The sequence below is a fragment of the Sturnira hondurensis genome, unplaced genomic scaffold, assembly GCF_014824575.4.
Source record: "Sturnira hondurensis isolate 20B ecotype Veracruz unplaced genomic scaffold, ASM1482457v3 Scaffold0015596, whole genome shotgun sequence".
In the NCBI taxonomy this organism is placed as follows: Eukaryota; Metazoa; Chordata; class Mammalia; order Chiroptera; family Phyllostomidae; genus Sturnira; species Sturnira hondurensis.
The window spans coordinates 10,625,616-10,697,704 of NW_028088227.1; the positions used below are offsets into that span (position 1 = coordinate 10,625,616).

Sequence of the window (72,089 nt, forward strand, 5' to 3'; positions counted from 1 at the left end):
GAATGACAAATGTCAGAGGAGAGGGGTAGAGGATTGGATAACAGAAGGTGAAAGGACTAGCTAAAGAACATATATGCACAGCCCATGGACAGAGACAAGTGTGGTGAAGGACAGGAGAAGGGGAGGCAGGGGTTGGGCAGAGGTGAGCAAAAGGGCAAGAGTCTGTTTAAAGGACCCACAGAGTACTAAAACATATACAAACCCACCCACTCTGGGAATCAGCACCAGGGCAGCAGCTACAAGGGTGCCAGTCGCACACAGGAAGTAGGGGAAGTTACTAGAAATGAGGCGAGAGCCAATAAAGCAGCATTGTTCCCTCTCTGAGCCCTTCGCTACATAAAGCGCAACAAAGCAGGGAAGTCGGTTGTCCTACCCTAGAGAATACCTAAGGCTCTGCCCCTTACAGCATACCAGATGTGCCAAGACAAGGAGTCAAAGCAGCTCTACCTAATATACAGAAACAAACACGGGGAGGCTGCCAAATTGAGAAGACAAAGAAATATGGCCCAAATGAAAGAATAGGTCAAAACTCCAGAAAAAGAACGAAGTGAAAATGAAGGTAGCCAACCTATTAAATCCAGAGTTCAAAACACGGGTAGTAAAGATGCTCAGAGAACTCACTGAGTATAGCGAATGAATAAGGGAAGAAATGAAGGCTGTACTACGTGAAATAAAGAAATCCACAGGGAACCAAGAGTGAAGGAAGTGAAGCCAGGGTTAAAATCAATAATCTGAAATATAAAAAAGAAGAAAACAGTTACCAGTACAGAATGAAGAAACAAGAATTCAAAGAAAATAAAATTAGAGAATAAGATGACTCTGGGACATCTCCAAATGTGCCAACATCCGAATGCCAGAAGATGAGGAAGAGCAAGTAATTGAAAACTTTTCTGAAAAATAGTGAAAGAAAACCTCCCTAATTTGGTGAAGGAAATAGACATACAAGTCCCCGAACCACAGAAAATCCCAAACAAGTTGGACCCAAAGAGGACCACACTGAGACACATCATAATGAAAATTCCAAAGGTTAAAGATAAAGAGAGGATCTTAAAAGTATCAAGAGAAAAGCAAAGAGTTACCTACAAAGGATTCCCATAAGACTGTCAGCTGACTTCTCAGAAGTAACTTTGCAGGCAAGAAGGGACTGGCAAGAATTATTCAAAGTGATGAAAAGCAACGACTTACAATCCAGAGTACTCTATGCAGCAAAGCTATCATGTAGAATGGAAGGGCAGATAAGGTGCTTCCCACACAAGATAAAGCTAAAGGAGTTCATCATCACCAAACCCTTATTATATGAAATGTTAAAGCAACTTATGTAAGAAAAGAAGATAAAAACTATGACAGTAAAATGACAACAAACACACAGCTATCAACAACTGAACCTAAAACAAAAACAACAAAATAAACAACTAGAACAGGAACAGAATCACAGAAATGGAGATCACATGGAGGGTTACCAGCAGAGAAGGGGAGCCGGGGAGAATGGGGGAAAAGGGACAGGGAATAAGAACCATAATGGTAGGTACAAAATACACAGGAGGAGGTTAAGAATAGTATAGGAAATGGAGAAGCCAAAGAACTTACATGCACAACCCACAGACATGAACTAAGAGGGGAACTGCTGGAGGGATATGAGGGTACTGGGCAGAGCAAGGCAAAGGGGAAAAAATGGGACAAATGTAATAGCATAATCAATAAAATTCACTTAAAAAATAAATAAGTGTGGTATGTGTGACTAATATTTATTGCAGTAAATGTAATAGTTTAGAATAAGCAACTTGGTATAGTTGTCACTTTAATGTGCTACATGTGTAATTCAACATAGGACAAAGCCATTTTTATAATCAACATAATCATCTTAAGGAATTTTTACAAGCAGAGTGCAGCAATGGAAAAATATCTGATTAGGCATCTCAAGTCTCAGTTTTAGAGCTGTCTATAAAACAGTGGCTCAGTCATAAACATGGAGCTCTACAACGTTCTGCTCCCTTAGTTAAAACGATAGGAAACAAGTGATCAACTTCTTAGAGGGATCCCGTGCAGCAAATAGAAGGTTGCACTGAGTGGCTTTTAGGGACTCCATTCAGCTCTAGGATTCCTTGACCAGATGACCTCTAAGGGTATCTTCTAGCTCCAAATATTAATATATATATACTCAGAACATAATTTTTCTAATTTTAAATGTTACATAGGTTCCTAGTATATTTTTGCTTTCATAATTCATTGCCGGTGATCTATTATTTATCTAATATCAAGTCTTTGGTCAGAAACGCAACCCAATTACAGTGTGGTTCTGGAAAACACTTCATTTTTAGGAGCACATTGCAGTAAAAAGTAGAGCCCATCCATAAAACACTGCACAATATGGGTCCCATTAGAAATAACATTTACCAACTAAAGCCTCGTGTTATTCATTAATTTAGAGCTACACTTTAAGATAGCTGATGCTGCCCTGGCTGGTGTAGCTCAGTGGATCGAATCGAGCGCGGGCCTGTGAACCACACGATGGCGGTTCGATTCCCAGTCAGGGCACATGCCTGGGTTGCAGGCCAGGTCCCAGCAGGGGACTCACGAGAGGCAACCATACATTGATATTTCTCTCCTTCCCTCCCCCTCTAAAGATAAATAAATAAAATATTTTTTTAGAAAAAAAGATAGCTGATGCTATTGCTACCTCTCAGATCCAACAACAACAAAATCCAAAAGTACATTTTTATTTGCAACAAAATTATAAGATAAACAGTACTTTTAAAGTAGATATTTAAACTCAGTGTCTGGAAAACTGAAATGTGACTTTTAATTTCAGCTGAAGTTTTAAAAATGTATTTAAAATCAAATATGGCACTATAATTTCCTTAAGCTAATACCTTTACTTGAAACTGTCAAAAAAATTAAAATGGTCTTGTGCACACGTATACTATGCATCTAAGAATTCAGAACTATGCAAAGAATTTTCCAATATGACTAAAAAGCAAAATGTGTACACACACTTCAGTGTAGCACTTAATACTTATTTTTGAAATCTATTGCTGATGCTACTTCTAAAGAGCAATGACTCAACCAGAAAAATAGTACAGGCTGCCTTTTCTTTTTAAAAGTGCTTATTAGCAAATATTTCCAAAGCAATGGCTTTCAGAAACACATAATATTCAAAAAGTGCTCAGAGTCAGTACTTACAGAACTGAATGTGCCATTTTATACCTTTGCACATGTAAACTGGTTTTATCTGCATTAATGAAAGATTGCTTTCAATGGCCCTCAACTATATGCTTCAAATCGTAATAGCGCTATTAGTATCAGCAGCGGGAACAGTAACAACAGAACAAACCCCAGCACATTTTTAATGGATCACAGCAGACTGGAAAAACTATAACAGCCTGTGGATACGTTATCTGTCCAATGATGAGCCTTTTCTTTCATCTGCCTATATAGTAAACATTAAAAAATTAAATAAAATAAAAACACTTTTTTGTCTTTATAGAGTATTTTACCGTACACTAAGGTATTCAAACTCTTTTAACATTTAACCAAACTCTTTGTTTCTCAACAGTGAATACAAAGCCTATTTTCACCAAGAAAGCAAGAAGAAATTAACAAATAAAATACTTAACACTAAACACCTGAGGGCAAAAAACTGTAAACAATTCTGATATGAAGTTTTTTAAAAAAGGATTGATAACAAACATTGCAAAATAGAGTGTTTTCTGAGAGTGAAATATTTGACTTCTTATCAATCATATCACTTTTACCTGATTTAGACAATTTAAGGGAAAAAGCGTCATCTTAACCTAACTGCTTCCTATATCAGACTCTCGTTCCGACTCCTGCTTCCAGTAGGAACTATTTAATAGCCCTACTGTGAGACCCCTCTGGTCCCTCTCCATCTTCTGAACCTCAAGCTTTTTTTTGCTACTCCTTTATCTCTCCTCTGAAAATTCCCATATATCCTAAGAGAAAATCTCCATTAAAAAGTCACAACTTAAATACAGTGTGATAATGCCACATTTGATTTAAAATAGCAATAAATTATAAATTGCCAAATAATGTAATTCACAATGCAAATCCCTGGTATAAAAAGAATCCATCTTGCCCTGAATATAATAAAGCAGTCCAATGATGTCAAATTACTTATGAAATAAGGTCAAAAATAAGGTGTAAAATACTATTTATAAAAGTCAAGTAAGAAACCAGTTCTCATAAATCTTTTTACAAAGATAAATGTAACGTGCCTTTCCACTTCTAAAAACTGTTAGGGTGGCTTATAATCAGTGGTTTCAGAAATGACTCTAAGGAAACTAGAGATTGAATTACACATTATTTATAACATATGACATGTTTAGTATGTATGTAACAATAACACTGCAGCGGTAATTTAAATTAATTTTTGGACCTGCTACTTTTTGGCAAGTATATCTCTTTTTCAAAATCTTTGCTGTAACTAATTAATTTTTAAATGTTAGTTTTCAAAAACTTTGCTACTTGAGATACAGGTAATAAGAAGATACCAGAAGTCTCAAATAGTACTATTATGCCTATAAAATAAAACAAAGATTGTTCTTGCATCTTGTTATTATAACAAGTACACTTTAAAATAGACCACATTGCTATGCCTGTAAATTAAAAATACCCAAACCCTTAAAAAGGAGGTGGAAAAGAAAAGAAAAATTGAAGATTCTTATTTAAAAATAAATATGAAGTCCTTGCATTTCTTAAGAACTTTATCTTCTTTTGGACCAAGCTGTATCTTCTACCATTCATCCATGGGACATGATGTTAATTCTCCACTTTGTAGGTTTCAGTTCGAATTTTCTTGAATGTTTGCAAAGCTGGTATTGGACTTGAGACGTTTGGCTATATAAATCAAAAATATTAAAATTTAATTTAAATTTAATTCTCTAAACATGATTATTCTATTTTATGTAAACCATAGTATTTAAAAAACTAGAGTATTCATCTATTACTTCTATATTTGAACCAGAATTGGTTCAATTTTTTAAGAATTAAAGACTTAAATCTATTTTTATCTACCAACCTCTAAAAGCATAACTTTGCTAGAAGCTGCACTGACTTTGTTAGAAGCAGTACCAAGTAAAAGAGACATAATTTATGTCATACTGAACATCGCAATCTTAAATAAGTAATGCAGGTGGAAGTACTCACAAAATGGAAGTGCAATAAGGTATAATAAAATTATATATTCAAAAGTCTAAGTTAGAAATCCAAATCTAAATTTCTCTTCAAGGAGCTCAGTTCATAGACACAGACAGCATGGTGATCGCCAAGGAAAAGGGAGGTGGGAGGCGGCAGAAGAGGGTAAAGCGGGGACAAACAGTGGCAGAAGGAGACTTGACTTGGGGCGGCAGACACACAATACAATATACAGGTGATGTATCACAGAATTGTAACCCATATAACTTTATTCACCAATATCACCCCAATAATTTCAATACATTTTTTTAATTTGGTAAAATATCTTTGCAATGTTAAAAAAACATCTAAGTGGCTTACAAAGAAAAGTGAGTTGGAAAAAAAGTGAGTTGTACATTATACATGCACAATGCATACACAAATATATACAGCTGTTAATAAAACATGTACAATCAATTTTGGTAATGATGCTAATGGGACTGAACCATTAGGGTTAATTTAAAAAATCATGGCTATCTGGCCTGGTAATATGTTTTGTACTTAGAGGTAAATATGAATGTTTCTCCTGTTCCAGAAATGAAAAACAATCACGCCATGGTTATCTTACACTACATACGTAGGGATCTACGCACTCCAGAGGCTCTCAACACGGGAGTAGAAGTCACGATTCAGACGGTCTTCACTGAGACCCAGGCATCTGGGTTTTTTGTTTGTTTGTCTTTGTTTTAAGGTCAGCAGGCAACTCTGACATATGGTCAAGGACAAGACCCAGGGTTCTACCAGGGTCTCTCCTGAACATCACTCTAAGTGCAAGATGATAACACAACTTCCGAGAACAGTGACTGCCTCAGCCTAAGCTAAAAGTCTACTTCCTAAGTCTTCAGGGGTTCTGGGGGGTAAGCTAAATCAAAAGGATTTCTTTTTTCCAATTAGGTTGTTTAAAATTACTACAAGTAATCTGGTTTGTACTAAATACCAAATTTACTAAACTAACCAGCAATACCAATGAGTACTTATACCTGTAATTTCTTCACCTGCTTATTTTCTGATAAATCCCTACATCCTTCAAAACTTTATCCCAAGAGTCATCTAATGGTGACTTCTGACACCCCTCAGGCAGAGTTGATCTTATCCTCATCTGTGGTCCAATCACACTATATATACCTCTACCACATTTGTTGTAGTAATTGGATGATGATCAATGTGTTGTTTGAGGGAATTATAATAGATTCTGTGACTTTAAGAGAAGTGATGTGTATCAAAACCAAGTTTACCATAGGTTAACTATATAAACAAGAATTGAGTTCCTATGGCATCTCATCATCATAATAAAACAATAAAACAACAATGTTATTTGAGGACTTGCTAGATCATACCTAGTTTTTCTTTTCATCCCTAATTCTTACCAGAGGACCTGATGAATGGGGACATATAAAATGATGGCATAAAGAAAAGTAAATTAAAATGTCCCTGAGGTAACAACACAAGAATTATGTGCTTACACTAGCATTTCCTCAGATTTATAATTTAATTCATAAACAATACTTCATAAACAGTAATAGCTACTATGCAAAAGTTCTACCAAATTTCAGGAATGTAATCTGAGTCTTTAATTTATACTCAACTATATTATGAAGCTCATAAAAAATAATTTACAGGACTAGTTTTTGAGAAACACACTCTAGGAAATGTTAACATTAAGTAAAGTGTTTTTATTCAACAACTATTTCTGAGCACCTACTGCAGGCCAGGTACTTTGCAGATGCTGGTGATATACTAGTGACCAAAACAAATAAAATCTCTGTTCAGATGGGGCTTACAGGTGGGTCAAAGGAGATAAACAAATAAGGTCAAAAACAAGTTTAAAAGTTATTTTAAATAATGATTAAGTACCATTATAAGAAAGATGTTATAGAATAATTAAAAGAAGGGTGTATTCTTAGGCTGGGGTGGGACATAAAAGGTCTCTGAGTAAGCAACCTTTGACCTGGATGACAAGGCACTGGGTCAAGGAGAATCGGGGAGGAGAAGTACAAAAGCCTTGGAAAAGGCACTGTGAACGAGCATTTGAGAGGCACAGAAAGAAGGCCAGGTTGTCTACATGTAGCAAGGAGAGAAGTGGACACAACAGAAAGGCAGATGGGGGCCAGGTCGCATACAGCTTGGAGAGCAGACCCTGGAAATAAGTTTGTATTTTATTCTAGGGAAACATGAAGGGTTTCAAGTGGAGAGCAAGGTAATAAAATTTGTATTTTAAAAAGTACTTTAGCCACTATATGGAGAATGGGTCATAGTGAGTCAAGAAATGCAAGCAGGGATGCCAGTTAAGAGATTCCTACATTAGTGAGATAAGAGAGGATGACCTGGGCTAAGAAAAGACCATTTAAAATATATTTTTGGAAGTAGGGTTGGTGGTATTGGCTGATAAACTAAGAAGAGGTGGAGCAGGAAAAAAAGTAAAAACTCATGCATACATACAACAGTGTGGTGATTGCTTAGGGGGCAGGGAAAGCGGAGGAGGGCACAGGGGGATAAATGGTGATGGGTGGAGATTGGCTTGGGGTAGTGCACACACACTACAGTGTACAGATGATGTGCTGTGGAATTATGTGCCTGAGACCTGTACAATTTTGTTAACCAGTGTCAACCTAATAAATTTAATAGAAAGGGGAAAAAAAGAAGTGGGAAAGAAAAAGAGAGGTGGGGAAATAAAGAAAAAAGGTAAGAAATTAAAAGAGAACAAGATTTGTGGCCTGTACAAGCAGGTAGATGATAGTGATTTTTACTGTGGAAACAAACAAAACCCCTAATGAAAAGCAGTAAAAATGTTCACAGTGTTAAATAGATTTGCAAAGCAAATAAGATGCTAGCCTTTAAAGTACACCAAGTTCTGAAAACTAAAGTTTCTCAATAGTCAGGTCCCTACAACATTATGTTATTATTCTAAATAAGTGTTTTTAGGACTGAGCTATTACATATACATGAATGCTGGCAATCTCTGAAAAGCTTTACTAAATACACTCACAATAAAGACTGTCCTCCTCTCCAGGAGCTGGCTTTTTAAGGTGATGAGAAATTACAAATTCCATTCAAACTGATGTACAAGTAACCTTTTTAAAAAATATATATGTTGAAAACAAAATTAGAAAAACCATTAAGTGTTAGAAAATTTATGGGGGAAAGTTTTTATGCCATAGCTTTCTAGACTAGGAATAATATATGAGAGGGGAAAAAAGCCTAACTTTTTTTCTCAAAAATGTTTTCTTTTAGAGCCCTGGCTGGTGTAGCTCAGTGGATTGAGCACGGGCCTGTGAACCAGACGATCGCAGTTCGATCCCCAGTCAGGGCACATGCCTGGGTTGCAGGCCAGTTCCCCGCAGGGGCCAGTTCCCAGCAGGGGATGCACGAGAAGCAACCATACATTGATGTTTCTCTTCCTCTCTCCTTCCCTTCCCCTCTAAAGATAAATAAATAAAATATTTTTTAAAATTTTTTCTTTTAAAGAACTAAAATTACTGAAAGATAAGCTCATACTTTCATTTTGATAATAAACAAGAAATTCAAGACACTCAGAGTCACTTTTCTTCCACTAGTTGGGATCTTCTAGTTAGTGATTTTTCTGCTCTGCCTTATTTGATGAGAACAAAGGAAAGGAATTTGTACCAAGCACACGCTATGTGCCAAGTAATGTTTTTGCAACTGGAATTTCAATGTGTTCACAAACAAAGTGAAAGCTATAGTGTATCCTTGCCTGCTGTACTTTTTAGGTGCTGCTGCTGCGGCTCCAAGGGGCCTTATGAGCTGACTCCATCTCCCTACTGCAGCCACTTCAGGTCTGCAAATTCTTTGATGCTTATTCCTCGGCTGTTGCCAACCTTTTCCCAGGGAATCTAGCTCTCTCAATTAAAGCACCTGAGAGATACTGTACGTTGACTTTTGACTATCTGCACTTGCAAACTTCTTACACATCTCTTTCATTAGTAAGCGTAAAATCTGAAGTCCAGAGCTATTTTAGGTGAATACAGTTTGAGTTCTCAGAATATACGTTATTTCTAAAACAGGTCTAAATTTTTAAAATACAAGTTTTTAGCTAACTAAATGAACAATTATAAAAAGACACTTACGTAGAATGAGTTTGCGTTTCTTTTGTTCTGAGTGAAGAAAGCTACTAAGGTAGAAGACAACAGGCAGGAAAAGAATGAACACAGAAACAGCAATTACAGGCACCGTGTCACTGCAAGGGACCGAACAGTTGAAAGTTCGACTCCAAAGTTTTCGAGTAATGTTCATCTGAAACAATAACAAATAATATTACCACTGTATTTTACGGTTAATTTGTCTTCAATTTCACACGATTATTTTGTTAATAGCTAAACAGGCACTCAGAATTTAGACTAAACACACATCATAAAAAATCTATGGATAGTTGAGGACAATTTCTCTTCTGCCAGGAAAGAAGGTGGTTCACAATTAGTCACTGTATAAATTTATACCCATACAAAAACTTCAGGTTCTAAATTCACAATACTGTCCATATAATGTCAGTCTTTCACAGAGTTCAAGCAGAGAAACTCTATCAATAAGAATATACTTAGACAATGCTTTGTTCATGAAAAAAGACTGAAATGGTAACTATGGGATGTGATGGCTCTGATAACTCAACTGTGGGAATCCCTTCTCAATGCATTCACATAGCAAATCATCCCATTATAACACTTTAATATTTATACCTCAATAAAACTGGGAGGAGGGAGGTGGAAAGTCTCACAAAAAAAATTAATGTTACATATGTAATCTCTAAGCTTATTGCAATATTTTTAGATGAAACTAAAAACATCAACTTTATAAAGCTTCTCTATGAAATGCTTAATATTTTATCTGAGATATTATGAAAACTTCATACTTGTGGCAAATAACTTTGAAGTATATAATACCTAATGAGTCATGGAAACTTTATTAGATAGTATTAATATCTTATTTAGCAACATTCAACAGATACAAATTAGGGGCAATAGTACCTCACTTTCACTGAATTCTTAGTTTCTGCCGAACAGGCTTATATAAGGAAACTATCAAATTATATGCAGAAAACTGTTCTCACCTGGATTTTGTATAACTGAGATATGGTTCACAAACAGTACATTGTCTGTTTACTGTAGATCTTGCTTATTGCAAAATAGGTGGCCGTGCTGATTTCCTGTGCACTCCCACAGAACCAATATTCATTTTCATCTTTATTTTTAAAACAATAAAATAAACTATTATTTTAAATATCTATTTATTATTTACTGAGAACCTAAGAGAAGCCAGGTACTATTCTAGAAACTGGGAATAAAGTAGTAAAAAACAACAAAAATCCCCATGGTGAATCATTTTAAGTGCTTTTTGCCACCCTGAATATTTACTGATCTACCACATAGTTAACTCTGAGTTACTATGGTATTTCACACTTATCATTCTTAACCACTAAGTTTATCAAGTTGGATCTTAAGTTCTCTACTTTTAGCCAATAATTTCTCACTTTCTTGTAATGCAGTGATTTTCAGCCGGTGTGTTCCGAGAATTTTTAAAACATGCAATACCTGACAATTTAGTTATAGACACTGACATCTTTTCCCTTAGATTGCCAAATATAAAAAATGACAACAGCCAACAGAATAGCCTTCTGGTGTAATCAAAATTACATCTATGTTTTTGGTCATATGAGCAAAAAATATATTTCTGGTGTGCCACAGAATTTTAGTTTTTTGTTTATGAGTGCCATGAAATGAAAAGGGTTGAAAATCGCTGCTCTGAAGCCTCAATACTCAGGCATCATACTCCCAAAAGAAAGGCATGATCGCCATCTTCTGGTGCCCCATGAAAGTGCAGGTTATACGATGGAGAAAAAAGCTTTTTTGTTGACCATTCCTTCAATCAATACATATTACTAAGGGCCTGTTACATGCCAGGCACCATTCTAAATACTGAACAGTGAACAAAAAAATAAAAGGAGGTCCTTATCCTCATGTGGCTTATATTTCATACAGACTATAAATGAATATACAAATAAAACATTTCAGATAGTAATAGATATAAAGAAATAAAGCAATGGAATAGGAAGTAATTGCAGAATGGCTTCAGAAACACATGATAACAAAACTCAGAGATTTCTTGAATTAGCAACACAAGCAAGAGAAACGAAAATGGAAACAACAAAGCTCACATCTCAGAAAATGGCACACAGTATCAAACTAAAGAAACAAAATGTGCCAAATTATCAACTCACTTAGGAAGAACTGATTAATTTCCACTTTAGTTTGACAGATCAGGATATTCTAAAACTTACTACTTCATACCTGGTTATTTCTGGGTAAAGACATCAAATGAAGATTCCAATTCACCTCTGAAAGGGGTAATAATTCAACAACACCGCAAAATATGTATGTATCAAATTAGAAGCAAAGTACTTACTGCATCTTCCACGTCAATGCATAAATGTGTTCCAGGTTCAGCCTTGTTCTCATGTTCATTCATTTTTTGCATTTCACTGTACAGACTACTCAGATTTTTATATGCTTTGAGACAGTTTTTACATACTTCTGAATAATTTCTTAACTGTAGAAGACTCTGTATGCTCCCCTAAAATATCAAAGGCACATGTAACACACATGAAATAAACACAATTACATCTCTTTAACGTATGCTATCTGCCCTCCTAGAAAACAGGAAACAATGTAGGATGTTAAACAGCTGAGCCATGATGTTGGGCCAGTTGTTAAACCACTCTGAGCCCGTTTCATCATCTATAAAAGAGGACTACACGACGTGTATTGTAGGTCCCAAGGATGAGAAACCTGGCACGTAAAACTCACAGCAAAAGATCTGGCACTTCCCAGTTGTCTCTAATTTTTTTTTAAAGATTTTATTTATTTATTTTTATAGAGAGGGGAAGGAAGAAGAGAGGAAGAGGAATATCAATGTGTACTTGCCTCTCACACACCCCCTACTGGGGACCTGGCCTACAACCCAGGCCTGTGCCCTGACTGGGAATCAAACAAATGACCCTTTGGTTCACAGCCTGCACTCAGTCCACCGAGCTATACCAGCTAGGGCTCTGTCTCTAAATTTTGAAAACCTCTTCACTTGCCAATGTTAACTGAGGACAATATGAGCTCATCTGCCTAATTCCAAATCCTAAATACCAAAACTTTCCTAAATTATCTTGCCACTTAATATATTTGCTCTTATCTATGCTACTGTCATAAAGTAAATAAAACAGGCCCTTGCCTGTGCTGACCTCACCAGAGAGGACTTTATTAACGGGGAAGGGAAACGCACTAACACTAGCACTAACACTACATCTGCGTATAGCTCTGAACCCCCAAGGCGTATAACCCAGGCCTTTCTACTCAACAAAAAAGGATTAACACCAAAGAATTGTAACCTAAATGAAGGTAATGGATAGAACATATCATATCACGTTAGCGAATCTGTCTTTTCTGAATTTTGGACTGACACTTGTCTTTCTGAGAACAAGTTTTCTGAAGGGTCAGCTCACTTTATTCTTTCCCTTGTAGCCTGGAGAAATGCTATGTTAACTGAATATCTGAATGAAAGAGGAAAACAAAAGGATTTAAAATGGCAGAGCCCTCTCCACGTTAACCTCCCCATCCATCTGACAGAGAAACTGAGACTCCCTTTAGTTCTGCCACAAGAAACAGCCCATTACTTGTTTTCACAGAATAATAGTGTATTTAGCCAAATCTGTTCAATCAAAATTGAGCACAGACCCTTGATGGGGGAGTATAATTTAGCCATTTAGGTTAAAATTAAAAATGCACATATATTTTGACATAGAAATAAAAAACACAAAGGTACTAAAAAAAAATCACATGAGAATTTAAAAAAAATAATCTCAAAGTGGGAAAAGGCCTTCTAGTGTAACATAAAACCTGCAAGCCATTAAAAATGTTTTGATAAATCTAACATAAAAAGAAAATTTCTTCATAACAAAAAGAAAAGCATAATAAAAAAGACAAATAACAAACTAGGAAAAATATATGCAACTAACATCCCAGGGAAAGTGCTAATTTCCCTAAAATACATTTATCAAAATACTAATCTCTTAAACCAAAGCGTTTCTGGGAAAATAGGTTTAATAAATGCATAAACAAAAATTACCATTTAGAGTTTTACAACATACATTAGTCCACTAAAATTCTGAAGTCCTATAGTAAAGAATTTCCCAACCACCCTGGCTGGTGTGGCTCGGTGGATTGAGTGCTGGCCTGTGAACCGAAGGATAGCCAGTTTGATTCCCAGGTCAGGGAATGTGCCTGGGTGTCAGGTGGGTTCCTGGTTGGGGGCACGAAAGAGGACTGATGGATGTTTCTCTCACACATCGATGTTTCTCCCCCTCTTTTCCTTCCTTGCCCTCTATCTAAAAATAAATAAATAAATAATGGAAAGCCCTGACTAGTGTAGGTCAATGTATTGGGTTTCAACCTGTGAACCAAAGAGTTGTTAGTTCAATTCCTAGTCAAGGGCACATGCCTGGGTTCTGGGCAAGGTCCTCATTTGGGGGCATGAGAGAGGCAACCACACACTGATGTTTCTCTCCTTTTTTTCTCCCTCCTTCCCCTTCCTCTAAAGAAATGAATCTTAAATAAAAAGTAAATAAAATCTTTAATAAAAAAAAGAATTTCCCAACCTTGTTAGTAAGCACATGGGCCATCTATTAACATCTTGCGGAACATAGTTTAAGAAATGCTCATCTAATAGTTTTTATTATTGTCAGAGAAATACCTAATTCTGCATAATAAAGAAGAAATTATGCATATCTATATCCTAAACATGTTTACATCTATTTGTGGGAATTACTTTACTTGTTAAGCAAGTTTCAAAACTATGATTTTATCAGAGTTCCAATCTCACCCCTCACCACCACCAGGAAAATTCCAATTCCAACATTCACAGATTAGAGGTGGAGACACCAAAAACTACCAAGGTATGTTTGCTGAAGGCTACCTTTTATATTATAATACAAATATTAGTTGTTACCTACTAAACACATAAGCAAATACTGACACAAAGAATAAGCTTCCTATAAACAGAATCATAGTGCACTGCAAATACCTTATTGCATAAACAAAGTCAAGGTAAATTACTGTTGGACAGAACAACATTATGTTTTAAACAATCACATGCCTCAGTTAATGTGTTCATGCTTATTATCTCATCAGATCCTCACTACAAAATACCTGAAGGCAAGCCAGGTAAATCTTACTATCCCCACCCTACAAAATGGAAGACTGAGATTTTCATGATTTGCCTAAGGGCTAGTAATGGAAGAACTTAGGACATCTAGGTCCGCTAACTTCTCTACATTGTGTGTATAAATATCAAAAATTAATGTCATAAGCATTGGAATTATTTATCATTCATTTGTATAAGGCAGCATTTAAATTTCAAGTATCATATACAAAATACCTGCAGGTTATGCTCAAAGCAGGTCAAGGTGCTATTAAATTGATTGAGGAAGTTTAATGTGCTATTTGATAATTCTTCACTTCTGTTCGTTAAACAATCTGTCAAAAAAGACCAAAAAAAGTATATTAATATATCAAGCAACAATTATATATTATCAATTCTCTCTCAAGCTATCATCTTCTTTTTCATACTAGAGTAATTCTTTATTCAATCAAGTTTGACGTGTTCTACATAAGTGAATTTTCTACATACATGAAATTTGCCCCTTTTAGTTTCAACAGGTTATTTTTTCTATCATAAGCATTTCACGAAAATCTTAAAATAATCACATATTCTCCTCTCTTTAAAAAAATACACCAAATAGGACTTCCGCCAAGATGGAGGCATAGGTGGAAACGCTGTGCCTTCTCCCACAGCCAAGTTTGAATACAACAAAGGTTTGGGGAATGGAGACACAGCCAAAGAACAGAAAATTGAATTATGCGGAAGTCCGACAACAACGAACCCTTCTACTGGGACGGTAAGAGGGGCGGAGCCAGCAGCAGAGCAGGGTTGGGCAGGAAGGATCCCTTGACCTAGGCGTGCAGGTGGCCCGGAACCAGTCGGGGTGCGGGGCAGACTGACCACGGTCGCACATTCGTGCACAGTGAGACGGACCACGCAGGCCCCAGAGGGCAAACCCAGTGGTGGAGGGCTCACGGCGGTGGCACACTCGCGTGCAGTGGGACAAAACGCATGGGCCCTGGCATGGGCCCCGCTGACGGTGGCAGCTGTAGCACCTGTGGGGGCCGCGGTGGGAGACAGCAGACGGGATGCCATTGCTCCTCTTTGACCCCGCCCCCACATACAGTGTCACAACCCAGCAACTGGGTCGCCCTGCCCTAGTGAATACCTAGGGCTACAATCCTGCTATGTAACAGGCACGAACAGCCCAAAAGATGGCGCAAGAAGAACTCAAAGCCCCAGAGCCGATAACTCTTAAGCGAGCAAGAGATTGCCAGCCTCTCAGACGCACAGTTCAAGACACTGTTTATCAGGATGCTCACAGAACTGGTTGATTATAGTCACAAATTAGAGGAACATATGAAGGCTAAAGTGATTGAAATGAAGGAAAATGTACAGAAAACCAGTAGTGATGGAAAGGAAGCTGGGACTCAAATCAAGAGAGTGGACCAGAAGGAAGAAAGAAACAACCAAACAGAAAAGAAGGAAGAAACAAAATTTCAGAAAAATGAGGAGAGGCTTAGGAACCTCCAGGACATCTTTAAACATTCCAACATCCGAATTATAGGGGTACCAGAAGGGGAAGAGGAACAGCCACAAGTGGAAAACTTATTTGAACAAATAATAAAGGAGAGCTTCCCCAGTCTGGCAAAGGAAATAGAATTCCAGGAAATCCAGGAAGCTCAGAGAGTCCCAAAGAAGTTGGACCCAAGAAGGAACACACCAAGGCACATCAGAATTACATTAGCCAAGATTAAAATGAAGGAGAGAATCCTAGAAGCAGCAAGAGATAAGGGGACAGTCACCTACAAAGGAGTTCCCATCAGACTGTCAGTGGATTTCTCAAAAGAGACCTTACAGGCAAGAAGGGGCTGGAAAGAAGTATACCAAGTCATGAAATCCAAAGACCTACAGCCAAGATTGCTTTATCCAGCAAAGCTTTCATTTAGAATGGAAGGACAGATAAAGTGCTTCTCAGATAAGGTCAAGTTCAAGGAGTTCATCATCACCAAGCCCTTATTATATGAAATGTTAAAGGGACTTATATAAGAAAAAGAAGATGAAAAATATGAACAGTGAAAGGACAGCAAACTCACAGTTATTAACAACCACACCTAAAACAAAAGCAAACCAAGAGGACAGCTAGATCAGGAGTGGAACCATAGAAATGAAGAACACATGGAGGGTTAGCAACAGGGGAGTGGGAGGAGGAGAAGGGGGGAGAAGGCACAGAAAATAGCATAGATGGTAGGTAGAAAATAGATAGGGGGGAGGGTAGGAATACTATGGGAAATACAGAATCTAAAGAACTTGTGACACATGGACATGAATGAAAGGGGGGAATGGTGGGGGAGGGGTGTGCAGGGTGGAGGGGAGTGAAGGGGGGCAATGGGCCAACTGTAATGGTATAATCAATAAAATATCTCAAAATAAATAAATAAATAATATATTTAAAATAATACACCAAATAAAATTTAAACTGATTTTTGACAGCCAACGTCTTTATTGTGAACATCAGCTATCACATGCTGCCTTAGTAGGGTGACTCTTAGTGCTGTTTAGGCATAAAGCCATTTATCCTGCATTACTTTTACCTGAAGTCATATGCTTTATCATCCTTTTCTGTGTTAAATTTAGTACTTCCGCGTCCCATCTTCTCTAATGGGTCATTTGTTGCATCTAACAGGGTATCATTTGTTCATGTGCTCTTCCTAATCTAGTGCAAGTTTGGAGATCAGAAAAACAGGCTGGTGGGAATTTTGCCTTAAATACTGATACAGAGGCTTCAAGTAAAGTCGGGGCGGGGGGGGGGGGAACAACTGTTTTACATGTTTTTAAAAATCTTACATAAATGACATTCCACCCTAAGTGGTTTGGCTCAGTGGATTGAGCATCCACCTCAGAATGAAAAGGTTGCCAGTTTGATTCCCAGTCAGGGCACATGCCTGGGTGGTGGGCCAGGTTTTCAGCTGGGGGTGTGCAACTGATGGATGTATCTCCCACACCTCAATGTTTCTCTGCCTCTCTACCTACCTTCTCATCTCTCTAAAATAAAATCTTTATAAACAAAATCTTTTTATTCTATAAATAAAATCTTTTTTAGGGCTATCCTTATGTCCACAATCCACTTCTGATAAGAGTTTCAAAATTCTGTACAGAATTTTTTGCTACTTCTTAGCAGTCCAGTAATTCACCACAAGAACTAGTCTCCATGTGGTCTGTAATGTGAATTGGAAGACTTGAGCTCTTAACACTTCTTTTGAGTCTCCATCAATTTCCAAACATTCACTGCCTACCAAGACTAACATCATTCAAAGCACAGGGAGTCTAAATATAAAAGAGATGGGGTAATGCACGATTCTAGCCTCTGTTTCTAACAACTGCAGAGACTAGGTGCCAACCCACAGCTAGCAAGTAGTAAGAAAATGTGGTTTGGGCAGTGTATTAATTTTAATATTCCTTAAAACAATATTTTAGCTTTTGTATTTTATATTTTTAATAATATTTTTTCAAATTCTAACAGGTACTCATTTTAAAAGATTTTAATTATATAATTACATGAAAGACAAATATTCATTTTTCTATCAAAAGACATATCTTACAAACTGGATCACATGTTAAGTCTCAGTTAAAAACAAATTTTTTAATTTTATTTTTCAATTATAGTTTACATACAATATTATTTATTAGTTTCACATGTATAGCATAGATAATATATTTTGCAAAGTGTTCTCCTCACCACCAATATTCCCAATACCCTCATGGCACCACACTTAGTATTACAATACTACTGACTACATTCCCTATGCCTTACTTTCACCCCCATGATTATTAGTAACTATCAGTTTGTATTTATTAATCCCGTCGTCTTTCCCACCCAGTCCCTAAACCACTCCCCACTCTGGCAACCATCAGTCTGTTCTCTGCATCCATGAATCTTGTAATTTGTTTGCTCATTTATTTTATTCTTTAGATTCCACATATAAGTAAAATCAAACTGAAAAGGTTTTGCACAGCCAAGACAACCATCAACAAAATAAAAAGACAACCTACTGAATGGGAGAAGATACTCACCAAGGATACATCTGATAAGGAATGTATAAGCATTCATACACCAAAAAATACACCCCAAAACAACAAAAACAAAAAAATCCAATTAAAAAAACGGGCAGAGGACCTGAGTACACAATTCTCCAAAGAGGACATATAGATGGCCAGTACACATATGAAAAGATGCTCAACGTCATTAATCATCAGAGAACTGCAAATTAAAACCACAATGAAATACCATCTCACACTTGTCAGAACGTCCATCATTAATAAATCTAAAACCAACAAGTGTTAGTGAAGATGTGAAGGAAAGGAAACCCTTGTGTACTCTTGGTAGGAATGCAAATTGGTGCAGCTGCTGTGGAAAGCAGTATGGAGATACCTCAAAAAATTAAAAATGAAAGATTTTTAATGAAAATCTTAAAATAATCACATATTCTCCTCTCTTCAAAAAATACACCAAATAAAATTTAAACTGAGTTTTGACAGCCTTTTTACCCAGTGACCCCATGTCTGGGAATATATCTGAAGAAATCCAAAATACAAATTCGAAAGAGTTATTCTGTGCTCACTGCAGCATTTTTTACAACAGCCAAGATATGGAAGCTACCCAGGTGCCCATCAACAGACAAGTAAATAAAACAGTTGTGGTACACATATACAATGGAATATTACTTGGCCATAATAAAGAAAAAATTTTACCATGTGCAACAGTATGGATGGACCTAAAAAATATTGTTCTAAGTGAAATAAGCCAGTCAGAGAAAGACAAAAACAAATTTTTTAAACACATCAGTAATTTTTGTTCTTCCTTTGCAATTTTTCTTCTTCTCATTTTATCATTTAAGTGCCACACTTAATGAACTCCATATTGTTTAGTATTAAAGATCCATGTGATCTCCATTTCTCTGATTCTGTTCCTGTTCTATTGTTTGCTTAGTTTGTTTTTGTTTTAGATTCAGTTGTTGATAGTTGTATGTTGTCATTTTACTGCTCATATTTTTTATTATCTTCTTTTTCTAAGTCTCTTTAACATTTCCTATAATAAGAACTTAGTGATGATGAACTCCTTTAACGTCACCTTACCTGGGCAGCACTTTATCTGCCCTTCCATTCTTTTTTTTTCTTTTTTAAATATATTTTTTTGATTATGCCATTACAGTTGGCCCATTGCCCCCCTTCACTCCCCTCCACCCTGCACACCCCTCCCCCACCATTCCCCCCTTTCATTCATGTCCATGTGTCACAAGTTCTTTAGATTCTGTATTTCCCATAGTATTCCTACCCTCCCCCCTGTCTATTTTCTACCTACCATCTATGCTACTTATTCTCTGTACCTTCTCCCTCCTTCTCCTCTTCCCACTCCCCTGTTGCTAACCCTCCATGTGATCTCCATTTCTATGTTTCCACTCCCAATCTAGCTGTCCTCTTGGTTTGCTTTTGTTTTAGGTGTGGTTGTTGATAACTGTGAGTTTGCTGTCCTTTCACTGTTCATATTTTTCATCTTCTTTTTCTTATATAAGTCCCTTTAACATTTCATATAATAAGGGCTTGGTGATGATGAACTCCTTGAACTTGACCTTATCTGAGAAGCACTTTATCTGTCCTTCCATTCTAAATGAAAGCTTTGCTGGATAAAGCAATCTTGGCTGTAGGTCTTTGGATTTCATGACTTGGAATACTTCTTTCCAGCCCCTTCTTGCCTGTAAGGTCTCTTTTGAGAAATCCACTGACAGTCTGATGGGAACTCCTTTGTAGGTGACTGTCCCCTTATCTCTTGCTGCTTCTAGGATTCTCTCCTTCATTTTGATCTTGGCTAATGTAATTCTGATGTGCCTTGGTGTGTTCCTTCTTGGGTCCAACTTCTTTGGGACTCTCTGAGCTTCCTGGATTTCCTGGAATTCTATTTCCTTTGCCAGACTGGGGAAGCTCTCCTTTATTATTTGTTCAAATAAGTTTTCCACTTGTGGCTGTTCCTCTTCCCCTTCTGGTACCCCTATAATTCGGATGTTGGAATGTTTAAAGATGTCCTGGAGGTTCCTAAGCCTCTCCTCATTTTTCTGAAATTTTGTTTCTTCCTTCTTTTCTGTTTGGTTGTTTCTTTCTTCCTTCTGGTCCACTCTCTTGATTTGAGTCCCAGTTTCCTTTCCATCACTACCGGTTTTCTGTACATTTTCCTTAATTTCAATCTCTTTAGCCTTCATATGTTCCTCTAATTTGTGCCTAAAATCAACCAGTTCTGTGAACATCCTGATCACCAGTATTTTGAACTATGCATCTGAAAGTTTGGTATTTCTTGGTCACTTAGAATTATAGGCTCTGGGCCTTTGAGCTGTTCTTGCGTCATAATGTATGGTCTGTTCACACCTGTTATGTATGAGGGACAGAGCCTTAGGTGTTCACTAGGGCAGGGCGACCCAGTTGCTGGGTTGTGACACTGTATGTGGGGGCGGGGTGAGAGGGGGGAAAATGGCGCTTTGCTCCGCTCCGCTCTCTCTCAGATTTCTGTCCCTCTGTGGCTTCCCACAAGCAAATTGGGCCCCTCTGCTGCTGGTTCCCAGGTATGTGGGCTCATGTACTTTCCAGGGCCCTGTGGGTCTCTCCAATGAACTCTCTGTGAGCCTGGGAGCCTCTCCCAGCCCCTCAACCCAGAGAGTCTTTCCAGTTGGTGCTTTCAGTCTCTAATTCCCGTCGCTGGGGCCCTAGCCCAAGTAATCTCACTGTTCGCTCCTTCACTTGGTTTATCTGCGCACGAATGTGTGACCGCAGTCAGCCAGCTGCCCTGTGCCCTCACTGGGTCCGCCCGTTGCCACCCCACACCTGGGATCCACCAACCACCTCCACTCCTGTGTCGGTCTGGACCGAACGATCTTTCCAGCCCGACCTGGTTCCGCTGCCAACTCCGCCCCTTACCAGTCTTGCTGGGTGTTTCATTGTTGTCGGACTTCCGTAGAGTTCAATTTTCACTGTTTTGGCTGTGTTTTTTTTCTAAAACTTTGCTGTCTTTAAATTTAGTTGTGGGAGGGGCACAGTGTTTCCACCTACCCCTCCATCTTAGCTGGAAGTCTGCCCTTCCATTCTAAATGAAACCTTTGTTGGATAGAGTAATCTTGGATGTAGGCCCCTGCCTTTCATGCCTCGGAATACTCCTTTCCATCCCCTTCTTGCCTGCAAGGTTTCTTTCAAGAAATCATCCGATAATCTTATGGGAACTTTTTCATAGGTAACTGTCTCCTTTTCTCTTGCTGCTTTTAAGATTCTCTCATCTTTAATCTTTGGTAATCTAATTATGATGTGCCTTGGCGTATGCTTCCTTGGGTCCAACTTCTTTGAAATTCCAACTTCTCCAAGATTCTTGGACTTCCTAAAGTCTATTTCCTTTGCCAGATTGGGGAAGTTCTCCTTCATTATTTTTCCAAATAAGTTTTCAATTTTTTTGCTCTTCCTCTTCTCCTTCCAGCACCCCTATGATTTGGATGTTGGGATGTTTAAGGTTGTCCTGGAGGTTCCTCAGCCTCTCCTCACTGTTTTGAATTCTTGTTTCTTCATTTGGTTCTGATTGAATGTTTCTTTCTTCCTTCTGCTCCAAATCATTGATTTGAGTCCCAGTTTCCTTTCCATCACTGTTGGTTCTCTGTATATTTTTCTTTATTTCACTTTGCATAGCTTTCACTTTTTCCTCCATTTTGCAACCACACTCAACCATTTCTGTGAGCATCCTGAATACCAGTGTATCAAACTCGGCATCTGATAAGCTGGCTATCTCTTCGTCCCTTAGTTCTATTTTTTGAGTTTTGATCTGTTCTTTTTTGGGGGGACATATTTCTTTGTCTGGGGGTACCTGTTTTTGGAGTCTCAGGTATTCACCAGGGTGGGGCAACTCATGTTGCTGTGCTGTGGCATTGTATCTGGGGGAAGGGTCAGAGAAGGAACAGTGTTGCTTGCTTGGCTCACATCCCACATTCAGTCACTTCCCCTGTTATCCACAAGCAAATTGGGCCCTTCTGGTGCTGATTCCTGTCTGTGTATGGGACTGTTTGTTTTGCTTGATAGTTCACTTTGTTCATTAGACTCCACATACGAGTGAAATCATATGGTACTTGCCTTTCTCTGACTAGCATATTTCACTTAGCATAATGCTCTGCAGATCCATCTATGCTGTAACAAAATGTAAAACTTCCCTCTTTTTTATGGCCAAGTAAGTATTACATTGTGTAAATGTACCATTGCTTTTATTTCTTAGTGAAGGAGAGGCAGAGAGGGATAAAAAGAGATAGAGATATATATAAAGAGAGACACACACACATAGAGACAGACAGACAGACATCAATGTGAGAAACACTGATCGGCTGCCTCCCATACATGCCCTAACCAGAATCCAAACCCACAATGTTTGGGTGAACTGGGTGATGCTAAAGCCAACTGATGCACCTGGCCAGTGCACCACTGATTTTTTATCCACTCATATACTAAATGAGCCCTTGGGCTGCTTCTAAATCTTGGCTATTGTAAATAATGCTGCAATGAACACAGGGCTGCATAAATTCTTTCACATTAGTGTTTTGAATTTCTTTGGAACTGCCTTATGACCCAGAAGTGGAATTGCTGAGTCATAAGGCAGTTCCATTTTTTATTTTTTGAGGCTTTCCCAAGTGCTTTCCCAAATGGCTGTATCAATCTGCATTCCCACCAATAGTGCATGGGGGTTCCCTTTTCTCCACATCCTCACCAATATATTGTTTATTAATTTTTTTATGATAGCCATTCTGACAGGTGTGAGGTGATACCTCACTGTGGTTAATCATTTATCTAATTATTAATGACATGGAACACCTTTTCAAGTCTACTGGCCATCTGTGTGTCCTCTTTTGAGAAGTATCTACTCAGGTCCTCTGTCCATTTTTTTAATCCTCAACAAAGAATGTTTATTGATTATAGAGAGAGAGGAAAAGGAAAGAAAAAAACATTGATGTGAAAGAGAAACATTAATTGGTTGCCTCCTATACACGCCCCAAATGGGGAGCAAACCTGCAACATTTTGGCGTATGGAATAATGCTCCAACCTTTGAACTACCTGGCCAGGGCCTTTGACCTTTTTTAAATTGAATTGTTTGTTTTGGTGTTGAGTTTTTTAAGTTCTTTATAAATTTTGGATGTTAACCTCTTATCAAATTTATCACTGGCAAATATGTTCTCCCATTCAGTGGGTTGTCTTTTCATTTTGTTGATAGTTTCCTTTGCTGTGCAAACCCTTTTTACTTTGATGTAATTCCATGTTTATTTTTCCATTCTAAATGAAAGCTTTATTCCTAGGTATTTTATTATTTTTGAAGCAATCGTGGATGATATCATTTGCTTAGTTTCCCTTTCTGAGAGTTCATAATTGGTGTATGAAAATGCAACTGATCTCTGGGTATTTATTTTGCATCCTGCTACTTTACTGAATTCACTTATCAGTTCTAATAGTTTTTTGATGGAATTTTTAGGGTTCTCTATATACAGTATCATGTTACCTAAAAATAATGAGTCTCACTTCTTCCTTTCCAATTTGGATGCCTTTTATTTCTTCTTGTCTGATACCCGTGACTAGTATTAGTTGAATAAGAGGAGTAAAAGAGGACATCACATCTTCTTCCTAATCTTAAGGGAAATGCTTATGGTTTTTGCCCATTGAGTATGATGTTGGCTGTGGGTTTGCCTTTACTGTGTTCTGTTCCCTCTGTTCCCTCTTGCTGAGAGTTTTATCACAAATAGGTGCCAGATTTTATCAAATGCTTTTTCTGAATCTATTGATATAATGATGTGGTTTTTATCCTTCATTTTGTTTTATGTAATGTATCACACATTTACTGATTTGCATTACTGTACCAACCTTTCATTCTAAGAATAATTCCCACTTGATCACATGTATTGCTGGATCCAGTTTGCTAATATTTTGTTGAGGATTTTAGTATGTATGTCTATCAGGGATACAGGCCTACCATTTTCTTTTTTGTAGTGTCTTTAACTGGTTTTGGAATTAAGACATTGCTGGCCTCATAAATGAGTTTTTCATTCCTCCCATCTCTTGGGTTTATGGAATAGTTTGAAAAGGATAGGTGTTAGTTTTTTAAATATTTGGTAAAATTTTCTCCCAAATTGTCCAACTTTTGGCATATAGCTGCTCATAATATTTTCTTATAATCCTTTGTATTCCTTTGGTGTCAGCTAGTACTTCTCTTTCATTTCTGATTTTATTTATTTGGGTCCTCTTTTTTTTTTCCTTGATGAGTCTGGTTAAAGGTTTGTCAATCTTGTTTATCTTTTCAAAGAATCAGCTTTTGGTTTTATTGATCTTTTGTATTTTTTCTAGTTTTTACTTTGTTTATTTCTGCTCTGATTTTTATTATTTCCTTCTTTCTACTTACTTTGGGTTTTGTTTGTAGTTCTTTTTCAAGTTCCTTGAAGTGTAAAGTTAGATTGGTTGAGACTTTTTTGTTTCTTGAGATAGGCCTGTAATACTATCAACTTCCCTCTAGGACTGCTTTTGTTCTGTCCCATAGATTTTGGACTGTTGTGTTCTCATTTCCATTTGTTTCAAGGTATCTTTGATTTGTTCCTTGATCTCATTGTTTATCCATAATAAACATATTAGTTAGCCTCCAGGTTTTTGTTTTTCAGTTTTTTTCTTACAATTGATTTCTAGTTTCACACCATTATTGTTGGAGAAGATGCTTAATATGATTTCAATTTTATTAAATTTATTGAGACTTGTTTTATGTCTTAACATGTAGTCTATCCTAGAAAATTTTCCACATGTGCTTGAAAACAATGTATGCTTTGGGGTGAAATGCTCTGAAGATATCAATTAAATGCATCTGATATGTGTCATATAAGACCACCACTTCCTTGATTTTCTGTCTGGAAGATTCATCCACTGATGTCAATGGGGTATTAAAATCTCCTACTAGGACTGTACTGCTGTCAATCTCTCTATGTCCAGAAAAATTTGCTTTACATATTTAGGTGCTCCTTTGTTGAGTGAATATGTTTAAAAATTTGCTTTACATATTTAGGTGCTCCTTTGTTGAGTGAATATGTTTAAAAGGGTTATATCCTCTTGTTGGATTGCTCCCTTTATCTCATTGTGTCCTTCTTTGTCTCTTACTATAGCCTTTGCTTTAAAGTCTATTTTGTCAGATATAAGCACTGCTACATCAGCTGTTTTTCCTTTCCATTTGCATGAAATACCTTTTTCTATACCTTTACTTTTGTGTGTATATTTCATTCTGAGGTGGGACTCTTGCAGACAGCACACTAATGTGTCTGTTTTTCTTTTCCAATAAGCTATCTTATGTCTTTTGATTGGAGCATTTAAGCCTTTTATATTTAAAGTGATTACTAATCGGTACATACTGCTATTTTATTCTCTTAATTATGTTCCCCTCCTCCCCTCCCCTTCTCCTTCTTCTTCAAGCAGGTCCTTTAACATTTTTCATCATGCTGCTTTGGTGGTAATAAACTCCTTTTGCTTTTTTTTTAATCTGGGAAGATCTTTGTTTTTCTTTCAATTTTAAATGTTAGCTTTGCTGCATAAAGTGGTCTTGGCAGTAAGTCCTTGCTTTTCATCACTGAATATTCCATGCCAATTTTTTTCAACCTGAAATGTTTCTGTTGAAAATCAGTTGACAAGTCTTATGGGAGCTCCCTGGTAGATAACTGTCTTTGTCTACAGCTTTTAAGACTCTGTCCTTTTCACTAGCCTTTGCATTTTATTTATCATATGTCTTGGTATAGGTCTCTTTGGGCTCATCTTGTTTAAAATTCTCTGACCTTCTTGGACTTGTGTCTATTTCTTTCACAAGTTTAGGGAACTTTTCGGTCATTGTTTCTTCAAATAGGTTCTCAATTCCTTGCTCTCCTGTTGTCCCAAAAGTCCCTTAAACTATCTCATTTTTAAAATCTCTTTTCTTTTTGCTGCTCTGATTGTGTGTTTTCTTCTACATTGTCTTCCAAATTGCTGATTCAATCCTTTGCTTCACACAACCTACCGTTTATTCCTTCCAATGTAGTCTTCATTTCAGATATTATAGTTTTCACTTCTAACTGGTTCTTTTTTGTGGTATCTATATCCTTTTTCATATTACTGTAGTTCTCACTAAGTTTCTTGAGCAACCTTATAACCATTTTTGAATTCTATATCTGATAAACTGCTTACTTCTGTTTCATTTAGCTCTTTTTCTGGAGATTTCTCCTGGTCTTTCATTTAAGGATGTTTCTTTGTCATACCTATTTGACTGTCTCTTGGTGTTTGTTTCTATGCATTAGGTAGACCTGCTATGATTCCCAGTCTTGGTAGAGTGGCCTTATGTAGTAGGTGACCTGAAAGACCCAGTGCTGCAGTCTTCTTGATCACCAGAGCTGGGAATCACCAGAGCTCCAGAAATGTCCTTTGTATGGGTTATGTGGGCCTTCCTATTGTGATTGAGTCTTGATTGCTATTTTCCCATTTGCACATGGGGTTAATCCTCAAACTGGCTGACTATTAGAATCAACCTCAGTGTATCAGCTGCTGTCCAACAGCAGTTGGAAGTGCTGACCACACTAAGCTGAATTCACCTCAGCGGGGTCTGATACCTGATGCAATCTCCCTTTGGAGATGCTGCTTGTGAAACTTCTTGGACCCTGCTCTGATGGTGTCTGAAGATGGCCACTGGGTGTGTTGTTCCTAGGGCTTCTTGGGAGGGACTCTGGTGCTGGACAATGTCAAATGTTGTCTATGACTGGCCCTGGACAACCTGTTTGGAGGTACAAAGTGATCCACAGTTTGTGGCTGCACAGTTTGCTGGGCCAGGTGTGCATTAGAAGGTCCAAGCTGTGTACCAAAGATGTTTTACCAGTACCAAGCCTAGAGACAGGTCAGCAAAAGTCCCAAGGTCCTCCATGACCTGCCTCCACCTGCTGGCTGCCTGTTAGACTCAGTTGCTAAAAACACCTCTGGTAATACTCAAGTTGCACAGATATGTTCTCAGTGAGTCACCAGGCAAAGGTGAGTAGCAGGCACCAGACTGATACAGGTTCAAACTCGGTGCCAGTGCTGGGTCTGAAGCCACTCAGTAAACATTCCAGAGTATATCAAGTCTAGCTGCCACCCGCTGGGTTTTTGCACACTTTTGTGATGGAGTGGCGTCTCAGGGAGTCATTATAGTTAGGCCGACAGAGTTTATCAGGCCCCAAAAGACCAAGATTTGGCCATGCGAAGGGAAGACTCTACTCTGGTCTGCTGTGGGAAGAAAAAAAAAAATGGCATGGCCCCTGTCCTATAGCTAGTACATTAGGGCTGATAAGTGTCAGAGTTTAGAATCAAACCCAGATCTGTGTGACTGCCAAGCACATGCTATTAACTGCTACACTTTTCTGCCTTTCCATATTTGCCCAAGTAGTTCCCACTCATAAACCATGATGCTAATCACAGTTCATTTAAATACAGTACTAAAAAGTATTCTACAAATTCAAAGATTTCAAGGTTCATTAAAATAAAATCTGACATCTATACTACTGGACCATAACTGAAACATGAAAATGAAAAAATTACTTACTTGCACAATTTGCCTTCTGCCATGTGGAATTAAAAAACTCAGACAGAATCAGAACTATTTGTATTCTATCCGCCATTAGGAGACTTCTGGCACAACTATGACTCTCAGAAGTATTCTGTAACCAAAAAAAAAAAGCAAGAAAGAAAAGAAAAATACAGCCTAAGTATTTTTAAGAGTTCTAAACAACAACTTAAGACAAAAAAACATTTTGAGATAGTTCAAATATTTACTCTAAGCATTTTAACATTATTTAATATACTCAAATAATGATTTCATTAATAATAACAATTGTAATAAAACAATATTTATTGATACCAGGTTTATCTGCAAAGGAAGAAAATCTTTGCTTTTTAAATAAGTGTCTGCTTCTATAGCACAATCTCAACAACTTATGCCCAAATTTTGTATGTCATATTTTTTACTTTTTGTGCATACGAAAAAATTATGGAAAGCTATTCACAAAATGCAGCAGTGGTTATATATGAATAAGGAAATACTCTGATTTTTATTTTATTTTGCATCTTTCATACTAAGTTTTTCTACAATGATCATATATTATTTACATGATTTTTTTAATCTGGTGAATAAATGATCACAAAACATTAGTTTCATCTCCTGGGTAATTTTTGGTACATATCCACTTTGTACCCAGATAAAACAATATGCTTTCCACAGATCATTTTAATAATGAAACTCAAACTATGCAAATAATACGTGCAAGTTTCTAAATTATTTGGTCTTTAAATGTTTCCTTTCCCTTTTGCCCCAAGCAAGGAACTAAGTCCTGATGACTCTTCATTCTTTCAAAGTTAATTAACTCCTTCTACTTACCAGGCACTAAAAGAATCCTGGTGTTTTGAGGATACAAAAAAGTAAAAAAGACTGCCATCAACACTGGGGCTTCAAGAACCTCCCCAGACACATAAACATAAGGAATAGTGTGATGAGTAATAAAAGATAAAGACTAATGACTGTAGAAAAGAACTGATCAGCCATACGGGGGTGAAAAAAGAGGGAAGGCAGGCTTAACAGCAGAATTCTTGCTTTGAAATATCTCTGATGCTCATTTTAGGATGGTTACCCTCTCTACAGCTTAGTTTTGTCATCTCATTAAAAGATACATCAGAACAAATATCTGCTTTTAAAACAGTTAATTAAATAAATAAAAGATTTTGAAAGCCTCTTTCCTGAAACTGCTTTCAGAGCAATATCAGCTAAAGCAGAAAATTTTCATCATCACTTCTTAAATATTGGAGCATAGCCTAAGGAGTCAGACAAGCCTCATTCATTAGCTGGCCATCCTGGGAAGCTAAGGTGACCTCTCTGAGGTTCAGTTTCATAGTCACAAGTCCTGAAATAACAAAATCACCTAGCACAATGTCTGGCACCTAGTAGGTAACTGATACATGCTATTTCACCTAGCTACCTTGCTGCCAACCTGAAGTGCTCTAAGTCGGTAGTATAGGCTATGTGTAATCAGTCACAGGAGTTGAATCTTCCTAAGCAGATGACTAGCTATTTTAAAAAATCAATGCAGCTTAGTCTGTATGAGTGGTCAATGTGTGGAAAAGTTCAATTGAGGAAGACTTCAGTGTAGTTGGGAGAAATTAGGATGAGTTCCTAGAGGAAATGAGATTTGAACTAAACCCTATACTGAGAAAGGGAAGAGGAATCATTACATGGTATTCAGGGAGTATTCAATAGGCTAATATAGCTAGAAAGGAGTGTACCTCTGTGAAAGTATAGGCATTAGAGGGACAATTTTAGGGTGAGGTTATTAAGAGTCTTGAGTGTCATGAGATTGAGACAGTGGGAAACTTGTTAAGTTTTTTAATTCTCAACCAAGGACATGCTTATTGATTTTAGAGAAAGGAGAAGGGAGGGAGAGAAGTATTGATGTGAGAGAGATACATTGATTGGCTGCCTCTCATATGCACACCAACTGGAAACCAAACACGCAGGGCATAGGCCTGTGCTCATATGCACACCAACTGGAAACCAAACACGCAGGGCATAGGCCTGTGCTCTGACCAGGAACTGAACCTGTGACCTTTCGGTTTACAGGACCATGCTCCAATCAACCGAGCCACATTGGTCAGGGCAATAGTGGGAAACCTTTAAAAACTTCTGAGGAAAGTGCCATGAAAAGCAGTTTGGGGAACACTGGACTCTAGGTTACAATATGTAGGGTGAGGAGGCAGAGAGACTAATTAGACCATTTCCACAGTTAAATTATGATATAAAGATGGTGGCAACTGTGGAAATGGAAGGGAAGAGATGAATAATCCCATTGATCATGTACTTGTTGAGTACCTGATGGTTCTAAACGTTTCAAATGTATGAGTCACTTACTCCTTATAACAACTCTCTGAAATAGGTAGTCGTATCCTTCTGGATTCAAACCCAACCTCTTCCACTATAATGCTTTGGATAAGATACTTAATCACTCTGAGGCTCAGTTTGTTAAAGCATCACATCCACCTATGTATGCCTATATTCCTTATCAGGATGGAAACTTTGTATTATATCTTTGTGCTCCCAACATGTAGGATGTGATTAAAAAAAAACAACACTGGTTCTTGGTTTATAGAATTTTGAATTCTTAATACTCAAATTCTTAATACTCAAATAAATACTCATAACCATGTTGCAGAACCCTAACTACAATTAACCCATCCATCCACTTTCATCATGTCTGTATGGCAAAAAGCCAAAAACCAAGCAGACTATTTCCACAATAAATCCATTATACCAAACTGTACTCCTCACTTTGCTGTCAGCTCATTCTCCCCTCTTTAAAAACCTCTATTCCGATCTTCCTTACTTTCCCTGAAACTCCAACATCCCTCTCACCCTTTACTCTCAAGAGACTATCTGGCCTCCTAGTTGACAATGAAAAGAGAAGCTATCAAGCTGAAACTCTGAGCTGACTACCTCTACACCCAATGTCTCCTCTACCCTCCTGTTATAATGTAGAAAGTCAAAGGCTCATCTCTGTGTGGATGTCCTAGATTCCCATTTATTCTGCCTTCTCAGGAAAACTGACCTTGTTTACTTTCTCCACTCTCCTGTATCTTCACCTTCTCTATAGGATCCTCTTCCCAGGGGCATTTAAACATGTTCGGGTCTCTCCATCTTAAGAAAGGAAGTAGGGGAGAAGAGACAGAGAAAGGAGGGACAAAGTAACAGTAAGAAATTAAAGAAAACTGCTGAGTCCCATATTCCTCTGTAGTGACCTACTGAATATCTTGTCTCCTTTCCAAGGTCAAACTCTTCATCAGTTGTGTAAATTTACTCTTCCCACTTCCTCATCTTCCATTCTATCTAACCCACTTTAATCTTGCTTTCACCCAAGCACTCCATCACAATTACTTTGGCTGTGGCACCAATAATGATAATGTTGACAGATGCACTTCCAGTCCTCACCAGGATTTGACACAAATAACCAACCCTTCCCTTTTCTTTTATTTGCAGGATACTACACTCAAATTTTTCTTTATCTTTCAGACTCTTCTTTTTCAGTCTTCTTTGAAACTTTATTCTCTACCTAAGTCTTCAACTCTTAGCATGCCTTACTCATTTATCAAGTATACTCATCATGCCACGGTTTCAAACACTACTTTCTAATCTGACCACTCCCAAACATATTATCTCAAATCCAGGTCTCTAAGACATATGTATCCTATCACTCATGCATTATCTCCACTTTATGTATCATAAACACCTCAAAATCAGGTTCATGATATTCCCCCCACCAAAAAGGTTCCTCCCTCCACTTGGGTAAATGGCAACCCTATTCACTAAGCTTTTATTATTAAAATACAGTAAATCATTATTTCCTTTCCTTCGCTCTCCACATTCAATTAACTACCAAGCCTTGTAAACTTTATCTCCTAAGTATTTCTGAAATCTACCCATTTCTTCCCACCAGTTTAAACTAAAAGAAGAAAGTGTAACTAAAGAAGGGGGAATCCATCACTTCTACCTTCAGGTTTATTACCTTAAGATAATAAAACTATAGGTGATCCTTGATCCAGTAATTCAGAGAGAAAGTAACAAGAAAACAGAATTATCATCATATAATTCTATTGTGATTAAATGAATTAACTTGCTGTACCAGTGAAATAGCCTGCTAATTTCTAACTTTGATTTTTTTTCTCATTGTTACACTCCTCTCTTCTGTGAATCAAGCCATGGACATGGATTGACTCTAAAGAGGTGAGAAAGTATGTTTTGTTCAAAATTCAGCTTGTAGATTTTCTTTGATTAACCCCATCTTGCTCTCCTTTTTAATTCAGCTTATCCTTCACCCTTTTGCTCTAAATTGCTAGTACAATTTATACATTAATATTGATGTTTTTTATTTTATTTTTATCAATATAGGTTTATTTTTCCAAAATATACTAACAGTTTGAGGCCTAAACCCAATCTTCCTTTTTCCTTCTACATCCTTTTACCAGCCCAATATTTATGAATAGCATGTGCTTACTGATTAAACTAATCTAAATGAAAGACTAAGTCTATGTGAGTCAGAGAAAATACATTACTCTGGAGGAAAAAACCATCTTAGTCCCAAACACAAAAAACACTGATTCCTGCAAGTTCACTCCTAAGAAACTCAGAATGCATTTTCAATATATTCATATTATACATTATGGTTCAATACCCAAACCAATTCAAAAAATGCCTATTAAATACATTAAGTGCCTCAGAACTGTAGAAATCATACGTTTGAGCTAATATACCACATCCAACTCTAAGGAGAGGAAGGAAAAGAGACCAAAGTATAGAATGAGTTGGAGAAAAAAGGCACATTGGGAAAAGGGTTTTTCTGCCTCTTTGTATCTCTTTATCCCTTTCTTTAACACAAGGGTGAGGAGAGCCAGGTCCCAGATCACTGGTAGAGTCTGAGAGGCACAAAGGAGAAGGAAGTTTCTGCCACTTCCACTCTAGGAAGGGGAATTCGTGTGGAAATTTTTAAAGAGATTGGATGATGTCCATAATCACCCAAGAGTTTGCAATAATTTTTTAACTTCTTAATTCCACAGTATCTATACAAATGTGAAAAGTTTTTGCTGCCTCAAAAAACCTAAGCTTTGCATCATAATTACAGTCATTCTGGCCACAAACAACTCACTTTTGCTCAAAACAGAATATGATGCCATTTAATAACACCCTGCTATAGTTGACAGGGACAACTAGTGAGGTCTTTATTTTTAAATCATAGTAAGGTGTGTGTATCCCTTGCTATATCCAATAGAATTATGCCTCGAAAATACTGCATGTAAGCCTCCATTACTTAAACTATATTGAAAACTAGCTCTTTACAGAAAGACTGACCACAGGAATCATTTAATGCAAATAAATCCCTTCTTTATGTAAAAAAAAATAGGTTTATATTATGTAATAGCAAGCTGACTTAAAGCAAAATTTAACTATATACAAGTCTGTATTCTGTCCAATTATGATTTTTAAAATAATTCCAACCACACTTTCATGAGACTGCTTGTACTCTCAACAAGAGAGAAACTTCCCCACTCCACAATTCCAAAGTTATTCATGTTTTCCCTTCACAAGGCAACTCTGGCCCACACCTCGTGACTCCCACCAGACTTGACATTATTCCCTTCCTATTCTAGATCTATAAGGATCCTAGGAGCAGGAACATATATTTTCTTAAGTCCTTCATGGCACCTACCACATGACCAAAACAGCCCTAAGAGTGCCAAGAATGGGCTGGGGGGGAGGGGGGTGCAATAGGTATTTTTACCGTTTCCTAATATTTTAGCTCCCGTTTACTAAGAACCATTACTATGTTCCAATTTTCTAAGAATTCCTTTTGTCTCCATCTTACAGATGAGAAAAACAGCACAGAGTATGCAACCTGCTGAGAGTATACTGATAATAGGAAGAAATTAAGATTAAGATAATTCGAGGTCAAACTTCCAGACAGTGGTGGATCTGAACATTTCTGGATACAAAGCTCAAGGTCCTAACCACTACCACATACAGCTTCCCCACCCTACACGGAATTTCAGGAAAGGGTCCTTTCTGGGAACTCCAGATGGAAGTACAACGAAGCTGTGGTGAAGTTTGGGGAGAGGGGTTAAAGGGGGGAAGGAAAGAAAGGGTAGGGCTAGGGATGGAGAAGCCCCAAGAAAACTAGTCCTATCTATCTGTAAATAGTATGAACTAAGAGGCTGTCCGACAGCGCCACCAAGGTAAAAATTCAAACCCCAAGGCCACCCACTTTTTGATGCCCAAACTCTACAGTCCTAGCCCAACCCCTTTTTGTTACAGATGGGGAAACAGCTCCACCGCAAGTTAACCACGATCACGTACTCCTCCTTTCCCAACCCTCCACGCCAGAGTTGCCGGCTATGCTCCTCTACCAACCTGCACGGCTCGGCTGATGTTGTCCATCTTGCTGGCGACCTGTTGGAACAGAGGGTAGCAGGTCTGACAGAGGCGCACCGGCCGAGCACCGCGCACCAGACACCCGGTCAGCTCTGCGCTGCTGTTGGCAAAGTCCAGAAGCAACTCCCTGCACTCAGGGTCCAGATCCGGCAGGTCCGGGGGTAGAGACTGTGGCCCTAGCCTTCCTCCCTGCAGGAGGGTCAGAGACAAGTCCTCCACCATCAGCAACTGCCGCTCCGACAGGAGGTCGTACAAGACCCGGTGGGGGTTGCTGTCCAATGCGAGCGTGCCCAGAGCCAGCCCCGACCACATCAGGGGCACCAGCAGTATCGGCGGCAGTAGCCACGACCTCCGCCCCGTGTCGGACTCCATCGCAGAGTGCACACATCCGAGGGCGTTCACCAGCACTTCCCCACCTCCAGCCGGCGCCGCAGACCACCACTGCTTCCGGCTTCTTCGAAGTGCAGGCCGCAAGTGGAGTCACGAGGTGTGTGCGTCATTGCCCCGCCCCCGGCGCGCGGCGCCGGGTCCCATTGGCTACCGAGAGCCTCTCCGGGTCCGCGGGCCGGCGCACGTCCTGGAGGACGCACACTTCAGCGGCCTCGGGACCACAACCCTTGTCAGGCAGTTGCCAGAGGGGTGCGCAAGAGTCGGGTGCTGGGTGGTGTCTGACTGGGCCACCCAACCGAGCCTCCCCTGCCCTGTGGAAACAGGCGTCCACTCTTCGAACAATCAAATCTCCCGGGTATTGGCTCTCTATCACCACCCCCCCGCCCCCGGTTTGAGAATTGCCTGCGCTCTATAAGTCACGCCGCAGAAAGGCGGACTTGTGGGAATCACGAGTGAATTCCCTAAGGCCGCTGGGCCTTTGCAGATTTTTTTGCTTGGTGTTTCTTAACATAATTTTACCGCCATCCAGTTCAGAACGAGTAAAAACGTCTGTTGATTACTTTTGGTAGCGTAGTCTAGTAGGCTTCCAAGCTTTAAAAAACAAACAAACAAAAAACAAACAAACACGGACCTGCAAGAGCCGCCGCTGCCAGCGATATGTTCAAGGCAATTCAGAGATCCCTGGAACTGACCACCCTAAGTATTTCACCACAGTCTGTGCATCACAGGAAAGGGACTCCACAACACTGTGATTGTTAATGAGCTTTCATTCTACTTCGTTCCTAAATAAGTGGAAGAGCCAAGGACTCAAACTTGAAGAAAGCATCTCACATCTCCGACAGTATTGCGAGCCATTTAAAAGCTGGTGTCAGGAACGGTACTCCCAAACCGAGTCCAAGATGCAAAGTTTGCTTCGGTGATGGTTATACAGCTGTGACTATCACCCAAACGTACTTCCTGGGGTTTTCCCCAGATTTGGTGTTGCTGCTTTTGCTAGAGTTGTTGGACTACTTTGGCTACAGGTTCAAAACAAACAAGCTAATGCATCCTGTGTTCGCGGGATTAGCTGCCTCTCCTTACTATCCACAACAAGCCATCGCATTGGGCTAGGTCACTGAAAAGAAATTATGACTGGGGTTTACCAGGGTATATAGTTGTAAAAGATTTGTGGAAGGAGAACTTTCAGAAGCCAGGATATGTGAAGAATTTACCTGAAAATAAGTGGAATACCCCACACTCTGTCCATTTTAACCAGTTATAGGTGAACATTGGAAACTCAGTACAATAAACCAGTATTTCTACAGAAAATTACAGAGAAGTCAGTATTGAATGTAATAAACTGGCTCTCTTCTTCAGAAAAAAAACACACACTAAACTGCTTACATCAGTGCTGTCCGATGACTTATTGTAATGATAGATTCTATATCTGTTTTGTCTAATACAGTAGCCACAAGCCACATGTGGCTGATGAGCACTTGTAATGTGGCTACTGCTACCAAGAAACTGAATGTTTAAATTAATTTAGTTAGCTGTACATAGCCCCATCTGGCTAGTGATGCTGTGATGAACAGTACAGGAATACATTCTCTCCATAGTATGGTCCAAGGGTGGCTAACCTGCAGGTTTACTTGGGAAGGGGTTCCAGGGGTACAGCACAAATTTGCATCCAGTACAAAAACCTGGAAAATTCATTCAACTTCAAGCTCCCATCCAGTTTCTGACAAGTTCAAGGCAATAGTAGGGGACACTCTCGAAAACATCCTGATACCACTGCTGGGCTATAAAAAGAATTTAAGCTAATGACCTGCACTATGGTTCTCTGACAAGTTTGATAGAAAATTATTTCTCAGCTGTTGTGTCATCCAGTTTTTATTTTTGCCTTGTAAATTGCAGAGTTACTATACTTTTATTCAGCTTCTGTAGGGAACTGCTTCAGGAGACATGGAAATGTAGCTCAGCACCCACGTGGAAAACCAGTTGGGGGGCAAGTTGGCACCCAGGACCACGCCCATGAAGAAGTTCCCCCGTGGGAAATCAGGCCTGCATTATACCTAGGCTGCTTTGTAACTTGCTCTTGCTAAAACTCTCTCACCCTGAGTTCCGGCAGAAAGCCCTTGCTGCACAACTTTAGAGTAACTTCCTGAAATCTGTGCTAATTCTCCCAGGGACTGGAGTGTAACCAGACCTGTTACTCTTATCATTCCCTTGCATTTGCAACATTTTTTCCTTGTTAATCTGTAAGAAATAGTAACATCCATTCCATTGTTATCTGTAAAAAGTGATTACCTAAAACAAACCTAAGTATAATGAATGAAAGCCTTCTATGATGTATGCTATTAGAAAGCCAATAAAAGCCTGTCAAGACAAGGGTCAGGGAGCTCTCCCCTTGAGACAGTAGCCCTGCCGTCTCTTTTCCTCCACAGGACTCGGTAGTATGTGTGAACTTATCTTATCTCATCCATCCACTGCGGGCCAGTGTCCGCCCCAAGCTTATGGTATAATTTATGTTTCTGAGGGGCCATAGAGTTACTTTTTACCCAATCTGTTTGGATATTGTTTTGAGTTCCTAAATATCCTTGTGATGGCTATGTTTTGCTTCATTTTTGTTACCAAAAAACTAAATTGTCCCAGGTTTGGCCACTGGGAGCCTGTTCAAGCTGATTTCTGTATGTTCTTGTTATGTCCCCATCATTCTTCAAGCACATCTTTACTTTCTAGCACAAGAAAGTAAATGACTCGGGCTAAACTTGCACTCTTCCTGCCCCAGTGGTGGAAGCAGGTATTTCTCTAAGGATTCCTGGTTTTCTGTTTGTTTTTTAATGAAGAATGATATTAAGAAGCCACCACCTAGGCACTATGTATGGACATTACTGGGGTGCCTCTACTACTAAGCCTTTTCAGTGGACAGAGCCAAGGAAAATAGACACAAAAATACATGGGTATATGTGTGCATATACATAAATATATACACATTTACATTTACTTTTATATCTATGTGTATTTCCAGTCACTGTTATTGCTAGTTCTGATCTAACACTACAGAGTTCATTCTACTTTTCTCTCTTTTCATATTTGTAACTCCCTTCTCCAGCAGTGGAAAAACCGGATTCCCATTATTCTTACTATATTACTTGTTTGAGCAATCCCTCTGAATGTAAGCAAACTCCCAGTCACTGCTGCCCCCTTCTCTCTATGGAAACCCTTCTTACCTCACTCGCAATGCTCCCTGACTCCCACAATATCCTTCTCTTGTTTTGTAGAGGCTACAACTCCTTTTTATGCCTTTCTTCTCCTGCTTTACAATCTGTTTCCTCCAAGTAGCCTGGTACTGTGGACATAGTAGGCACTCGATATACAGTGCAAATAGTGCAAATAGAGTTTATATAGTGCAAATGTACATCTGCTTTACGTGTTTTTTCCTTTGATACATCAGTGGAAACTTATACTTTCTTTTTTATTTACTGATTTTTATAGAGAAGAAGAAAGAGAAATATCAATTTGTTGTTCCACTTATTTATGCATTCATTGGTTGCTTCTTGTATGTGCCCTGACTGGAGATTGAACCCACAACGTTGGCGTATCGGGGCAGTGCTCTAACCAACTGAGCTACCTGGCCAGGGCCAAAACTTATACTTTCATTTTTCTAACTATTTAATATGCAAAAATGCAGTGAATTAATTTCTAATGCTTATAAACTTTGTATGCCTGACTAGAATGACCCAAATACATGAAATGTATAAATAATATTGTTCATTTATAACACTTTGCAGAGTCTCATGTATTCACTCCTGTGTCCAGTCTCATTTCCAAATCTCTCATCCCCAAATAGAACATTTTATAGCTTCTTTGTTAGGAGATATTTCTAAAGCAATGACATTTAATCACATTTACCTGACAGACTATACAGTTGTAAATATATTTTTCATAGATGAATCTTATTAAAACTTCAAGTTTGTATCAATATATTTTCAAGGAAATACTTACTCAATAAAGAAATGAGGCCCTGGCTGGTGTAGCTCAGTGGATTGAGCGTGGGTCTGTGAACCAAAGGATCAAGGTTTGATTCCCAGTCAGGGCACATGCCTGGGTTGCAAGCCAGTTCCCAGCAGGGGACTCACAAGAGGCAACCATACATTGATATTTTTCTCCCTCTCTCCTTCCCTTCCCCTCTAAAGATAAATAAATAAAATATTTTTTAAAAAAAGAAATGAGAAGGCCCTGGCTGGTGTAGCTCAGTGGATTGAGTGTGGGCCTGCGAACCACACGCTCACGGTTCGATTCCCAGTCAGGGCACATGCCTGGGTTGCAAGCCAGTTCCCAGCAGGGGACTCACGAGAGGCAACCATACATTGATATTTCTCTCTTTCTCTCCTTCCCTTTCCCTCTAAAGATAAATAAATAAAATAGAATTTAAAAAAAAGGAAAAGATTTTCTCTAAAAAAAAAAAAAGAAAGAAATGAGATACGTAACAGGTACGACCAGACCAAAAAATTATGGCTCAAACAGAAGAACAAATCAAAGCCCCAGGACCAATACTTTTAAGCGGCCAAGAGATAGCCAACCTATCAGATGCACAGTTCAAAACACTGGTGATCAGGATGCTCACAGAACTGGTTGATTTTGGTTGCAAATTAGATGAAAAATGAAGGCTACACTAAATGAAATGAAGCAAAGTGCACAGGGAATCAATAGTGATGAGAAGGAAACTGGAACTCAAATTAATGGAGTGGACCAGAAGGAAGAAAGAAACAACCAAACAGAAAAAAATAAAGAAACAAGAATTCAAAAAAATGAGGAGAAGCCTCGGAACCTCCAGGACATCTTTAAACATTCCAACATCTGAATTATAGATGGGAGAGGGAGGGGAGAGGAATTAAGGGGGAGAGGAACAGCCACAAGTGGAAAACTTATTTGAACAAATAATAAAGGAGAACTCCCCAAATCTGGCAAAGGAAATAGACTTCTAGGAAGTCCAGGAAGCTCAGACAGTCCCAAAGAAGATGGACCCAAGGAGAAACACACCAAAGCACATCATAATTACATTAGCCAAGATTAAAATGAAGGAGAGAATCCTAGAAGCAGCAAGAGATAAGGGGACAGTCACCTACAAAGGAGTACCCATCAGACTGTCAGCAGATTTCTTAAAAGAGACCTTACAGGCAAGAAGGGGCTGGAGAGAAGTATTCCAAGTCCTGAAATCCAAAGACCTACAAACAAGATTGCTCTATCCAGCAAAGCTTTCATTTAGAATGGAAGATAAAGCGATTCTCAGATAAGGTCAAGTTAAAGGAGTTCATCATCACCAAGCACTTATTATATGAAGTGTTAAAGGGACTTATCCAAGAAAAAGAAGATAAAAAATATGAACAGTGATATGATAGCAAACTCAGTTATTAACAATCACACCTAGAACAAAAGCAAACTAAGTGGACAGCTAGGTCAGGATGGAGCCACAGAAATGGAGATCACATGGAGGGTTAGCAACAGAGGAGTGGGAGGAGGAGAGGCAGGGAGAAGGTACAGAGAATAAGTAGCATAGACAGTGGGGAGAAAACAGGGGGAGGGCAAGAGTAGTGTAGAAAATGTAGAAGCTAAAGAACTTATGACACATGGACATGAACTAAAGGGGGAGAATGTTGGGGGGAGGAGTGTGTAGGGTGGAGGGAATGAAGGGGGGAATGGGACAACTGCAATGGCATAATCAATAAAGTATATTTAAAAAACAATTAAAATGAAAAATTTTTTCATTATTTAAGCAGAAAAAATAAATAAAAATAAATGAATAGAAATGTACATGAATATGTGTACTTTATTATTTTTAAATTATCAGTAACCAAATTATGATCACTGAATCCATTTCTTAATATAACAAAAATATTTATTGTTAATTAGATACCTAATATATGATGCTGTCCCATAGCCAGAATTCATTGGTCCAGGAATCAAGTGGAAAAGGGAGTAGCACTGTTCACTATTACCCCTAGTGATCCACTAAAATAATTTTTGCTTACTGTTCCCAGAACCTTATGTTCTCCTGACCCAGAGGTCTTAGTTCCAAATGGAGGCAAAGCATCCACCAGGAAGTACAACAATGATTCCATTGAATTAGAAGTTAAGACTGCCTTTTGGCTACTTTGTGCTCCTCATGCACCTGAAACAATAGGCAAAACAAGGAGTAACTATGCTGGCTGGGGTGGCTGATCATGACTACCAAGGGGAAATTGGACTGCAGCTTCACAATGGAGGTAAGGAAGAGAGGTCTGGAAAACAGGAGGTCCCTTAGGGTGTCTCTTGATATTACCATGCCCTCTGATTAAGGCCAATGGAATACCACAGTGACCCAGTCTAGGCAGGACCACTATTGTCCCAGACCCTACAGGAATGGAGATTTGGGTCATCCCACCAGGTAAAGAGCCATGACCAGCTGAGGTGCTTGCTGAAGGCAAAGGGAATGCAGAATAGGGAGTGGAAGAAGGCAGGAATAACTGCCTTTGATGCCAACTCCAACCATGTGACCAGTTATAGAAACAAGGACTACAATTGTCATGAGTATTCTTCTTTATTTTGCTATAAATGTGTGTGTAAAATCTTTGCTTTCTTCTCTCTCTTATTCTCTTGTTGCATAACATGAGGTATATTTACTTTATGTCATAGTATTTAAGTATTGCTAATTTTACATCATAGAATTTCAGTTAAGGGATGTCAAGAAGAAGAGTAAACATCACTAAGGACTGGGAAGGGGTTAATCTGTTTTTGGTTGTACACAGTATAGTTGTATCTGGAAACAGAACCCTTTTCTGGGAAGGGGTTAGTCTGTTTTCGGTTGTACACAGTATAGTTGTATCATGTTAGGTAGAATTATGACTTTGTTATTGGATTTATTTAGAGATAGTTTGTTTTTGCAAATGGTGCCAAGTTAACAAAGGGTGAACTTTTTTAAAAAGATTTTATTTATTTATTTTTAGAGAGAGGGGAAGGGAGGCAGAAAGAGAGAGAGAAACATCAGTGTGCAGTTGCCTCTCATGTGGCCCCCACTGGGGACCTGGCCAGGCATGTGCCCTGACTGGGAATTGAACTGGTGACCCTTTGGTTCGCAGCCTGCACTCAATCCACTGAGCTACACCAGCCAGGGCACAAAGGATGACCTTTCAATGGTTAATTTTATATATCAACTTAACTGGTTCATGGAGTACCCAGACATTTGGGCAAACATTATTTTGGGTGTGCCTGTGAGGATGTTTCTTGGTAGGCTAATATGTGAATGAGTACTCTGAAGAAAGCAAATTGCCCTCTCTAATGTGGGTGGGCCTCATCTAATCAATTGAAGATCTAAATAGAATAAAATGCTGAGTAAGAGGGAACTCCTCCCACTTGACTGCTTTGTGCTGGAAGATTGTTTAACCCCTGCCTCCAGACTTGAACTGAAACATCAGCTCTTCCTGGGTCTTGAGCCTGCCAACTTTCAAACTGGAACTTACACTTTCAGCTCTCTTGGTTTTTAAGCATTCAGACTCAAACTGCAATTGCACATAAGCTCCTAAATCTCCAGCTTGCCAACTGCACACCTTGGGACTTCTCAGCCTCCAAAAATCACATGAGGCAATTCCTTATACTCTTTATATATACACATATGTGTGTGTAAGTATATGTATATATGTGTGTATATATGCGGTCTGTCCAGAAAAAGTCCAGCCATTGTTAATCTAATAAGAATAGTTCACGCAACATCAGTGTAATTGGGCAGCCAAGGAGAGTGGGCTGGAATGCATATGCATGTACAATGACAACTTCACTGTACTAATAATTTGCTGTTGAGTGTGCATGTGTCCTGTGTAGCCATAGCATTCAAAATGAGTGAGTACAGCAATGAATCTGCATCAAATTTTGTGTTAAGCTTGAACATTCCTCTGCAGAAACGATTTGGATTATTCAGAAGGCCACAGCTCTAGGCAACTGGTGATTGACAGCTTCATCATGACAACGTACCTGCTCATGCATTACCTCTTGTGCAGAGTTTTTTGGTGAAATATCAACTCACCCAAGTGACTCAACCCCCCTACAGACAAGATTTGGCACCCTGCAACTTCTGGCTTTTCCCAAAACTAAAGTCACCTTTGAAAGGAAAGAGCTTTCAGACCATCAGTGAGATTCAGGAAAATACAGTAGGACAGCTGATGGTGATTGGGAGAACTGTGTGAAGTCCCAAGGCACCTACTTTGAAGGGGACTGAGGTGTCATTGTCCTGTGTACAATGTTTCTTGTATCTTGTGTCTTCTTCAATAAATATGTTTTGCATATTATATGGCTGAATACCTTGTGGACAGATAATAACATGTATGTATATATGTATATACACACATGTGTGTATGTATATAATTATATACACACATCCTATTGGTTCTATTTCTCTGTAAAATCCTAACTAATAAAGATACCTTAATTATAAGTAAAACAGTAATTGCACTAGTTAAAATCTTAATTGTTTAGTACAGTGGTCCCCAACTTTTTGGCTCCAGGGATTGGTTTTGTGGAAGACAGTTTTCCATGGACTGAGGCTGGGGTGGAGGGGTATGGGTTTAGCCTGCCACTAGATGCAGCTTATTTGTCACTTGCCTCTCACTGATGGGGTATACAAATCTGAAGGCAATTGATTTATTATGGTCTCTGTGCAGCCAAAGCTCTCTGCTAATGATGATCTATACTTGCAGCTGCTGCACAGCACTAGCCTCACTACCACAGCTCCACCTCAGATCATCAGGCGTTGGAGTCTTACAAGGAGGGTGAAACCTAGATCCCTCGCACCTGCAGTTCACAGTAGGGTTTGTGCTCCTATGAGAATCTAACGCTGCTGCTGACCTGACAGGAGGTGGAGCTCAGGCAGTAATGCAAGTGATGGTGAGCGAAAATAAATACAGATGAAACTTCACTTGCTCGCCTGCCAAGGCCAAGGACTGATACTGGTCCTTGGCTGGTGTCGGGGGGATCCCTGGTTTTGTAGTTATTAATAACGACATCTGGAGTTTATGTATCTCTTCACAGTTTCAGAGCATGCTTTATTACTTATTATTGGTTATCCACTTAATTTTCTGGGAAATACAGATTGCTAGAGAAATCAACAAGATGCTGTTTCTTTTTTAAAAAAACATATATTATTGATTATGCTGTTATAGTAATTGAACCAGTTCTTTGAACAACCTGATCACCAGTGTTTTGACCCACATCTGATAGATTGGTCATCTCCATTTTGTTTAGTTTTTTTCCTGGATTTTTTTTCTGTTCTTTCATTTGGGCCATATTTCCTTGTCTCCTCAATTTGGCAGCCTCCCTGTGTGTGTTGCTGTGTATTAGGTAGAGCTGCTTTAACTCCCTGTCTTAGTTGTGTGGCCTATTGTAGAAAAAGCACCTGTAAATTGTTTGGGGCAGAATCTTAAATATCGGGGCAACCCACTTTACCATTTTGTGGCTCTCTGGGGGAGGGCTCAAAGAGGGGACAATGCTGCTGCCTGGCTTCTGGAGGTTTGCCCATTACTTGCACTGTTTTCACTCACATCACCCATTTCCCATATGTGACTGGTGCCCTTCCAGCTGTTGCCCTGGTGGTGATTCCCGAAGTAGATGGGTTTGTGCACATTCTAAGTCTGTGTGGGCCTTTTAAGCTGAATCTCCTGAAAATCCAGCAGTTTCTTCTGCCGCTCCAAACCCCCTCTGGTTTTTACAGTCAGGAGTTATGGGAATATTTCTTCCTGGCACTGGAACCATGAGCTGTGTGGTCTGGCCTGGGGCTGGGATGGCTCACTCCCAAGGTATCCCTCCCAATTTTTACCCAACATATATGAATGTGGGATCATCCCTTCTGCTGCCGCCACCACCACCCTGCACCACATCACATCTCGACACCTCTCCACCCATCTCTGCAACTCTGCCCCTCCTACCTGCCTAGACGAATGAGGCTTCTCTAAATCCTTGGTTGTTGGACTTCCAATCAGCTCAATATTCTGATGGTTCTGGGTGTCTTTTGTTTTGAGATCTAGCTGTAATTTTTCTATGGTTGCAAGAGGTGGCGAAGTGTGTCTACCTATGCCTCCAACTTGACCAAAATTCCAAGATGCTATTTCTATACAGCATGCCTTTTTAATATCAAATTTTAAATATTCTTTGTTAGTCACATTCACTGTGTATGTGACATCAAAAGCAGAAGGAAGCAATTGTTACAAATAAAATAAGAGGTATGAATATCCATGTCTCAGAAAAGTGGATGTTCCTCAATTCTTCTATGTCAGGCAACTTTTGGAGTAAATATCACTTGTTATCCTCTTTCCACTCTGCTTACTTGAAGATCAAGTCAATGTTAAATTGTTTGCTCTGCTTCTTCTGCAAACTATTCTATTTTCCCTCCAATTCTAGTTCTTCATGAATGCTCTATTCAAGTAAAGTCATTTACTCTCCCCTGATCTGATTGACATTCTAATTATTCTGCTCTTTCCATCTGTGTCCACCCCAGCTTTCACAGAAAATGGAGAGCTATGCTTTATATTTGAATGATACAACTATGGACAGGGTCATTTTTTTCCTCCTAAAAGTTAGAAATATTACCCAGCAAAAAAAAACCCAACAAACTATTCTGCTGATCTCAGAACCATGGGGGAGATGATTGCCTCTCCATTCCCTCTTATTAGTCTGCTAACATTTTAAATACTATGACAATTATTTAAATTAATTACTTGATTATACATCTACATAAACATTGGACCTGTCAGCTATAAACCAAGATTCCATTTGCCTTTCCTGGGCTGCCGTGATTGCACACCTAGGTCTTCAGAGACTATATTCTCTGCCTCTGGGAGAATGACTCCCGGCTGACCTAGGAGAGGTAATAATGTGACTGTGGGACTTGAGAATAGGCAGTCTTTCCGTTGAATCTTTTTTCCTTTTGAGAAACAGAAACCAATTCAAGTTAACGTAAACAAAAATTGGAAAGTATAAGGATGAAACTAAGGCCATATCTCAAGATGGGACTGGAACTATGCACCATATATTCTCTCTGTTTTTGTTTCGCCCTGTGATCTCTTTAACCACCATTGCTTGTGGTAAAAAAAAAATATGGCTGCACAAACTCCATTTTTTATACCTGCTGTATTAAAGATTTCAACCTAGACAAAGGCCAGATACTACTCCTGATTCCAGATTTCCCAAGGCTGAGTTTCTGTTCAGTCCAAACTATAGCCAGTACAAGAGTTAGGCAGTCATCATTTATAACCACGGCTGCTCAGTGGCTATCCTGTCACCATGTGGATGATGGGGAACGGAGGAGTTTGCAGAGAAAGGAGGCTGGGTAACAAAATTATTGGGTGTCCACTGCAAGGCCCTTCTCTACTCCCCTAATGGAAAATTGATCATAAACAGTAGCCTACTGGAGTCCATGGTATAAAAAAGGAACTGGGTGATATTGAGGTAGGTTGGATAAAGGGAGGAATTTTGAGGCTATTGGACCTTTGGATGAGGCTCCCTTCAATTCACTTTTTAAAAATATTTTATTTTTTTATATTTAGAGAGAGAGGAAGGGACGGAGAGAAACATCAATGTGTGGTTGCCTCCTTTGTGCCCCCAAGTGGGGACTTGACCTGCAACCCAGGCATGTGCCCTGACTGGGAATTGAACCAGCAACACTATGGTTCGCAGCCCGCACTCAATCCACTGAGCTACGCCAGCCAGGGCCAATTCACTTTTATGTGTTTTTTAAAAATATAGCTCATTCTGCTCTGGCTGGTGTGGCTCAGTTGGTGGAGTACTGGCCTGTGAGCCAAAGGGTTGCTTGTTCGATTCCCAGTCGGGGCACATGCCTGGGTTTGGGGCCAGGCCTCCAGTAGAGGGCCTGCAAGAGGCAACCACACATTGATGTTTCTCTCTCTCTCTTTCTTCCTCCTTTCCCCTCTCTCTAAAAATAAATAAAATCTTTTAAAAATAAAATAAAAATAAATGTAGCTCATACTTTGGGCCATTCTTTCACAAAAAGAATTAATTAATAGTGATAAGTATTTTCCTGGATTCTGAGCCATTTCAAATACAAATGAATGTTAATTATCCAGATGAGCTTGGCAGAGATTCAACTCAGTTATCATAGTGACTGAAATGATCATAATATTTAGAAAAGCAGTGACTCAGTTGTTTCCATCCTCGAAACCAGGTTCCAGCCTGAGATCCCTAGATATCTAGGAGTCCATACAGGAAGAACTGAAGATCCATAAGTGTATTTCCCGTATTTTATAAAGCCTAAATGAAGTCATAAATTCACCTGACACAAAGCTACCTAACATGAAATTTCTCTGCTTTAGAATGGAATGGTATCAAGTCGGGGCATCCAGCCTGTTATTTCATGCTGATCTTAAGCTCAAGTTACACACAGTACATGCAGTACCCAACACAAATAACAACCCATTTTATTACAAAACCTAAGCATGTAATTCTGTAACATAACAATATCACTCTTAAGCACACCATATGCATTTTTATATAAAATGTTCAAATTAAAACTATAAATCATTACACCCATATTATTAGACTAGCAACCACACTCAAGCAGGCATTACTTCTGCTGGACCCTGTATGTACAGTAATTGGTTGTATTCTGGGTAAATAAAATTTATCCTGGGAGAAGTGTGACTTTAATAAATTGATATGTGGCCAGTATTATTCTTTTTATATTCTAAAGATTATAGAAAGAGAAATGTAAGGCTCAAGTTTGCTGAAGTCATCTTTCTTAGAGATCTATAAACATGAAATAATTAGCCATCTCTCTAAAATAACGACCTCTGGAAAATCCTTCTCTTTTCCTCTTAAAATACATTAATATATCACCTACCCCATTATTAGAAGATGTATTCATTAGGATAATATACTATGTTGCCTTAATGACAGAGACATGTGGGTGACAAATTTGTGCCAGAAATGTTCTGCATTTAAAACACAAATTCTGAATCATCCTGTGAATGTCAAGACCTTGAGTGTTTAGGATTTCCTGCAAATCCTTTTTTCCATAATGGTCATAAGCACTTGGTTACTTCTCTGCTTTTTTTCATGATTAGGCCTTCTGGACCTAGATGTAAAGGACAAGTTGGGTAGGAAAGGATTCGAAGACACTAGTTCTCAACTTCCAGGCCAAGATGTCAGAAACCTTTCAAGCCCTCGGCATTTGTATAGGTAATTGCCTGAAATCCCATTTGGAGCAAAGACACTCCTCTTACTATATAGCCAAGATAGGTTAGCAGTTCATTTTCAGCAGCTTTGAACTCTCTCACCTAAAACCTTAAGTTGCTATTCCATCCTACCTTTCAGGAAATTAATCTCAATTCAAATGAGAAAGGTATAATTGCATTAATTTAAGTGTACCCTCTATTTCAGTCTTGAAAATTGTCGGGAGTCGACCAGCAGCCGTCCCTTGACACAGTCAGGACAGATGAGACACATCTGCCCAGCAGAGGCAGCTGTGGCTGGACTTCCTGTGTACCTCTCCTTGCATGTTTGTTTTTGTGATTAATAGGTAGTGGGATTTTTAGGCACCTGTATTTCAGGTCCAAATTATAATAGAAAGTAACGATATTAGTTTTTAAAGCATTGTTTTAAATATAAAGCTACACATTTATTCAAAATTTATTTGTATGTGATGCATAAATCACTTCCCAAATGTGCTTCTTTGTGGAGAGAAGTAGGTAGGACATGCATTAGTGAGAGTAAGGTCTTCTCACCCTTAAATACTTCTACGGAATGCTCTTTGTAAAAAAAATGTAGTGAAAATTTCCCTTTTCTTCCTTAAAGCATCTGTGAGTTTTTCTTCTTTAGATAAAATAAGTTTTGGTGGGCTCATGGTGAAGAAGAGGTTAAGTGTAACAAGCAATCATGTTATTTTTAAAAGCACATCTCAAATTAAGTTTACATGTGGTAGCTTTTTAGAGAGGGTGGATTGCAACATGTGAGCAATTTAAAAGTGAACATTTCATTTTCAGGTTCAGAGTAGCTTTTAATTCCCTCACTAGTGTGCTTCTAATTAAACCCTAATTGTACCATTCATTATAAAATGAAAGAGACACTGTTATACTGAATTTCCCATAAGAGGAACTCAAGATAGCCCTCATAAAATGGCTAATCCAAAGAAAAGGAATGAAATGTGAAAATGAGCCTTAAAATAAAGCCTAACATTTGAAGTAGTGTAATTACTAACTTATCACAAGTAATAACTTTTTGATAGATCCAAATGATTTAAATATATACAGAGAGGGACAAAAGTAGGTTTACAGTTGTTTATATGGAAAATAATATAATAATAAATAATACTACAAGAGTAAAGTGTGTCTCATATACTCACAACTGTAAACTTATTTTTGCCACATTCTGTATGATTAGTTACAGTAAGTCACCAGAATGCAGCAGGAGCAGCAACTAGGCGACAAAATGTCATGAAAATAATATGTCCAATAATTTAAGTTGCTACTTAAAGTTCAAAGATTTACCTCTTGCCAACTTTCATGCCGACCGACATTTAATTGGTGATACGTGGTCTCTCATGGTTTTGCATATTTTTTCCTTATTACCTATAAGGTTAAGCATCTTTTCACATGTTGATAAACAACACGAGTTTCCTAGACTCTTCTGTCTCTGTTCTCATTTATTGATTTTTTGTGCTTTTCATCATACTTTGTTTATATGTATTTTTCATACAAAAAACGTTTAATGTAATCAAATATCAGTTCTTTGCCTTTATGATTTGTACTTTTTGGATCTAGTTTAAGAAATCTGCTGGAATCCAAGATCCTAAAGATATTCCCTATATTTTCTTCAAGCAATTTTAAAGTTTTGATTTTCATTCTTCAAGTTTTAATCAATCTGGAATTTGCTTTTGTGGTTTGTGTGACATGGAGATCTTAATTTTATTTTTTCATATAGGAAGTAAACTGTTCCAACATTGTCTATCAACCCATCCATCCTGTCACCCCTGATGTAAATATCACCTCCATTGTGGATCAAGGGCCCCTAAATGCATGAGTCTACTTCCGGGCTTTCTACTGTACTCAGCCGATCTTTTTGAACATTTCCAAACCAAATTAGTTTAATTGGCAAAACCTTGTAATTACTTGATATTTTAAAGGGAAAGTCCCACATCCTCATTCTTCTCCCCCCCCCCCAGAATTGTTTGGTGTACTTTTAGATATTTGCTCTTACATTTGTATTTTAATCAGTTTCTCAAGTTGCATAAAAAAATCCAGGTGGATTTTTAAAATTATATTAAATCGCTACATCAAATTTGAGAAGAGAGGAGGGTTAAATGGAAGAAGACAGAGAATTTATATTTATCCCACCCCCAAATTTATATCTGATACAAATTTATATTTGGGGGTGGGATCATTGAAATGATTCTGTAAGATCCTGTAATTGTGGATACATGACATTGTGCATATCTCAAAACTTTAGTTTTGCAGCAGAAAGGGTGAGCTTTAATAAAGAAAGTTTTTTTTTAATTAGTTAGGAGGTTGGGGGATCCAGGAAGGAACACAGAGAGTGACAAGTGAATTGATCTGTATTGTAAATGCGTGAGACAAATTTACTAAATTAGGGGGTGAGGGAAAGGTTCTGGCCTAAGCAACTTTAAAAGTGAGCAGTCTATAAGATTAAAAGCAAAAGGAATGGCACATATGCTCTATGCTCTAGTTGGTGTTATTTCCCACAGGGACACAGGTTAAGGATGCTGGTACCGCTGTACATGAATACTGGAATGGAACAATCAAGTACATGGATGGTGGGAACAAGGTCTCTCACTGTTAGAGTGGGAATTTACTGATGGTTATGTATAGAACTGTTTATAGACATGTGTATTAAACAGGTCAGTATATATGCATGTACCTCCTTGCTCTGTCTGCTGACAAGACCTAGAAGTAATGACATTCCAGTAGCAACAAACATACCCAGCTCCCAAATCTTGGTTTCTAGTACTAGCTTCCGATAAGAAGAACCAAGGCTCCTTGAAGAAGTGTCTGATTCTAGGACTGGAGCAGGAAATACACAAGATGAGCCTAGAGTTCTGTACCACCAAAAGGTATGGAAGCACTCCAAAGACAGAAAACTTACTTTGTTGGGAATATGTCAAAGGGACACAGGAGCCAGCTGAACGCATTTCCAGTGGTCAAAGAACAATTTGAGCAACAAGATAAAGGAGTATTGGAGCATATTCTAAATTATGAAATGAATATTCATGACTCCATACTGATATAAAGAGGGTTGACTAAATAAATGTGGGAGAAGAAACAAATCTCCCTTGCAAAAAAAATCCCAATAATTTACGTAGATCCTCCATCCTCAAAGACGTGGAAGATAACTCCCCATTTCCTAAATGCGCATAATAACTTCTTTCCAAAGAGAACTGTCATGGGCCTGAAGGGAGAAGAGAGTGACTTTTCATTGGAGAAATCTGACACACACCACCTCAGCCAGGGGAGCAATGTAAAAATCAGCAGTGATAAATCATGCTAACAGCATGTTCTCTTGATATCAAGTGAAGAAATGGCCCTTGACCCTTGGGGTCTTGCTCACAGAAACCCATAACCCCAATCTAAGCATGAGAAGAACAATCAGACGAATCTCCATTAAAGGGCCTACTAAAAATATTCAACTAGTATTCCTCAAAATTGTCAAGGCTGTTAAAAACAGGGAAATGCTGCCTGAGCTAAAAGGAGCCTAAGGAGACATGAACACTAAATACAACGTGGTGTCCTCAGTGGAATCCTGGAAGAGAAAATGATACTAAATAAAACTAAGAAAATTTGAGAAAACTACGGGCCTTACTTAATAAGAATGCATGACTGTTTGGTTCGTCAGTTATAACAAATACATCATACTTTTGAAAGATGTTAATAATAAGGACAGCAGAGTGTGGGGTACATGAGAATGCTCTATACTGTCTTTTTAATTTTTCTATAAATCTAAAGCTGTTCTAAAAAATAAAGTCTATTACTTTAAAAATATTACTCAGGTTAGTTTTCTCTTTCAGTCTTTTATTTGAGAATAACCTTTCATATTCCCAGAGTTTTCTTCCTAGTGAAATTTTGTCACATCCAAAACCACTAACATTGATATTTATTTTGGCATCTAACAAACCTATACATAGGGTAACTTCTGGGAGGGAAGAATTCAGGCATTCTGTGCTGCTGATGAATGGGAGGCCCAACTATCCCAGTGACCAGGCATTGTAGAAATTATATAAAAGTGTAACGCTCTGCAATCTTGGCTAAAGCTTTTCCTAAACAGTAGTTTCAAATATTCTGAAAGCTTAAAGATCTGTGATATAAGATAACCATTGAATTTTGAGGGTAGGAGTTGGTGTATGGTGTATTTCTACCTAAAATAAACTTAAACATTGCTTATGTGAGACGTTTAATTGTGAGTAGAACCCTTACCCCAAGGATCTACATAATGCGCTCCTATTAAATAAACATGTTAATGTAATGGATGGGATTGTTTCAAATTTTCCAACTGAATTTCAAGAGTAGTAGTTTTCAAACTGTCATCTAAAAGGCTTTAAACTCTGTTATGGGTTGAATTGTGTCCCCTCCCCCCAAATTCATATGTGGCAATCCTATTCCCAGTACCTCAGAATGTGACCTTATTTGGAAATAGTCTTTACAGAGGGGGCTAGGTAGAACTGAGGCCATGAGAGTGGGTCCTAATCCAGTATGACTAGTGTCCTTAAAGAAAGGGGAAATGTGGGCTCACAGACATGCACAGGGAGAGGACGGTGCATGGGGAAAACATGGCCACACACGTCAAGAAGAGAAGCCTGGAAAAGATCCTTCTCTCACAGCCCTCAGAGAAAACTAACCCTGCCAACACCCTGGCCTTGACTGCAGACTTCTAGCCTCCAGAACTGCCAGGTAATAAATGTCTGTTGTCTAAGCCTTACCCCCACCCCCACCCCAGGTTGTAGCAGATAAGCAAACTAATCCAAATACCCTTTCAGGCACTTTTAGAGGAAGGATAGAAGTGGAAACCCAATTTTCTTTGTTTCTATGTTAGATTTCTAAGTAAATTTCTTTCTTTTTTTTCTTTTTTAAAAATATGTTTTATTGATTATACCATTACAGTTGTTCTATTCCCCCCCTTCATTCCCCTCCACCCACACACTCCCTCCCCCACCATTCTCCCCCCCCCCTTAGTTTATAACCACGTGTCTCAAGTTCTTTAGATCCTGTATTTCCCCTACTATTCTTGCCCTCCCCCCTATCTATTTTCTACCTACTGTCTATGCTATTTTCTGTACCTTCTCCCCCCTTCTCCGCCTCCCACTCCCCTGTTGCTAACCCTCCATGTGTTCTTCATTTCTATGGTTCCACTCCTGATCTAGCTGTCCTCTTGGTTTGCTTTTGTTTTAGGTGTGGTTGTTAATAACTGTGAGTTTGCTGTCCTTTCACTGTTCATATTTTTCATCTTCTTTTTCTTATATAAGTCCCTTTAGCATTTCATATAATAAGGGCTTGGTGATGATGAACTCCTTGAACTTGACCTTATCTGAGAAGCACTTTATCTGTCCTTCCATTCTAAATGAAAGTTTTGCTGGATAAAGCAATCTTGGCTGTAGGTCTTTGGATTTCATGACTTGGAATACTTCTTTCCAGCCCCTTCTTGCCTGTAAGGTCTCTTTTGAGAAATCCACTGACAGTCTGATGGGAACTCCTTTGTAGGTGACTGTCCCCTTACCTCTTGCTGCTTCTAGGATTCTCTCCTTCATTTTAATCTTGGCTAATGTAATTATGATGTGCCTTGGTGTGTTCCTTCTTAGATCCAACTTCTTTGGGACTCTCTGAGCTTCCTGGATTTCCTGGAAGTCTATTTTCTTTGCCAGACTGGGGAAGCTCTCCTTTATTATTCGTTCAAATAAGTTTTCCATTCATGGCTGTTTCTTTCCCCCTTCTGGTACCCCTATAATCCAGATGTTGGAACATTTAAAGATGTCCTGGAGGTTCCTTAGCCTCTCCTCATTTTTTTGAATTCTCATTTCTTCATTCCTTTCTGGTTGAATGTTTCGTTCTTCCTTCTGGTCCATTCCATTGATTTGAGTCCCAGTTTCCTTTCCATCACTACTGGTTTTCTGTACATTTTCCTTAATTTCAATCACTTTAGCCTTCATATGTTCCTCTAATTTGTGACTATAATCAACCAGTTCTGTGAGCATCCTGATAAACAGTGTCTTGAACTGTGCTTCTGAGAGGCTGGCAATCTCTTGGTTGCTTAGAATTATCGGCTCTGGGACTTTGAGTTCTTCTTGCGCCATCTTTTGGGCTGTTCGTGCCTGTTACATAGCAGGATTGGAGCCCTAGGTGTTCACCAGAGCAGGGCAACTCAGTCTCTGGGTTGTGATGCTGTATGTGGGGGCGGGGTCAAAGAGGAGCAACGGCGACTTGTCTGCTGTCTCCCACTGCAGCCCCCACAGGTGCTGAAGCTGCCACTGTTGCTGGGGCCCACGCATTTCATCCCACTGCACGCGAGTGTGCCACCACCATCAGCCTCCACCACTGGGTTCACCCCCTGGGGCCTGCGTGGTCTGTCTCACTGTGCGCAAATGTGCGACCGTAGTCAGTCTGCCCCACACCCCGACTGGGTCAGGCCTACCTGCGAGCCTAGGTCTGGGGATCTTTCCTGCCCGACCCTGCTCTGCTGCTAGCTCCGCCCCTCTTACCATCCCAGTAGAACGGTTCGTTGTTGTCGGACTTCCGTATAATTCAATTTTCTGGTTTTTGGCTGTGTCTTTGTTCTCCAAACCTTTGTTGTATTCAAACTTGGTTGTGGGAGATGGCACAGTGTTTCCACCTATGCCTCCATCTTGGCGGAAGTCCTCTAAGTAAATTTCTTTAAATGAAGCATTCCAAACTAATGTTAAAAAATCATTGTGTGAAAATGATTTTAACCTAAATGATTTCAAACCCATTTCTAATCAACAGGTTCAGTTGCTCCTAGAGGCCATTCTTTAACAGTGAATTTCTGTCACTGTCTTAGTCTGGACACCTCCGAAAACCAGAGCCTGAGCTAAAGACTTGTACTTAGGTAGGTATTTAGGAGGCGGTTCCAGGGGAAAGTAGACGCTGTGCCATGTATGCAATCTACGTGTTATTCTCCCGTTGAGTAGATATTATTCATTCTCCTTTTGGGAAAACCATTGCCACCTATGATCTATCATTTTTGCCCAATGCTCTTTTTCATAGACATTAAAAAGTGAAACTTCAAATTAACATCTAAGTAACTAAAATTCTACATTAACAAAATCCTGAATTAGAGAAATCCAAGTTAATTTATAACATATATGTTTAAAATGTTCTGCTCTGTAAAGCAGGTTGTATCCGTTATCCGGTTCTCCAGAGAAACAGAACCACTAGGATCCGCACTGTGCGCACGAAGAGGTTCGTTTTTGGAATGAAGGAATGGCTCATGCAGTTGTGGGAGCTGACAAGCCTGAAATCCGTAAGGCAGATGGGCAGACTGGAAACTAAGGCAGGCAGGACTTGATGTTGCAGCCTTGAAGCAGGATTTCTTCTCAAGAAACCTGTTTTTGCTTTTAAGGCCCACACAAATTCTTGGGAGTAATCTTTTCTGAAAGTCAGCTGATGGTAGATGTTAACTTCACAGCAACACTGGGATTAGTATTTGATTAAATATCTGGGTACTGCAGCCTAGCCAAGTTGGGACTAACCAACATAAAACTAACCATCACACAGATCAAGAAATGAAAATCTAGGGACATGCATTTCCTTCCCTATGACACCGTGGAAAAGTCAGAAAATGCTCTGGCTCAGTTTCACTTAAGGAGCAGCCACAGCAACACTGTCAAGGTAATAATATGATGGGGAAAAGAATGAGTTAGTAATAAAGTATATTCTTTCAGAGAAAGAACACTACCTTAAGTAGAAAAGATATTTCTGGCATGGTCTGAATGTCTGTGTGCCCCCCAAATTCACGTGGGATTCCTAATATCCAATTTGGATAGGGTTAGGAGGCAGGGCCTTTGCGGAGTCTTCATGAATGGGATTAGTGCTGTTATAGAAAAGATCCCTCAGAGCTCCCTGGCCCCTTCCACCAGGCGAGGATAGGAGAAGTCTGGGACCAGGGAAAAGTCCTCGCTCGACCACGTTGGCAGCCTGATCTGGTACTTCAGCCTCCAAAACTGTGAAAAATCAGTTTCTGTTGTTTATAAGCCACCCAGTCTGTGGTCCAGTATTTTGTTACAGCAGTCTGCATGGACTCGGATTGTGAAACAACTTGTTTCTGCTTTATTCCTGCACTATTCTTCACTACCCAAAACGTGTAAAAATAGAGCCCAATAATCTTTAGGCCTGCAGATTATCGGCTCTTCAAGCAAACCCCCGAAGAAATAATCTACTCCATCCCCTTTGTTTACAAGGAAGGAACCTGAGAGAAGGAGAAGTCATCCCGCTTGTCTGTGATGTCACCACTACCTGGCAGCACACCTCCAGACAGGACCCAGGTGTCCAGCCCTGGAGTGCTAGTAACAACCCCAAGCCACCTTTGTGGACAACAAAGGTGAATGCCCGTAGCTAGAGAATGGATTTTTTCCCACTTAATACTCACAATTTCACTTGTGTATGAATGATGGTATGAAGTTTATTTTATAGATATTAGATAACATTAGAAAATACTTGCTAATCTTTCAGGTGTGATAAAGGCACTGAAGTTATGAAGACAAATGGTTCTTAATTTTTAGGGATGTACACTGCATACATTTTCTTCAAAATACTTCAGCAAAAAATAAGAAACAAATGTGGCAAAATAGTAACAATTATTACATATATGCAATGAGCATATGGGTGTTTGTTATATTATTCTCCCCGCCCTTTGTTATGTTTGAATTTTTCATAATAAAAAGAAAACAGAAAAAATTTACTTTCTGTTCCTAGATGTGTTGGCCAGTATTAATTTTTTCATATGTCCAGCATCCACTCTCCTCGCCTTCACTGCCACTGAGTCTACAAACCTACAGACTGTGTCCCCAGGCTTATGCACATTCACTGCTCCAGACTAGGAAATCTAACCCCAGGAGACCCCAGACTGACCCTAGGTGGGCTATGTCCATTCCTCCTTGATTCTTGTTCTAATATTTACAAGCTGAAAAATTATCACGTTTACATCACCTAAAAAGGCACAAAGCCTTCTTATTCCTCTCTTCATAGGCCAAATAGCTTAATGTGTCAGCTTTTACCAAAAAAAAAGACCTAAAATAAATTGATGATTGAGCTAGGGAGGCAATACTTATAGTAGTCTCACAGCATTTTCATTTAGGCTGTAATTATGTGACATATAGTGAAGCTTTTATAATTATTAGTACTTTATGTGTGAAAAGACTTGATGGAGTGTATCATGCTTTATAAATGTTGGTTGTCACCCTCATCATTGAACATTCATTACGCATCCACTGTGTACCTGTGCTAAAAACTAGAAAAATTAATTAACATGAGAAAATTCAGGCCTTGGGCTCTGAGTTACCCAGGTGAACTATCAAACAGTTCAAATGAACCAAATAATTGCAAATCTATGCTTCATTGATTATTATTTGGCTAGAGCTATTCGTGTGTTCCAAAGTCTCACATCCAGCACTCACATTCCAGAGACATTTGATAAAATACAATAAATTGTATAAACTTATATATAAACTGTATAAGCTAAGGTATTAAAATTGCATTGTCTGCTAGAGTAAAATTGGAAGCACTCCATCTCTTTATGATTATGATTTTCTTGACCTTCAAAGAAAATACAAATTTTGACCCAGCTGAAAACCTGGTGCTGATTTGGGAAGAATTAGAGGTAGGAAGGAGAAGTTCAAACTTGAAATCAGTTATTTGTCATTGATAGTTAACAACTAAAACTCAAGATAACTAACAACAAAGCATTCTTCACCTCCTCAAAATGGAACATGTGAATTGGTGATACAGGTATGCAAATTCCCATGCATACATTTTACTACACAACCTATTTTACCTAATTTAGCCCTTTCACTAATCAACTGTAGCTATGTAATCTCTCTGCGCCTCAGTTTATTTATCCAAATAAGAGGGTCAAATGATTTTAAGGCAATTTCAAAATACAATGTTTTATAGATTCTATAAAATTTTTAATTCTGTGATATTCTTAAAAGTTTTTAAGTGAATTGTTATTTCTTACAGTTTTGATAAGTATTTTCATTCTATTCTACCAATGGCCTTTTTCTTTCATTTTTATATGTATTTTTACACATATGGCACTATATTTTTCTGTCTTAGTATCAACTTTTTCTGGGGATTTTTCTGGTAGCAGAAAAATAAAAAACTAGCGAGGTCACAAGCTGATGAGAGCTCATGGAGGCTTTAAAGATGAGATGGAGCCCTGGCTGGTGTAGCTCAGTGGATTGAGCGCGGGCCTGCGAATCACACCATCACAGTTCATTTCCCAGTCAGGGCACATGCCTGGGTTGCAGGCCAGTTCCCAGCAGGGGACTCATGAGAGGCAACCATACATTGATATTTCTCTCCTTCTCTCCTTCCCTTCCTCTCTAAAGATAAATAAATAAAATCTTTTTTAAAATGAGATGGAGTAGTGTGAAGGGAGGGCTTTGTGCCAACTGGGGGTCACCACGCCCTGCCTCTGGCATCAGGGGTGGCCACAAGAAGGATTCACTTCCCAGGGCTCCTTCATTGACTTGGTATCACTCATCTCAAGCCTAAGTCATCATTTGTGTCAGGTGTAGTTCTGGATGCAAAGTGGAGAAACTCCAAAAGGGGCACACATTGTCACTGACAAAACTCGGTGGGACATAAGGCTGTCTACTCTCTCCAGAACATGGACTCACCTTATTGATATTTACTGCAGCCCAAATCTTTGGTAAATGTGTGCTATAACGATTTAATTGGTTTCTCTCCCGAGAGGCTATCTGCTCTCTACCCAGGAGAGCAAATAGGAGGATCAGCTAAACTGATCCTCCTAAAATGCTTGTCTCAAAGCAGATTTCGGAACACCTGTGCCCTCTGCATTCTGCCCACCCTGCATCTTCCTCTCCCCCATCTTTGGCACTTGCATTGGAGAGTTACAAGCACAGCACGTGGCTTTTCTTTTCCAGTGTACACTCATGCACAACTTCCTGTAACAGCAAGAATTGTTCTTAGTTGCCAGGGAGTGGCAATATCAGGTTCACACCAGATTCCGAAATACCACCAACCCTGGGCACATAGCCCTGTGACCCAGGTGTTCTCCATTAAAATCCAGCAATTTATAAATACCAGAGAGGAATAGGCTTGGATTCTCAGCCTCTTTTTCCCCTCTTGGTATGTTGGATTTTTGCCTTACCAGCCTGGGACCTCCCTGCTCATAGTCCTGGTTTATGAGCCCCAAGTCTGAATATCAGAGATAGCCAACAACTCAACAAACAATTCCTGAGACCTGACCTAGGACAAAGTTCTGGATAATGGTTAGTGGGAGAGGGCGGGGATTTCTGGGAGGAGAAGATGCTCCTGCCATGTCACAGGTGCAGGAGAGAGAAGACACATGAATGAAACCCCTGTATGGTATCAGGACACACAGGAGTGTTCGGGGAGCCATCCAGAGGCACATATGGATAGCGGATTCAAGGAAGGCTTTAAAAAGAGCTGAAGGCCATAAACGCCACCCTTTGCACTTCCTTGGTTAACCCGAAGTGCTCGCTCTGAGTAAACAATGACTTATTCATTAGTGAGACCTTTGATGTCACCTAGTCTTTCTTCTTTTATTTTTAATCGTTTGACCCTGGGCAGAAGCAGAGGCTTCAGTACAGCGGTTCTCCCATCACTGATTTCCCTTAGTGCCAGAAATACCACCATCCCTGGGCACACAGCCCTGTGTCCCAGGTGTTTTCCATTAAAATCCAGCAATTTATAAATACCAGAAAGGAATGGGCTTGGATTCTCAGCCTCTTTTTTCCCTCTTAGTATGTTGGATTTTTGCCTTACTCACCCTCACCTAGCTAAGACTGAGAGATCTGGTTGGAAACAGAAGCAGGGATGTCCAACTTTTTGGTGTCTCTGGGCCACACTGGAAGAGAAGGAGTTGTCTCGGGCCACACATTAAATACATTGCAACACATAACCACTAAAAAAATCTCATAATGTTTCAAATAAATTTACGATTTTGTGTTGGGCTGCATTCACAGCCACCCTGAGCCTCCTGCGGCAGAAGGTTGGACACCCCTGCTAGAGGAAAGAGAAGAAATTTTCTGGAAACTGGATGCTGTCTGGGAGAGGCAGTCACTGGCTGCAAGTGTCCATTGGGAACCTCCATCTGCCCTCTGTGATCATAGAACTTCCAGACTTCCACTGGGGAGAAAGAGAAGTCAGATGTCCCTGCCTGACCCTTGACACCGGCCAGGCCCCAAGCATGGATGCACAGTCTGCCCAAGGGCCCAAAAGGATGGCTGTCTGAGTCTCATTTTTCCCAGCCTTCTCCACCTGAATTCCACTTGCTGCTATGTGATCTCTCCTGTTTTCTGCCGCTTCTAATTTTTCTCTTCCTCATTTATTCTTTCCAGCCCTCTCTCCCTTCCTTCTACCATCCCTCTCCAGTGTACAGACATTTGGACCCCAAGCAGCTCCCTCAAACCTTCCTTAAGTTCTTAAAATTCCATTTTCTTCCACCAGGGGTCGACTTTGTTTCTTTTTTTCTGAGGCTGATGCGGCTCCACTAGGCGAGAGATCTTAGTCCAGACACAGCCTTTTGGGGGAAATCGTGGTGAAGCTCAAGGCAGATGCGCCTCCCCTGCCACCTGGTTCGGAGTCACCCTAGTGAAGAAGCAGCTTGTCTAGGGGGAGGCTGGAGTCTTCTCTGCCACCAAAAATGTCATTCTTTGCCCCGTTTGAGGCGTTTGAGTTGGATCAAGTTCCCCGGGGTTGGGGATACCATAAAGTGCTGCGAAACCACTGCGGTCACCACCCGAGACTGTGATGCAAACAAACGCCTGGGAGGTGCAAACAGCGGCTGCTGCTGTGGTTCACGATCCTGCCTTTTCCTGTGGGCCAGGGAAGTGGAGACACTTAGCTCCGCTTGCTCGCAGCCCAGGAAGCTGGGAGGTTGGGGCCAGGGCTGAGCGCCTCGGCCCTGACATGCGCCGCCAGGCGCTGGGGCCGAGCCTCGGCGGCCCCGGGAAGGAGCTCGGTGCCTTCGTAGTCCCCCAGACGGTCCGGGCGTTAGCAGCCAAAGCCCAATTCTCTTCGAACCCAGGATCGGACATTCATCTCCAAAAGCCTTTTCTTGTTTCTCCTCCCGTTTCTTCCTTCCCATTTGTATCCCTCTGGCTGCAAACCAAGAGAGGCGACCAAACATAAAACGTCAAGCCGAATTAAAAGCGTATGGCTTGTGCGCTCCCAGCCTCCTCCCCACCCCCCTCACCCCCCACACCCCCGCCCCCAAATTGTGTTTCAAAACAACATGGTGACTTTTGGACACGATTTCTCCATTTCATCCACACCACAATAGAGACGCCGTGAATGCCGCTGGTGAAGTGTTTGGCTGTGTCGCAGTCGGTCCCGCAGGCTGGCTTGGGCCGGCACTGGGGCTTCGCTTTGTGTTATGTTCACGGAGAAGATATTAATTAAAAGAAATACATTATTAAAAAGTAATGAGTTGAATAAAAATTATCTCAGCTCATTTTCTGATTATGTTAATTGTTAAAAACCCTTCAATCACGTCGTTGCAGTCAATGGGCTTTAATGTGAAATTAGTGGGCTCTTGATAACTTACAGTCCAGAATAATCCTGGCGGTTTAGTCATCATTCCTAATAACAAGGATGTTGCTAAGAACAGAAATTTTACATGATTTTGATACATACAGCCCTTCCCCCCACGTGTCATTAAAAAAAAAAAAAAAGAAGGCTTAGCCTGCCCGAGATTTCCAACTTCTCCTTCCACGGATCCACCGCGGCCTCGCAGACCTGAGTTTGTGCTCCAGCCCCTCTGGCTCCCCGCCCTCTGCCTCCCTCCCGCACCTCTCGGGTTGCGGGTTCCCAGTCGAGGCCCCACGGGCCCNATAACAAGGATGTTGCTAAGAACAGAAATTTTACATGATTTTGATACATACAGCCCTTCCCCCCACGTGTCATTAAAAAAAAAAAAAAAGAAGGCTTAGCCTGCCCGAGATTTCCAACTTCTCCTTCCACGGATCCACCGCGGCCTCGCAGACCTGAGTTTGTGCTCCGGCCCCTCTGGCTCCCCGCCCTCTGCCTCCCGCCCGCACCTCTCGGGTTGCGGGTTCCCAGTCGAGGCCCCACGGGCCCCTGGACGATTGAGCGCCTGGCTCGCCCCGCCCCGGGAGCGGAGAGCTGTTCTGAGCCCCGGGCCGTGCCCTGTGCCAGGCGAGGGCGGGGGAAGGGGGGGGCGCTGGCGGGCGTCGGAGTTCTCAGCTACCTGAGCTGCAGGGGCTGCGCGCCACCGACCCGGCGCACACGCTTCCAGAGGAGCGTGGCACGCCCCAGGGCTTGCGGGCCTGCGGGCCTGCGGGCCTTCAGGGCAGGGCGGGCCGGGTTGTGACCTGTGTGTTTGTGTTTTCGAAGGCTGAGAAACCACCCTCTTGAGAACCTGTCCGCAGAGGGTCGGGGGCGGACGGTCGGGCGAGACGTGGAAAGATTCCCGGCGACTACAGCCAGGGCCTCGCTCCTCCCTGGGGCAGAGTAGGCTCTAACGAAAGCTAGTAAATCAGCACATGATTCCGAGGAAGGTCGATCGATGACCAGCCTTCTTGCAGCCCCGGAGCCGCCCAGAAAGCTCCTGCCCCGACGCGACTAACTCAGAGCCCAGATTTGGGGGCGAGGGGAGTGTTAAGCTGGTCAAGGGTGAGAAGGGATGTTTCCCATACTCCACAAACACTACACTCTCAGGGAGCCAAGGAAAGAAATGCTCCACACCCTCGTCTGGTCATTTTGGGAAACAGACTGTGCTTCGCAGACTTGGCGTGGGAGGCCCGACTAGCAGAGTAGCGGGGTCCTGGACCTCGGAGGGGCGTGCGTGATGGGTTGCCTGAGGCGAGAGGGAGGCGCTCCTGTCTCAACCCGTCTGGTCCTGGACGTCTAGGAACCAAAAAACTTCTCAACTGAGGTCCTTTGACGCCTTGTCCAATCATCACCCAACATGCAGCTAGAGTTGAAGGTATCATCTACAGACAGGAAGGGATTCAATCTTCGTTTTCCTTTCAAGGGAACTAAGTAGAGGAAATTGCGTTTTCTGTCTGAAATTACACGTACATGTACAAATGTCTATAGATACTGATATGCAAAGGTGTGTGAGCTGGGGGTGCGGTCGGTGAGGAGGGTGCGTGTGTGTCATATAGACTGGATTCATTTCCAGGGTTCACTGTGTGTCTCAAAGTGCTTTCTCAAAGCTTTGACCTTTAAGACTATCTATCTGGGTAGGATGGGGAATCTGGTGTTTCTTAATTTGTTTATGTGTGTGTTTCTTTTGCCCCTCAAAAAGAGCAACCTTCTTTTAAAATATGCATGTTTTCACTTTCTCAAGCCCAAACACCAAGAACCTTCCCAGAGGAGTGGGGGTGGGGGTGAAGGTGTCAGGGGCCATCTGGGACAATCCCAAAGCTAATCCTTGTTCACCTCTTATTTGCATCTGCTGTTAGCCTGAAGATCATTTCAGTAAATAACAATGAAGGGGAATGGCACCTAGAGGGCTTGTCGGCAACATTTAAAAGCCAATAGAGTTTATAGTTCTACTCTATCATTTCTTATTGATTAGAGTAATCAAGATAAAAAGCTAGTCGGGCTCAGAGAACTTCAGCAGCATATCATTAAAGATAAGAGTCAGTTAATTCTGGAGCTGGGGTAATGTGGCTGAAATGAAGGGTTCATTTGCATGAGATGCTGAGCCCAGTAACAAGGGGACAAAAATCACTAATTAGGATTGCAGGATGTCGCCCTCTCTGCAAGCACCCTTTCCAGTTCGAGGACAGAGAGGAGATCCACATTTATGTAAATCTGGGCAGACTTGCTTTTGTTGAAAGCGATTATCACCCCGCTCACTAAGCCATCCTTCCAGGGCCCACTGCCCGACCTGGGAGGGAATGCAGGTCAGTAAGGTCAGATCCACTCCTTCCCTGCCCATCCCTCCCGGCCACAGGAGGACGGCTGGTCCACTACCTATGGACGCTCCCAGGCGTTCGTCAGGGGCTGCAGAGTCCCGCTGTCTAGTCTTCGCAGCAGGCTCTGGCCTGATCAGCGTGGTCGCCTGGGGAGTGCAGGTTGAGGCGTGAGAGCACAGCACGGGCTCAGCTTACAGGCCCCACAGGAAGCTCAGGGATCTTCCAGGACAGGATCCCAAAGGAGGCCCAGATCTCAGGGCCAAAGTCCTTGCCCCCAACCGGACAGCTCCCTCCTGTATATCTGGGCAGGCAGTTCAGGAGTGCGTGCACCTGTCGTGTGTACCTGATGTGCAGGAATGTGTGCCCGTCTGCGTGTCTGTGTGCACGCAGAGGTCTTGTGTAACTGTGAGTTTTGTTACTGTGTGAATGCTTCTGCGTATGCATGTACACAAGTGTGAGAATGTTCGAATAGATGGTATGCAGCGTATGTCGTGCGCACATTTGTGATATTGTGTATGTGGAGTGAAGGTGGCGTGGGGCAGGGGCAGAGAGCCTGAAGAGGTTCCCGAAAGGAGAAGCCCTCCAAGCTTCACGGGTTTGGGTGCCCAGGGGTGAAATGGGAGCCGGGCGCTGCCTCCGAAGGCCCCGCGATGCCACGGGAAACTGCTTCGAGAGGCGGAGGAAGGAGCCGGAGCACGGGCAGAAGCGGTGCCTCTGAGGCCTGGCAGAGGCAGACAGAGTTGGCGGGAGGGCTTTGTGCTGCACGTGGCCCCTACTCTCTGTCCCGCGAGCGAGCAGGTAAAGCAACCTTACCTCTCAGCCACAGGGGGCTGACTCAGCTAGGAAAAATGAAAGTAGCCCCAAAAAGGCACCCCCAAGACAGGTTTTGTAAGTTAATGGGAGAAGAGGACAAGTGGAAGCCACTGGGCGATCAGAGACTGCGCGTTCTCACCCAGGCCCCGGTCCTTTTCCTGCCCAAGATACTTTGGGAGCCAGGTCCTCCACGGCCCTCCCAAATCCGGTGCTGGGGGAGACTCGGTTCCCAGAGCAGTTTCCGACCTCGACGTTCCTTCGTGGGTGGGAGGTAGAGGGGCGCGCGGCTGCTGAAGCAATCCCTCCCGTGGACCGGGCGGCCACGCCTGGAATCCCACCCCGCATCCTGCTTTACACTCGGCCTCTTCAGAAACTAACTTTGCCCTCACTTGGCTGCGGCATAAAGGAATCGAAGCCTGTGTCAGATAATTGTAGATGTCAGCGTGGAAAGTGGCAGTGTTTGCTCACTCTCACAGGTCTCACCGTGTCTGCTCCCCAGGCACAGCAGTCCTCTCACACCGCACCCCAGTACACAGCTCGTGGACCGCAGGGAGACCCGAGGCTCCGCGGAACCCCAGGCCCACGGGCCCGGGGCGCGCGCGCGCGTCAAGAACCTGTGCCCGCGCGAAGACCAGACTGTCAAGGCCGCGCGCCCAGAGGGTTGCGGGGGCTGAGGGGGCAGGGGGCACCCAGTACCCTGGTTGGATCCCGGTGGGCTCAGTTAAAGGGACCGTGGGTCCAGGAGCGGGAGGTGCCCACAAGGGGCGCGTTTCTTTAGTACCAATACCATGCCTCCCCCTGGGATTTTTTTTTTGTATCCATGCACAGCTGGGGGCTCCCTCACCACCCACCCCGGGGCCTCTCCCTACAGAATAAAGTCAGTCTGTATTTAATGGTTATGGTGGATGTGAGGGGGATTTGGCAGAGGCAGAAGAGAAGCCTTTAGCTCTCAAACGTCGGCCCTCACGTCGTGTGAGCCTACCAACCCACCACGACCCCATATTCTTGTGCGAGTGTCTGACTCGAATGACAAGCAAGCTGATTTTTTCAGTACATAGCTGGGAAATGTAGTGAGTGATAATAGAGATTTCTCTTTCATTTTTTACGCTTGACTTGGTTATTGTTGCTTTTCTTTTCCCGTGATTCCTTCTGAGGATTAGCTCTGACTTCCCCACCATTGGCGGTCAAAGTGGCCCCGACTCGGGATGACAATTGACGGGGATCAAGGGATTGCCCATTCTGTGCCTGTAAGAACGGATTCGTGCCAGAGAAACTCATCAAGTGGAGGCGGAGAATAAAGCCCGTTCGGGGGTAAATGTATTCATTGAGAAGGGTTCTCCCAAATTGCTTCTAAGTTTTTTTAATGAAAAGTAACGATTGCAGCAATCAGCGGCTTTTTGGCGGATTACAAACCTGGAGGGAGCTGCGGCCCTGCATTGGAAATCGCCCAGGCCTTCGAGCGGTTCACAGGAGCAGCTCCAGGGGCGGGGGTCCGGTCCCCACACAAAGGTGGGAGGGGGGCAAGCCGAGGAGGGTGCCTCTGGGTGCTTGTGGGAGGAAGGTGTGGCAGGGGGCTCCCCGCGGAGGAAGGCCAGGGGCAAGTTGCAGAGGAGGGTGACGAGAGAGATCGACCCCACCACCACCACTGGGTAAATTCCGGGCCTGTGGAGCGAGGAAGGTGCGTGAGGGGGACAGAGCAGGTGACTAGGGTATGCGGAGGAATGCAGGGTGCGACCCACCTCCACCCTGCACCTCCGCGGGTTAGTTTCTAATTTTAGGAAAGCCTTATTTTGCAAACTGGAACTAAAGCATGGACACCTGTTCGGCCTGGGTAGGGTCTCCCCAGGAGTTACTGGCTGGAGGAGAGAAAGCTACGTCCCCTGCCCTGGACAGTAGCAGGACCCGGCTGAGTTGGAGCCGTGCTGGCGCACACCCCTCTCCCACAAACTTTGGCCTGGCCCGCACCCGTCTCCTCTGCCACCACAGAACTGGAACGCGCACTCCACCCCCCCACCCCCGCCTTCACGGAGTCCAGGTCCACAGTCTCCAGGGCCGCTCTGCTCCCAGCCCCAGGACGTGGGGAGTCGCCTTAGAAAACAAGGGGGCAGAGACACAACGCGATTCCCACAGAGGCTGAAATCAACTGCGGAGGCCTAAGGCAGCCGCATTCAGCCTGACTTTTTTATACATGTATTTCTCTTAATAGTGTATCTTGGCAGGGGGATGGGGGGTATGTTTTTCACGCCGACTTCTTTAAGGCACTCTGAAGTAAATAAGGGGAGCGGAGAGACAAGGGTAGGGAAGAGAAGAAAAAGAAAGACTCTCCCCTCTCCTACCCCCATCCCTCCTCAAGTTTAAAAAGAATAAATCCAGCAGGCAAGTCCACAGCCCTGAAGGTTTAACTTTTCTTCTTTGCAGCTTGTCAATGCGACCATTGCTTTGATGGGAGGCTTCTCAAGGTGACACATTTCTGAACTTCACCCCTTTTCAAACTAACTCCCTACCTCCTTGTTAGTGGCCAGCTCTGAACTTCTGCAGAGTGTTTTTGTGTGAGTCAAGGCTCATTCACAGGCGCTTTTGTGGGCCTCTCCTCCTTTCAGGCCTCAGCGTGTTACACCAATTAAAGGGCGACGTGCTGTAAATGTAATGGGCCGGGCAGCGATTGTTTCTGACAAGCAACAAAACACATAGATCCACCCCTTAGATTAGGCCGTTGAAGGGGAGGTTGAGGCCGGTCAGTTTACTGAATAGTTTGTGAACTGTAATTCTGAGGACTCATGTGGAAAAAAAAAGTCTCTTCCCACCTCCCTGGCCTTGCTCCCCCTCTCCAAAAGCCCAAAAAAAAAAAAAAGGAAAGAAAGAAAAGAAAGAAAGAAGAACGAGAGAGAGGGAAAAAAGGGAAAAAAGAAAGAGAAGGAGAGAAACAAGCAGCATCCATGGGGAAGAACAGGGTCACTGGAGAAAAAACCTGGGTTAGGGGCTTGTCCTTTCACTCGGACTGTCCCCAAAGCCCCTTCAGTTCTTTTCCCCGCCTTCCTTACTCTTTGAAGTTGGCCCTCAGTTTTATCTACACAGCAGCCTTCTCCCCTGATCGTGGGCCTGGTTCCCTCCACATCAGACTTGAGATCAGGGTAGAAGTGAGGAAAAGTCAGGTTGTTTTAGAAAATTTCTTTGGGGCTGGATCTGGTGCTGGTGCGGCACTGGTGAGGCACAGGCAGCAGCACCCCCACCCACCCCTCCCCTGCCTTCCCCTCAGGCCTCTCCAGTCCTTCCTCAGGGAAGGGGGGTGCTGGGGCATGCTGCAGAAGGCTCTGGTGCCCGCACTCTGCCTGGGCTCTCTCTATCCTGGGGTTTTCTCCTCTTTTCCAATGTCTTGCATCCACCCTGGCCTCTGCAATTCTCCATCATCACCTGAACTTTAAAGAGCACATTTCACCTGGAAAGGAGAGGTTAGAGACTCACTTTCTCACAATTCTAAGGCTCAGACAAGAGAAGTGAATTGTCCAAGATCACAAAGCAGGTAGCTGAGCTACACCTGGAGTTCAGTCTCCTATTCCATCCGGTAAAGGACCCGCCCTCCCACAAATCACTGCCCCACCTCCCCACACTGCCTCTTAGATGGCTTCTCTGCCCCTGGGCGTGCTCAGCTGAGGCTTTGCTTCTGTGGTCCCACCCTCACTCTTCTGCTCTCTTGTCCTGACATATTGCCTGTCCTCAGCCTTCCCAGCCCAACTCTGTTCAACAGACAGTTACCTAATGTCAGTTATACACAAAGAACATTTTGCCTTTTCCTTTTTTAAATATTTTATGTATTTATTTTTAGAAAGAGGGGAAGGGAAGGAGAAAGAGGAGAGAAACATTCATGTGTGGTTGCCTCTTTCGTCCCCCTACTGGTGACCTGGCCCGCAACCCAGGCATGTGACCCATCTGGGAATCAAACCCTTGACCCTTTGGTTCACAGGCCGGCACTCACAGGTCGGCACTCATCACTAAGCTACACCAGCCAGGACCATTTTGCCTTTTCTATGAAACTTCCCAGCCACTCTTATTCACTCAGCCCCTTCCCCATTCAAACTCCTCTGCCTGGATTTCCACTGCCTCCCCCATCACTTTCTGCCTGGAAATCTCCTATGTGTTCTTCAATACCCTACTCAAATGACACTTCTGAGAAGCCATCCCAGGATGCAAAGACCCCAAAGAAGGAAGAAGGTTTAGCTTGACTGAGGAATTCAACGAAGCCCAGTGTGGTGGAGCAGAGTAAGGTTGGAGAGAGGTCCAATCTCCCATAGCCTTTTGGGTTACGTTAGGAACTTGAGATTTTCCTGTAGAAGCAACAAGGAGCCACTGAACAGTTATGAAGAGCGAAAGCCTCTTGTCTTGAAAATAGAGATTGTATCCTTTTCATCTTTGTGTCCTTTTATTCCTATCCCAGTGTCTGGCACATAATTCTCAAGAACCAATTGCTAAGTGCATGCACAAACCAATAAATCATTAAACAGATACCATCCAACCCCTCCACATGTGATAATTCTGGCGGGCCAGGTTGTAAGTGCCAGGATGGCAGGGACCAAGTCACAGTGCCTTTGAATTCTCACCAGAACCTGATACTAGTTCCATGCTAAGAATACAGTGCACACTAGTTCATTGATTAAAGGTCTGCAAGAGAAAGAACTTAAAATCAGGGGGCCCGAGACTTTGCCAATGCTTAGTCTTACATGGGGGAACACATTATGTAAGCCACTCTGAAACTTTGGTCTCTTTATCCATAAAATAGGGGCAATGCCACTTAGTTTCCCAGTTATGAGGAGTAAACAATGCCATTTGTATGAGAATGTCTTGATTGCGAAGGAATATATTCATGAATGAAAATTAGTACGTGCCCTGGGGCCAGGATAAGAGCAACGGTGGTGAGCGGGTCACTTTAAGCAAACAGGATCCTGGAAGAACTCCTCTGACTCTCTACACTGCCTCCCCTCTCTTGCGGTTGGCTCAGAGCCCAGCTGGTCCCACATCTTCCCCCAGGGCGTGTCACCGCTGCTGACATCCTTCACACTTAGCTCCCTAAGCTCATGCTCCAAGAATCCTGTTTCAAAGAAGCCTGCATTCTCCTGTCGCACGTCGAAGGCTGTGCTTGGAGACGGGACAACTGGAGTCTGGGGCGCCATGGCAGAAATTACACAGACTCTGATTCCTACTAAACCAGGCTAAAGAAGCCCTCATGGCAAGAGCAGACGGGGCCCACCAGCCCCCCTGGCTTCTCACCAAACTCTACTGACCTGGGCTGTGGGGTTCTTGTCCTGGAGGCCCTTATTTCCTTCAGGATGAAATGTGAGTACCAGAGACGGCTGACATGCTGGGGAGTGTGCATGCTTGTGTGTGTGTGAGTGTGTGTGTTCCAATCACCCTAGTTAGCCTCTGACAGTGGGAAAAGAACCCTCCAAGGGGAGAGGGGAAGTCTTTTTATTTAGGTATCTATGTCCATATCAAATTGTTTTTAAAAACGCAGACAGGACAGAAAGGAGCGAGACATGGGCTTCTGATGTTTCCTTGCCCTGCCTTCATCTGAACATTTTTTAACCTCAAAGAGCAGGCATAGAAGCTAATATTTGTCAAATTCTGAAGCCAAGTCAGCCAGCCAGTGTGCCAGGGAGAACTCCAGCAGCAGGAGGGGGCCCCAGGCAGCGGCGGGAACACTTGGGCATGTCACGTCTTCCCCGTGGAGATGGCTTTACTGTGCGTACCCCAAGTAGATGCCAAGCCAGAGGCCTGTTCTCATGGAACTAACGTGGGAATGAATGTGCCCTTAGAGACCTTCACCCCAGCCTGGGGTGTGTGTGTGTGCTGCTAGACCCTCTCCCCACAGGCTGAGACAACAGAAGGTACCTGCCCTGGGTCTCCTGAGGCAGGAACCCCTTCGCCACAAGGGACCGATGTTGCTTCAGCTCAGTGTCAGCTTGCGCAATCTTGAGTGATGTCGGTCAAGGATTCTACACCTTTCTTCGTATTTTTTTGCAGCAATTCCTCCCAGAGGCTATTTTTCAGACGATTGCCTCCCCACCTGAGGGAGTCGTCCATTTTCACAGGAGAGTAACTTTGGGGAGTGCAGAGCAGTGGAAGGGGCGTTGGTGAGCAGCACCAGGGGAGAGCAGGGTCTGGAGAAACTGCCCCAGGTACGTAGTAGCTGAGGATGGACTATGAGCCTCGGGTCCCTGGAGAAGAGAGGAGCGGTCACAGTCAGCAGACCCGCTGGTGCCTTGGGAGAGTTGAGCAGCACTCCCGTGCCACCACAGGGAAGGTGGGGGAGGCAGAAACCTAAACAAGTGAATTCAATTACATCTGAAAAAGAATAGGCTAAATTAGGACTCCGTCCTTGGGCCTGTTCCAGGAAATATTTGTGAAAAGTTAGTTGAAAGAATACTAGCATCCAAATCCTAATTTTGCTATTATATAAAAGCCCCAATTTCTTTGCAGTTTCTGATTAGAAAATGTTTTCCTGATTTTGTCTTTGCTACTGGTGTGTGACCTCTTAATTTAATTTAATTTTTTGCTTATACAAACAGATGGTGGGGGAAACTTTTTGCGATCACGATGCAGCAAAGACAGGGGGAAGTAGAACATTAGTAATTATATATTGTGTACCTAATTCATTTAATTAGTAGTTATCAAGCATCCTTAATGGTTCATAGGCACAAACTAGGTTTATATCTGAGGATGTCACCCTGCTTCAGAGATCGCTCGCGTATGTCTCCATGATGCAGGGAGAGGGAGAGTGTTCTCGGTGGACTGAGGTGAGAATCCACCAGGCCGAAGCCCTGGCCCTTTTCTGCTGCCCTCTGCCCTTGCCTTGCCCCTAGCCGAGCCCCTGTGCTGGGGCCAGTCAGCGATGCCACTGTCCAATTTATCCAAACAGCCAGTCAGTGGGAGTGAAGATCTAAAACTTAGTATTTGAAAAAGTTAATTTGGGGCTTTCAGTCACTTGCCTGAGCTGGTAAGGAAAATGCTCCTTGCCCTGGCCAGGTGTCCTAGTTGGTTGAGCATCAGCTGGTACATACATAAGGCACATACCTAGGCTGCGGGTTTGATCCCAGGTTCAGACCTGTATGGGAGGCAACTGATCAAGGCTTTTCTCTCACATTTCTCTCTCTCTCCCCCAACCCCTTCTGCTCTCCCTAAAATCCATAAAATCAATAACATTGGATGAGGATTTTTAAAAAGAAAGAAAGAAAATGCTCCTAGGCTTCTTCAATTTCTCTTCTCAAGGCATGCTGTTAACTCTTTGAGGGATCTTGCATATCTGTGGGAAACCTTCTATGTGTGGGAACAGAAACTAAATTAGGTGCATTTTGGGGTCATGTGCCATTTCATGG

The 72,089-nt window shown here is 41.3% G+C and overlaps 1 protein-coding gene, 1 long non-coding RNA gene and 1 pseudogene across 2 annotated transcripts; 2 read left to right on the forward strand and 1 right to left on the reverse strand.

The window, feature by feature from the left end:
- Positions 1–2,704: 2,704 nt before the first annotated feature.
- On the reverse strand, positions 2,705–34,864 carry OSTM1 (osteoclastogenesis associated transmembrane protein 1). Its single transcript, XM_037064990.1, has 6 exons — positions 34,371–34,864; positions 27,975–28,089; positions 14,623–14,720; positions 11,605–11,772; positions 9,276–9,441; positions 2,705–4,854 (listed from the first exon to the last, which is right to left on the reverse strand). The coding sequence occupies exons 1-6, from the start codon at positions 34,761–34,763 to the stop codon at positions 4,799–4,801; spliced, it is 996 nt and encodes a 331-aa protein (XP_036920885.1). The 5' UTR covers positions 34,764–34,864; the 3' UTR covers positions 2,705–4,798.
- LOC119000147 (uncharacterized) lies at positions 24,585–37,398 on the forward strand. The gene is made up of 3 exons (XR_005069252.1): positions 24,585–24,596; positions 36,282–36,290; positions 37,126–37,398. It is a non-coding gene; the product is annotated as an uncharacterized LOC119000147 (long non-coding RNA).
- LOC119000145 (MICOS complex subunit MIC26-like) lies at positions 35,263–36,367 on the forward strand (annotated as a pseudogene).
- Positions 37,399–72,089: the final 34,691 nt, after the last annotated feature.

What these genes read in the sequence shown, in the direction of transcription:
- OSTM1 (XM_037064990.1), bottom strand. Translation starts at nt 34,763, where the DNA reads ATGGAGTCCGACACGGGGCGGAGGTCGTGGCTACTGCCGCCGATACTG. An exon ending in GCATTGACGTGGAAGATGCA is followed by an intron (nt 9,442 to 11,604) that starts GTAAGTACTTTG and finishes TTATTGTTTCAG; the next exon opens with ATGAACATTACTCGAAAACT. An exon ending in GAAACGCAAACTCATTCTAC is followed by an intron (nt 4,855 to 9,275) that starts GTAAGTGTCTTT and finishes TGATTTATATAG; the next exon opens with CCAAACGTCTCAAGTCCAAT.